General features: G+C 40.2%; 2 protein-coding genes and 1 long non-coding RNA gene across 9 annotated transcripts; all 3 read right to left on the reverse strand.

The window, feature by feature from the left end:
* Positions 1–876: 876 nt before the first annotated feature.
* On the reverse strand, positions 877–1,825 carry LOC144706949 (uncharacterized). Its single transcript, XR_013582352.1, has 2 exons — positions 1,517–1,825; positions 877–1,370 (listed from the first exon to the last, which is right to left on the reverse strand). It is a non-coding gene; the product is annotated as an uncharacterized LOC144706949 (long non-coding RNA).
* A 1,991-nt stretch (positions 1,826–3,816) lies between these two features.
* Positions 3,817–23,575, reverse strand: LOC144707198 (villin-2-like). Of its 7 annotated transcripts, XM_078580325.1 has the most exons (25): positions 23,430–23,561; positions 23,253–23,325; positions 21,572–21,774; positions 18,639–18,718; positions 18,453–18,552; positions 16,711–16,779; positions 16,360–16,596; positions 16,098–16,275; positions 15,839–15,971; positions 14,578–14,737; positions 14,357–14,507; positions 14,180–14,280; positions 13,917–14,075; positions 13,686–13,754; positions 13,546–13,614; positions 13,198–13,335; positions 11,792–11,920; positions 11,479–11,626; positions 11,259–11,269; positions 11,028–11,168; positions 10,826–10,951; positions 5,284–5,349; positions 4,596–4,845; positions 4,336–4,532; positions 3,817–4,110 (listed from the first exon to the last, which is right to left on the reverse strand). In XM_078580325.1, the coding sequence occupies exons 4-25, from the start codon at positions 18,692–18,694 to the stop codon at positions 3,997–3,999; spliced, it is 2,802 nt and encodes a 933-aa protein (XP_078436451.1). In that variant the 5' UTR covers positions 18,695–18,718; positions 21,572–21,774; positions 23,253–23,325; positions 23,430–23,561; the 3' UTR covers positions 3,817–3,996. The 7 variants fall into 7 exon arrangements, with proteins under 7 accessions (XP_078436451.1, XP_078436452.1, XP_078436454.1 ...); XM_078580326.1 differs by lacking the exon at positions 21,572–21,774; XM_078580328.1 differs by lacking the exon at positions 21,572–21,774 and having other exon boundaries at positions 23,232–23,325.
* Positions 23,576–27,830: 4,255 nt separating this feature from the next.
* LOC144706933 (Ribosomal protein L18e/L15 superfamily protein) lies at positions 27,831–43,267 on the reverse strand. The gene is made up of 4 exons (XM_078580023.1): positions 42,809–43,267; positions 41,606–41,689; positions 29,481–29,570; positions 27,831–28,148 (listed from the first exon to the last, which is right to left on the reverse strand). Exons 1-4 carry the CDS (start codon positions 43,238–43,240, stop codon positions 27,891–27,893), a joined length of 864 nt encoding a protein of 287 aa, XP_078436149.1. The 5' UTR covers positions 43,241–43,267; the 3' UTR covers positions 27,831–27,890.
* Positions 43,268–51,535: the final 8,268 nt, after the last annotated feature.

A 51,535-nucleotide genomic window follows, 5' to 3' on the forward strand; every position in this document is an offset into this window, starting at 1 on the left:
GAGACACCTACCCCGTCTTGCGGATGAACAATTATACTTAGGCTATGTTCTTATTTCTTAGAATTCCAAATTGTCTTAGTTTGGGTATATTAAAAAGTTCCATGAAGATGTTTGAGTCATCAAGATGGGGTATTCTTCCCTTAATAGAAGGAGATAGCTCAAGGAAGGTGATGTGATGAAGTCCTTGTGAAAGGTAGTGGAATATCACAGAAGAGTTCTACGATGATTTATGAACACATCAGTACAAACTCCAACAACCGAGATAAGTTTCATGGTTGAACAAACCCTAGATCATCCGGCGCCAATTGATAAGCTCAAAATAGGGGTGAATTTTGTAAAAATTTTAATCCCTTGTCATTGTTAATTTTAGCTTATACAATAAAATTTATAAAATCTTAACTCAAGATGTATAACGATAAGTATAGATATCATCCTAGTGAAGCAAGTAAGGAATCCAATTGATGATCTACTAGAATATTTTGACCCTAATTAGAGTTAATTTAATCTTAAATGAAGATCAAATTGCCATACCTAGAGGAAGATTTTAGAGAGGGGGGTAGAAGAGATGGAAAGAATAGAAGAAATGAGAAGCTCTAGATTGACTTCTTTGATCCAATAAAGAGGATCAAAGGGATCAATTAGAGGGGTTAATAAGGATATTTTGTCTTAGTTTGTTTTAGGGGGATTTGGAAACCAAACTCACTAACTATTATATCATAAAGACAATCTAATTTATCCTAGAAATTAAACCTTTTTTAGAATTTTTTCTTAGTGTGCAAATGGAGTAGCTAGGTCAATTTCATGATCTCTCCTCTCAGTCATAGTAAGGTCTTGTACATGCCGCTCAAGCCAAGAGATTTAGAAACACAGATCAAGTTCAAGAGGAAAAATCACAACCTTCACTAAAACATAATCCAAATTACACTAAAATTCAAATACAATGAAGAAAAAAGTACCAAATAGGGTTGATACAGGATGAAGCTCCTCTCTGTCTTGCAGCTGTGAAAGAACCACCTCCAGAATGTCCTCCTCTCAAAATTCAGCTTTTATACGCAGATTAAATAGTAAAAACTACCATTTTACCCTAATCAGTAATTAATTTTGACCTATCAATGTAGGCGTAATCTGAATAATCCAACCGTACAGATAGAAAAGGAGGTCAAGATGAGAAAATTCATAAAATCACCTCAATCGAACTTCAGGATCAAAATTTTTTAATAAACAAATTTTGACCAATCATAGCCGTTGGATCAATATTCATTAATTTAATTACTTTTTTTTCTTACACACAATGATGTGTCAACGTCTGATTGGCTGACAAAATTCAAGTTCATTTGGTGCCTCCTCTCCAGCGGGCCACGCACCCCCTCCTATAAATAAGAAAAAATAAAGAATAAGCATTATACATAGCGATGTGCATAAACCGGCGCGCTTGTACTTCACTCAGCCAATCAGAAGGCGCCACATCACCCTTGCATGCACTATGTATGCGTCGTGTGGGAGGTGAACTTACTACCTGGAGAGAGAATTTCCTGGACTTTTGCATACAAGTCCCTAATTAAATGGGCACGCGCAAACGGATGCCGCCTAAACAATATGTGTTTATGCCCCTCTCTCTTTGTCTCTCCTCCATGTTTTCCTGAAAATCATTAAAAAATACTGATTAATTGCAATAAAATCCTGCAACTATTTTAATAGTATCTTTATGCCTGCGCACACGATCGAGAGCTGTTTTAAGGGCATAATTTCAACAACAATTTAAGAAAAATCCCTCCAACTTTATAAATTGCTTTAGAACTCATATTTTCCTTAGTAATATATCCTTTTTCTACATAACAATCCATTTCTTCCTCGAATAAATTGCCAAAAATTCCAATAAAATTTCATAAATTTTGAGAAAATTCAGTAATTCATCTCCAAATTAATTTACACTAAAATTAAATTTTAAACCTACCATTTCCTGAAAATTCATAAAATTAATAAAAAAATTAGGGAAAATCAGAAATTACTTGGAAAAATTGATTACATTAAATATATGATAGCAATCCTATTTCAAATGCTTTAAATGCATAAAATTGGGCTAATTACTTGAATTAAATACCAAATTTTGGGTGTTATCAGACATCAAGCATATCATGGACTATAGATGAATGGTAACCAGTTACAGACAGGTTCCATGAGTGATTCAATATAGTCATTTATATTTTCTAGAGAACGAGGTTTATTTTGGCACCTCATGCATTTGAAGCTAGACATATGGATTGGGTTAAACCAGTCTGTCATTACATAATCAAAATGATGATATAATTGATTAATTTTGAAGGCAAATAAATTTTATTTGGGACATTGGAGTCTTTAACTAGACTGATAAATAGGCCTAGAGGGTCTCATGAAAATAGTCTTTGGGAGGTCGAAAGATATGCCTAAGTTTCGGGGTTTCTATGAAAAAAACCTACTTAGTATTGTCAGTTTAAGTGGCTATGGAATAACATGAGGGGGGGGGGATGAATTAGGATCTCGTTCTAAATTATCCTTTTTGTTAAGTAACCTAGTTTTTTTCTAAATAGGAAATGAGGTAGAGGAAATGGGAGAGATAGCTATTATTTTTAGACAGCTAAGGCTAATCCTTAATGCTGTTCAGGGGTATCTATCCTGAAATGATGATGTTCCCTAACCTTATTTGTGTGAATGCCACCCAGCAAATCACTTGAAAATAGGGCTGAAAAAAGATATCAAAAAAAGAAAAAGTCGATGAATCTATGTCATCCTCGAGCCCCAAAGTATTCCACGAAGCTAAGACGCTCGACTTACTTAAACGATTGTCATGAAGACTTCTCTAGTTTAGCCCCCACAGCATTAACCTGACTAACCACAAAGATCTAACATAAACAATATTTTTTTTCTGAAAAACACTTAGTATATCAGTCTCCTGAAGTAGAGTTCAAGACACGACATAATTTCATGTATTTCAACAAGAATATTCGTTCAGGTCAGAAATTTGTTAATTCGGATATAAGAATTATTAACTATAATTATGACTTCCTTGCAATAATACCTCCCTATTCGTGGTCGTTCTTTCCTCTAGGCGTCTTCTCCTCCATGTTTCTCTTTGGATGAACTTCATTGATTTGTGTTTGACATTTAGTGCCTAAAACTAAATATCTTATCCATTCCTGGTCCAAATGATACGATTCTAACTTCAATATATTTGTAAAAAAATTATCAAAAAAAATTCTCATAAAATATCCAGCTCTTTTTCCTCTTCCCTAATTGTTGAGGAGACGACCCTCTACTAATCCAGTTTATTTAATCATGAACGTAGAATTACAATGACTTCATTTGATTGAATTCAGATCCACATTGTTGACAAATGTATGAGTAATTCATGTGTCATCTTCCACCCACCTAATAATTTAAATACCATTAAAACATTCAGCCGGTGGGTAAATTTGAGATTTGAATAAAATGTAAACAAAATTTAAATAAAAATGTTCCATATAATAAACTAACTATTCCAATTCTTAGAGTGAAACATTTATAAATCATATGGTTGCAAAGAGAAGTGTGATTTTAGATCATTAACAATCTATTAAAATTTTACAAAATTTCTAAATGGCAAAGTCAAATGTTAAACATAATCAGCGACTCAAATGACGATTACAGTGATTTTTTTTAACCGAAGCAAATATATGCTGCTGAAAATTGTGAAAATATCGCTATTGCTGAAAATGAGTAATGAGAACCCTCATACGAATTGACCGAAAAAAAAAAAACATACATATGAAACACCCTCAAACGAAAAAAAGAGATCAAACAGAAGAAACACAAACTGGAGAACCTCTGATTTACGGGCGTTCATATACAAATTAAATAATGCCCGCATAAAACCGCTCAATCTTCAACCCAATATTGTACTCAGCCACATTTCTGTGGAAGAAGAAGAGGGGAAATCCCCAAAAAACCAGGCATGAACACAAACCATGATGTTCTTCTTGGTCAGAATAGGTCCATCTTCTTTTTCTGCATGTCTTGCTTCCACTTCGGCTGCCGGTAGAACGCCTCTTTTGATAACCCCATAACAGACTGGAACTCAGCATCTGAGAGATAAGCCTGAAAATAAAAAAAAGTAAGTTAATTCGTCCTCTGCAACAATCTCTTTTAAACATATTTTTAATATTTAGGTACATTATTTAAATATTATTTAAAGATATGATTAAATTCAAGATCATGCGGCAGAAAAAAAAATTCCCAAATATATCTGCTTACAAAAAATTCTCACAATAAACTAAGTGATTTGATTGTTCACATCGTGATTAATGGTTCAATCGAACTTACCTCTCTGCGTTTATAATCGACCCCCTTGGCTGGATTTGTTGACTTTGCCTTGAGACGCTCATAGCTGAAGGTGCATTCAGCTCCGTTCTCATTGATCTTGGGGCTGTCTTGCGCAGGTTCAGACGCCAGTCCAATGCTCACCGCCCATTCCCCAATAACCTCTGCGCTTGATTTCTCAGTCTGAATCTCCCCTGGACCTGAGAATGATAGCCTCTGAGTTTTAACATAAGAAAAAAGGAAATAACTAAATTAGAAAGTACCAGATGTTGCTGTATCAGGAGAAGAGGCTCTACTGAGTCTTGGGACTGAGTCAGAAGATATCTTTTCAGCCGTGAGAACGTTCGAGAGCGCCGCTACGGCTGCCGCTCTCTGAGAAGCCTGACTGGAGGATACGGGTCTCGTTGCAGAAGTTTTTGGCCCAGAAGATGGATTGAAAGCAGTTGTTAATGCAACCATTGCTGAGGCTCTCTGCGTTGGACCACTTCTTGGATCGTTCGATTTATCATTGGTCTGGATCATTTTTCGAAGAAATGAATCAAAAAATATGTGAACCTTCTTGTACCTTAGTGCAAAGGCTCATGAAGATTCATCGGAATTGACTTTGTGACATTAATCTAAACATTCATATACTCTGGACCCTAAAGTCGAACCTTGGGTTATCATGAGACTGGAACATTATTAATAGGATGAATCAGTGGTTTGATATCCTTCTTGATCTCTTGGATAATCTGAATCTGAAGATTCATTGTCTTTTTAATGTAAAGAATCATCTGAATTGACTTTCTAACATTCATCTGAAGATTAATTTTGTTATCTCGTTAATATCCAAAGATATATATTCCTATTTGGCTCCCTAAATAGAATCCGACAAGCATGCTCGCTTTGATTGGCAAAGCGTGTGGAGCAACTGCAAAAAACTAGCATGTACAGGAGCAAGAAGATACTCACCTCTGATTTCTGAGAGCCCAGACCAAAGAGCACAGATAGCTTTTTCATAAATGAATTTCCTTGGGCCTATCACACATAGCAAAATATCTGTAAGTAATAATAATTTCCAAAAAATTGATTTTTCTGTAACAAATGAAGTCAAATTAGAAGTATTCAAGTTCGGGAAGGTTAAGAATACAAGATCCATCAACTATAATTTAAAAAAGAGAAATAATGGAATGTTTTGGGTATTCTTTCTCAGGTTATGCTTCTTTTCTTTGCCTACATAGCCTTCTTCTTGTCTGATTTCTCTGAATTTTAGTATTCTGATATAACATAACAAAACCTATTTGCTTGATCATTGATTCCAGGTGACCTTCTTCTTTCCTTTCACAAAAAAGATAACAATAGCTAAAGATGCTATTGATATAACCAGCTGACAATTTTCTTGATCATTGATTCAAGGTGACCTTCCTCTTTCCTTTCACAAAAAGATAACAATAGATAAAGATGCTATTGATATAACCATCTGACAATTTGCTTGATTATTCAATTCAAAAATGATGATCTGACAATACAACCAGAAAATGTGTCAAAGATAACTCTCTAATTTCAAGAATATCTTCACAAATGGTGTACCAGTGGAGACATCTGGAATGTCAAAATGTGATGTCATAGGGGCTAGATAGAGACAACAGATTAGGAAATTCACAAGATAATGGAGTCTGATAAGCTCCTCCTCTGGAACCGGGGGGCCTAATCCCCAATGCTCTAGCCTGAGTGGTCTCAACCACTGCCCAACAGGATATCTTGGTGACACTTTCAGTCTTGGTCAATCCCACTATGGCCTTTCGACCCATCTCATGTGTAGTCTTTCTAAGTTTCAGATGTGGATATTTTCCCTAGTCTCTTATTTGCTTCCTTAAATAATTTCATTTCCGGAGCTTATCAGCAATGAAGAACAGGAAAACAATTTCGAGAAAATATCTATCTTGGGTGAAATAGCATTATTTTTCCCATGCGATGGTAACTTGTTAGAACACAATTAAGTTCAGGGCCATTAATTTCAAATGCCACAAAACATGTGTGCCTGCACATGAGGGGGAAACGCTGAAGTGTTGGCCTGTTACGAAAAATGGGAGTGTAGTCCTGTAGGGACACGAACAAAAGAAGGCCTTCTACAGACCCTGGGTTGGCAGGGGAGCTTGGATTGGGAACAGGAGTTGGGGGTTGTGGGCCACTCTAGGGTTCTACCTCATTTGCAGAGACTCTGTATTGTGGCGATCATTGTTTGGATGAACCAGGGTTTTGGTGAACATATTTCACGTTTGAGGGTTCTTGAAAATTGAGATCCTAGAGAAAGTGAATCACTAACTGCAGGAGATGTTCCAGCACATCACAGCAGTTGGCCAGATAGGAGGCCGCATTTTTATATGCCCAGAAATGAAGGATCTTGCGCCAACCCTCCTATCATCGCAAACCAAACTATCACTGTGAGGGCAGAGGAACCGGATCCCCAAAGAACAACCACAAATCACAAGGGATATCCCTTCACTTGACAGGAATGATGTGAATGGCTGGCTCTAGAAGGTGGACCATAGCTTTACCAACCCCAGGGAAACTCCGAATACAGGCCGTCATCGTTTGTACAGACAGACTTTATGGGTGCTAAGATCCAAAGTCAAGAGGGAAACAGCCGCTACTTCCGTCTCCAACCCTCGTCTGAGCATGATAATTTGTACATGATCATGATGCACCTGGAAAGAGAATGTGCTCCATTCAAGAATGTTACAATCTGCTCCGTCTAGTAAGCCCACTAGATGCATTATCGTCTTTCCCATTCCCTCTGCATTTTCCTTTAAATATGTAACCCTCCACGTTGGCGGGCAGGACATGAGTTGATAAGTTGTCTCTCTCTCAGTAGTCTCTCTCTCTCTCTCGACAACGTCCACTCTGTCGAGTCCCATTCCTAAGTCCAGGGCGGTGAGCAGCATCAGTGATTCCTTGGAAGACATTTATCAGCAGTTTCTTAACTGGTGACAGGATGGGCTGCTGTCTGTATTTTGAGCGCAATTTGAACAGCAAGTAGCCTACTTTCTGGACATCTCCAATGAAATGCTCAGCATATATACAGCCATACCCTCGAGCTGCAAATTCAGACCAAAGTATCAAGCAATAAAACACTGGATTTCACTGAGGTATTAAATGCTCATCCAAGGCGAAATGCTATCTGCTGAATCTCTAGGCAACACAACCGAGGACGTTGACCAGACTTGTGCCACCCTCTCTTCTCTCAGGATTTTGGGCACCATCTTACTTCTGGACAAGCATTATCAAAGCCCATCTTTTCCAAGCCGTCTCATGTTCCCCTCATGCCTATGCTAGCAGGCCCCCCCCCCAGAGACAAGTACATGCCCACCTACAGAGAAGAAAACTGTTCCACCAGACGAAAGTAAACTATCAAGACCATCAAGCAAGGGGATTATGCTACAGGTGCAATGACCAGTACAGCCCAGGACACCGCTGGAAAAGCAAGATCAACATTATATTCCGCTTTGAGAATGACAAGGCAGCCAGGCCAAGGAAGAAGCCCCTGACTGGATGCAGGTAGAGAAGTGCAACAAAAAAAAAAGGACCTGACAGGTGGTGTGTGTGACCCTCTCCTCTGTTTCCAGACTGACCACCCCCAACAGACGTAGAAATTTAAGGCCTTCATCAATGAGCATCCCATCCCAGAACTCATGGAGGGAGGTGCCACCCACAACTTCCTGCATTTTGAAGTTGTGGAGCCTTGGGCGATGGGCACTGCACCATCTGATGGTCAATCTGTAGAGGTATGGTTATATCCTTGCAGGGAGTGGAGATACAGCAGGATTGATTGCTTACGCCCTTGGGTAGTAGGGACGTCATCCCGGGTGTACGATAGATGCATGACTCGGGCTGGTTCTCACTCAACTATATCCTCCAGCAGATGAAAATTTCAGTTGCACACTTCCTACCAGCTGAATGCTGACCCACAAATCATCACATTAGATATTCCAGGCCCTATTTCTAGCGCTACAGAAGATCTCTGAGACTATCCAGATTAATATGAGCCCCTACAAGCAGAATTATTTTCAGAAGATGCAAAGAGTATGTGGACTTGTTCAGCCAGAGTACTGATTGCCACCCGAGAGGGCCATGGAGCATCACATCCAGCTGGCACCTATAACTTGTCAGCACCAGACCTGACGGCAATCCATACTTCCTAAGGGAAGCTCCTCCAAGAACTTCTGCAAGCTGGAATGATACAACCCTCCAACAGCCCATAATCAAGTCCTAGTAAAGAAAAAAGGGGTAGTGATTCTAGGCAGACTACCAACCGTCAACATGGTCAGCATTCCAAATTCGTTATCCCATTCCACAGGTGGAAAAACTACAGAGAATGTTCACTTTTTCCAAGCTGGATCTTGCCTTGAGGTACCACCAGATACAGACGATGAATCAGGGCATCCATAAGATGATGGTCAAAGTGCATCATGGTCATTATCAGCTCCAGGTAATGCCGTTTCATTTATCTAATGCCTCCACACCTTCTACTCTCTTATGAATCAGTTATCTCTGCTCGCCTATGAAGGTGAGTGCTTGTATTCTCTGATGACATTTTAGTATAAAGCCACAGTGACGACGCTCATGTCGGCCATTTGACGGAAGTCTTTTGTGTGCGCTGGCATTGTTCAGGTTGTTTTTGGGCTCTGGAGAATATCCTCACATTGTGCCTGCTTGATCCGGCAACTTATTTGTTGTCGCCATGGCCTCACGTTGCAACAGTGGAGCTAGATTGCGGCTGTAAACTGCAGAAAGGGGAAGGATCCCCAAGGAGACCAGGAAAGACACTCGGACCATCTGCACAAAATCAAGCATGATGTCATTCTAGATCTGGTTGGGGGTAGGGGAGGCCCGGGGACATTACATCTTAGTCATGGGGCCTCAAGGTGCAGGAGCGATACTATCACGACGCAAAGCGTCTCGTCTTGTTACTTCGGTATTTTCCCTCGTCTTCCCCCATGTAATCTCCATGACTACGATGTAACCTCTTACGATATGAATGCAATGACCCTATTCATGTACGGGGCTGCGTCCCCACCTTATCCTCTAACCCCTTCTGTGAAATCTTAAGCTATTGCGAAGACTTTCGCTAGAACAAAGCAAGACTGCTCAGTGTTCTGCTCCAAACATTGAGGCCGGCACGCGTCAGATTCGAGCATTTTTCCTAGCTCGGGATTTGACCGAGTGACACCTCTACATAGAACAGCCCTCCCTTTAGGAGGCAGCCAAGAAGTATCAGTACATGTTTGATTTCTCTGGCAATGTGATTCCACAGTTATCTTCTTTACAGTGTCATCCACCCCGTCGGACTTCCTTCTAGGAGATGCCCATTCCGTCTGCTTGTCGCGATGCCAAAGTCCAGCCTGTCATTCCCTGTCCCTACACCATCGACCATTCCAGCATCTTCTATTTCCCTTCCTGTCTTCTCCCCGATAGGAACCTGCGGATTTGTATCATGGTGACTGACAGGAAGAACCCTGTCAACCAATGTCGAGAGAGAGCAAAGGAAGAAGCAATCTTCATGAGGAGTTCACACAAGCTCTGACCAGTGGACTCTTACGTCGAACGGGCGCTAGTCCTCCACCCAAAAAACCCCACTCTCTGGGGTGCTGCCACTCGATACCCTTCCCTTCCCTCTTAGCCATTCGATGCCCTCACATGCTCTCCTTTTGCACACGATTGGTCCCGTACGTAGGGTGTCCATAGTCTCATATTACTGGCCACCAGAGAAAAATATAATCTAGAGTAAGACGGACAAACAGATATTTTGAATCAGAGTCTGGAGGGCTACCTGCAATGCTTTTCAGGTAATAAACTAAAGGAGGCACACAAGTGTTTGCCAAGGGTGGAATTCAATTACAAGTGTTTGCCAAGGCTATCAAGACCTCACCATTTTTTCCAACTCTATGTGACAGATCCCTTGCACCTGATTTTCTATGGTTCAACACCCTCACGCATTGCCAAAATTGACCATCTTTTATCAAGAAGGGAACAAATGATGCATGTGTTGAAGTTCCAACTCTCTGACTCCTTGGCTGAAATGAAGTTCATGACAGATAAGCATCTCTATGGGGTGACCTTTGATGTGGGCCACTTGATGTACATCAAGATGTTGATTGAGTGCAGAATTTGTCCAATCAACCAAATGAAAAGATGGGCCTTTATTATTATGGTGCCAGCGGCATCCTCCAGCGAGTCAGACCCCTAGCGTATGATCTGGCTCTTCTGTAAAAGTATCAAACATACTTTTTCTGTATAGGTATTGCCGCCAAATAAAAACCATTGTTATCACATAAAAGAATTTTTCCAATTAAAACAAAGAATTCTTTAGAAATTCTGGTATTGTCATTCTACCTGATAAGACAAAGTTTTCCAACATTGTGGAAACTCTCTTGCATAAGAAGTAATTCTTTTAGGAATCAATTAAAATCCTACACTAAATTGAAGAAAAAAATTAAAGGGTTTTAGAACATACAATTGCTTTTGCACTGTCCCAAACAAAATAGGTGGTAAAGAAGCATGGTTCATTTCCTTCTGTAACCTTGAATAAAGGAACATGGGGAGACAATCCCTCGACTGAAGTAGCAAATTCAATATATTTCTGAAAGAGTAAACACTCGAAAAGTGAGAATAAAAATCCAAAAGGTGAATAAAGTAATAATACGATTATATTGTACCTGTCCTATGTCCAAAGCTTTCCGTTTTTCTTTAGGATCTACCAATTGGCCAACCCAGACAAAAACTTCTGCGTGGGTGTCTAGCACTAGTATATCCTCTGTTAATAAGTCATCTTGGGTGAAATTGAAAACTTCATCCACCTGTCAAAGGCAATACAAAGTTATAAAATATTTTCTTTTCTAAGCAGGTAAGAGAACTCAATAATGTTAAAGATTGGGGCCAGAACAAACCTTGAACTTTCCTGAGGATCCAGGTTCCCATGAACAAAAAGACATCGTCAGTTCCCATCCGTGTACCAGACTCATGGCATAAAAAAAATTCCCCAGAGAAAACTTATTCCCTCAAGATTCTAGTTGATGATATGAACTGGATTAATCATGAATTGTATACAAAAATACTTAGGTCCCATCTACCCATATAATAGCCATGAAAACGAAAAAGACTGTTAACCTTTGTTCAACTGAAATGTGTACAGATGAGGATCTCTGACAATGTCATCCAAGATTTTCTCGCTAGAATAACTTTGCTTTCCTCCAAGCGCAAACCAAAACGCAGAGCTTTCAGTACCCTCTTTAGCATATTTTATGGCCAACCCAGGCTAGACAGAAAAAAAATTCAAATCAATAATTAGATGAAAAGTACAAACAAAGAAGAAGCTGATGAAAATAAGGGAGATAACAACAATTACAGTGTATGCCAAAAAAAGGAGAATTTAGATTTCTACCAACAGCTCAGGTCACATAAAAGGAACATTTCCATGTACCTTCAAGAACTCGGCAACCTTGGAAGCCCATTGTTGCTGCTCTACATTACTTGAAAGCCCATGCCAAACAAAAAGTGATGAACCAGATTGCAACAAAAAACAATCGTTGGAATTCAGGGAGGTTCCCACCTGCATAGAAAAGAGGATGTGCTTAGAAATGGGAAAAACTTTCTCACAGGTTAAACTTATTCGGTTTCTCATTACACAAATAAAAACATATAGTACTCATAAATAATAACCCTGCAAATATTGCTAATTGATAACTTGTTTTGATCATATAACTAAAAGTGAGCCAGAAAACTGACATGATACCAGGCCGGATATTCAAGAGAAACTGGGCGAGAAAGAAGGTCAAACCCAATACCCCTGAAATCTAGACTATTTAAAGGAAGGGACATGTGCAGTAGATATTATTGAATGACTGCATGGAATACTTCTCATTTATTGAACTTCATGGCTAGGATTTGGGCACCCTCATTGTCTTTGAAAATGACATAAATGTTGATGTTGACAAATTGTAGGGTAGTTGACATTAACATTGACAAGTCTACGATTAGCAATGATGGGATATCAGGAATGATTGATGCCATCTGTCAAATAGCAATGAACCTAGTAAATTTCCTGCTAAAAAATATCCGACCCCTTAAATTTCAATATTATCATCAATGTCAACCGGCCTTGTTGAGGATGACAAAGACGTTGACAGAACAATATGGACACCGCAAAACAATGTTGATACATGTTTATATTTGCAATGACATTATCAAACTGCCAACCGATCCAATGCCAGTGCCATATGTTGATGTCGATGACCCTTGGGAGTGTTTGAATCCTCTGGCCCACTAGGGGAGTTTCCATCATCTTAGCTGATAGGGATATTATGGTCATCATCCTCTGGCCCACTAAGGTTGGAATTTTCTTCAAATAGATGTAGCCCTCCCTCAAAGAGCACAGCCAATCTGTATCAAGAGAAGTTTCTGGGAATGGTAAGTAATCCTCCGTCTCATATTTCTTGAAGGCTCTGTTCAGCTCCAGAAATCCAGACAGCCACCTGATTGATTCCTCTCATCCCCCATTTCTGGATAGGAACACCCAAGGATTCTAAAAGACAACCGACCAAGTTGTCTGCGACAAAAATATTGACAGATGAGAATGGATGCTTAACAGTAACAATATTGACACCCATCAACATTTATGAAATCATGAGCCAACTATCAAACAATGCCAAAGTCAACACAAAATGTCAATGTTGACGCATGGTGACTTTGTCCGGGATGTGTCGAAACTATTCTCTGCTGAACATGCAAAATTATGAACAAAATTCATTAAACAAAATGGACCAGAAGCAGTCATAAGGAAAGGATTTGATGCATAAAATTTTGAGGAACTAGAAGGAATCAACATACCGCATCAACTTGGCGAACTTTGTTATTGTGAATCGATGTTCCAGAAACTTGAAACAGTGCTATCCCATCTGGTGTATATGTTTCATCCTTCACATCTCTTTCGGTGATTGAGTTTTTGAAACTAGAGCTGAGTCCTCCCTGTAGTGGAATTACCCACCTCATTAGAAGACTGTAGCCTCAGCCAAGGGAAAAAAATATTCTATTATGTCAGGCGAGGGATAGAATAATAAGATATCTTTTCAACCCAGATTGTCTTCTAAATAGATAGCGTGAGATGTAAATTTTAGTACTTTGGGCTGCATTCACAAATAAAATTGAATAATGCCACAGCAAAATGAAAACTCTCACCTTAAAGACAACCATAGGCTGAAAGAGAGCAATGAACTGTGGTGGCTCTTTGCCTTGAAAGATGCAGCCCTGAAGAAAGTTCATGTCAGCTACACGTAGTAAAAAAATAGGCGTGGTGAAATAAAAAAATGTAACAGTACCTGTGTGGGCCTATTTTTCAAGGAATTGCACATTCCGCAAGCTAATTCAAAAGCTGCTGTTTGATCATCCTAAAATAACAATGAAAATCATCGAAAATAATGATGGAAGGTCAAACAAAATTAGGGAAGGCAAAATGGTGTCAGAAACAGCAAATGTCAAGTTGAGCAGAAATAATTAGAACAGACTAAAGACACCAAAGCTACTGATGCAGGAGGAGGACGATCGTTCACCTGGGTACTCTCATATCCAATCCAGCAGGCTAAGAAGTAATCCTCTTTCCTCTCGCCAGAGTGGTAACTGTATAGGACAATGTAACAATCTCCCCCAAAAATTTTACCATAATTTTCTGCCGGAATAGCTGTCTTAGCTTTACAATTGATGCGCCACACCTCAAAATGACCAATTATAACCAGCATACATGAAAAATTGCAATTAGACCCTTGAAAAAGATCATTGAGATGGTAAAACGAAATAAAGTTTCTCGGACCCAGACCTGAAGCTTTCCAGATATCGGAAGTAGGGGAGGAGTTGTCTCAGTTATGGGAATAGATCTTGTAGCACCCTTGAGATCAACTCCTTGTTGTTTCAATAAGGCTAAAAGACGAAAGTAGTCAGGCCCTAAAAAGAAGATAAATTAATTGAATATGAAATACAAAGGACTAAGTACCACCTGCTACTTTTCCTCTTCCCTCCTCCTCAACAAGGAGCCCAGAAACTATGGACCACGACTCGAAGATAGATTTAAATGAATATGATTCGAATCCCTGAATTACTCGAGTAACACGAGTTGATTTGGGTCTCCCTTGCTTCGAAATAAATACCTTGACCAAAGTTGCTAAACTAAGTTACCAAAGAGGATAAAGTAAACATTGAAGAATCTCAAAGGTGTACCTCAGCTGCTTGAGAAGCTACTTTCCTGTCCTCAAGGCTTGTAACACGGCCAACCCACAAAAAAATTTCAGCACCACAATCAAGTAAATAGCACTTGTTGTTCTCCAATGTTTCTTTACAAAGAGGTGCATCTTCTAGACTCAGTTGGTCCCCTTTGAAGCTACAAAAAGAACAGACTTGAATAAGTTTTTGAATTCTATAAACACAAAAGTTGATGGTCTACATTAGAAATGAACGCCAACATGTGAAAATAGAATAAAGCGTTCACCCATCTAACAAAAGGATATGTTCAAAATTTTGCCGAATAAAAAATGAAAATGATCCCATGAATGATTACTATTGGGAATTCGATGTAGAAGAAATGAAAGATCGTTGAATATATTAGAGTATGTATCAAATGACATTGATACCTACTCAAAAGTGGAATGAATAAAAAAATCTAAAAGTCCTCTGTATCTTAATTGCGAACTCGTTCCTCCTATGATCACACAGAAGGAACAGTAACATCGTAAATTCTTTTCCTCAGGTTTGTGTTGCTACTGAAACTCATGCTAATTAAATTTATGGAAAAGGAAAAACCCATGCTCTTATGAAAGATAAGAATGAGCACCGATGAGATAAAACTACCCAGAAACGTGGAGTTAGAGTGGATAGGCAGGCTCCCAGTGTGTCTAAAAGTAGAGACTGCGATAAAAGGGCAAGCTCACAACAACTCATTAGATGATCACTCTTACGCCACGAAAAGACATTTTGGATCCCACATAAGACTATGTTTAAGGGTAAGCAGAATTAACAGCACCACCACAGAAACAATTCTTCCAAAAAATTCACCATGATATCTCAATCTTGTATTAGGTGTCTCTTGTCCACAGAGATGTTTTCCTACCCAGTATGAGGCAGGTTTTAATCCAAGTCCGGTAGTATAAACTTCCCCACTAGTCGCCCTCAAGGGAAATTATAAGATTGCATAAGTAAATTTATTGATAAATTCTAATATTGCATAAGAAAAAATTTCATAAAACAATTTATTAATAAATTCAACTGATTTATCCAATTTCAGCGTATTAAGTTTAAGTTTCTAAGAAAATAACTGCGCACTATAGCCAGACTAGTAGCTGTACAAGCAATGGAAATTTCTCAAACACTTGCCCAAGAAAAATAATGATAAAGATCAACCACAGGCCTTCCAATGAAATGAAGTCCAAATATGAACAAATCATGGACTTGAAGAGTATGACCCATTTTTAAACGCAGATGGTACCTGTAGAGCTTTGCAGTAGTCCTTTCTAATACTACATCATCTTGATTCACAGCCTTCTTTCCAATTGGAGCAAAACCCCCAAAGAGAAGCCAAAATTCACCAGAGTCAGATTCAGCCACAAGCTTTCCATCGTCTGCCAAGTAGATCCACATATAGACCGAGAAATGTAAGCACTTAGATCTTTAATGGAGGAAGAAATGATTAAAAAAATATTTGATAAAATAGAAGTAATGAATTATTTCATGATATAAGCACTAACCGACAATCGCCACATCACACTTTCCATCATGGTATGTCTCCTTTAAATATTGAATGACCTCGAGGGCTTTAGCTCTCTCTTGCATGTTCGAATTTGCACCATTAAATTGATATATCTTGTTCTCGGTGTCCAAAATGAATATGTCATCATGATTTAATGATGAACGAGCGAAAGGAACCTTCAAAAAGAGAAGAAGATTTCAATACTGGGGATATTAAAGATAATTTTTTAACAGAATAATATTGAGGCTAAGTTAAAAAACCTGCTTCACTCTAATGATCCTTTTTCCTTTACATACATAGAGCCGTGTTTCAAACTTTTCAATCTCAACCTTTTTAAATCCAGACGAGACACCTCCTTCGAGGGGAATAATACAAGGCTTGAAATATGAAAGGAACTTATCAGACTCATAGCCTTGAAGTTCCCTATACTGAATTCCACGACCACCGAGAATAGCATCAAGTTCCACCGTTTTAATCGCTGCGGTTCCAGCTTCATCCTGTTCCATGCAGCGAGAAACTTAAAGATAAAAATTACCGTGCGTCAAGAATTGCTACATATTTCAAAAAAAAAAAAAAAGAATTGCTACAATAATTTATTTACTCATTATAACCTGGCTGGTATCCTTTCCAATCCAAAAGTGAATGTCATACAGGAAAGCGCCTCCTTTTCCAGCACTGGTCTGAAAAAATTTTGCATCGAATTTAACTTAATAGCCCATGATGAACATTGCATGCATAGCTTTCTTTCAACCAATAAGGATTTATCAAAACAAAAAAAGATAAATAAGAAGAACATGAATAACTAGAGAAAATCAAGTCTAATATTTTTTTGATGGCTCTGATAGGACAGTGACACACCCAGCTTGTATCACAAAAGGAATTAACCAGGAATAACACAATTGACTCCAATACCAATGAAATCAAGAATGTCCAAGAATGTTCTGATGAATCTGTCTTGAGAGAGAGATGAAAAGAAATATAGGAAATGGACCGCCCTTGATGGACGAGTTCCCCTCCAGCCGTGGATGGATCCTACTGCTCCGGCCTCGGGCGCTCTGCCGCTTCTTTCTGATTGCCAGCAAAACTTCCAAGAAAAGTCCCATCCCCCCATGGCACGGGTTTTTCCTCCTTTTAAAATGATTCACACACGTGAACACTCACACATGCGTTCTGTTGGGTTTCGTTGTTTCAACGCTGAGGATATGTTCTTGTGAGGAACGTTTCAGACAGCTAGATAGAAAAAAAATAAGTTCCTAGGCTGAAGGCAAAGTGATTTAAACTTAATAACCACAAATTATGTGAGATATCATAAAGGGAAAGAAGTCCACTGATGAATGAAAGTTTCTGATAGAGTACCATATTATACAAGAATAAGAAAAACTTTGAAAGCTATGTAACTAAGACTGGAGCTACCAACCCTTTTATATTTCTGTATAGCACTTCATTTCTCCGTGAGTCTCCCTATAAATCTATATTCAGGTTTGAAAATCTATTTATATCTTTTTCTATCTCTATCTATATATCTCTTTCTATTTCTATCTCCATATCTTGATCTTTATTTGTATCTGGATCTCCATTTCAATCACTTTATCTCCAATGCGGTCATTTACATGGCCTGGTGAAGGGCATTGAGAAAGGCAAAACCCTTCAACGATTAAGGTTGGGACACGTTCAAATTTTCCTCTTCACCCAAGTTATTCAAATCAGCTCTGACCATCCCTGGTCCCGTCCCATCCGTCAAAGGTATTCCTTTAAGGCGAAACATTGCTAGATTGGAAAAACTGACATGCGAGTAACAATGAATGTCAACAGCTAAGTAACTTTAATGTTACCTCCGTCTTATTATGTGCAAAACACAGTTTCTGGTAATAGCACGCATGAGACCTGCGACCTAGATCCTTCATTTTCCACCTCAAAATTTTGATCTATTTGCGTCATACTGCTGAAAGAAGAATTTATAGTAACAACGATCATACTTTTCTTACAGGTGGGTAAGGGCGGACAGCTAATCTTCTCATGTTTCTCTATTTTTTTGAAGAAAAGGTAATATTTTGCCTGATATTTCCTCACAAGCTAAGATAAAAATAAAGAAAAACAAACATATTCACCATTACATCATTCCAGGGAAACGAAATATGGTTAAACAGAACACTATAAGAAGCAGAAAATTTCACGTAATTGTCAATAGAACAGCATGAAGATGCCATTTTGATAAATGTATAAAATTAAAGAAAATAAACATCATAAAATTACTGACATCTCCACAGAAATAGGCATAAAGAACTGTTGCCAATAAAATTCAAAAGGAAATCAAAATTAAATTTGCAAAAAACATTTGTTCAACCCATTCTACCTGTAAAATTATGTAAGAATCTCCAGAGTAGAACTTTCCGTAATCAGATTTTGGAAGTGGTACAGGCTGAAAATTCTCAATTCTCCATACCTCCGTACCACTATTCATGGTTAAGAACAATATAATGCAGATAACGAAAACAAAAGAGCGCGTTAAAAGACAACGGTCCGTAATTCAGTAGGATACATTTTTTGACCAACTCCTTGAAAAGCAGGGTCCAAGTTCTTTGTAGTGCTGGACATTATTTTCAAGCTGTCCAAACACTCCTGCAACGACTTTGTGATCAATTGATTTAAATATTCCACTACACTATTCGACAACAACACAGAAATGAAAATACTTCTGCAGAAGGACCCAAAAAGTTTTGTAAGTGAAATTTTAATTGAAATCATCACAAAAGCAGGAATAGTGCAGGAGAGCTTAAATCAGGGTGTTATGAGCCCCAGAATATCAATGGGAAAAAGGGATTCTGATAGCCATAGGAATGACGCAGTCAAAGAAATCCATCTTTTGGAAGGATCTCCAGATAGAGAGAGAGTTTGGGAGGTGGTTAGAGAAGAGATTGAAGAAGGATATAAGGTAAGGAACTCCGTCACATCGCCCTTGTTACTCTGAATTGGAGGATCTCCGCATTCAAGCCAGTCTTCTATCAGCAATTCTGGTAAGACATGTCTCAAGGTGAGATAACCATTTATAGGGTAGGTTTTCCGTTTCAAGTCTCCAGTCATCACGTGCATTTAGAGGTCACAAGTGCCTCGTCTTTCTTTCTTCTTGTGCCTCCTGGGGTAAGTCTATGAGAGATACTTATCACAAGGGTATTATTATGGGCATCAATTTCAAAAGCATTACATATCTATACCAGCAAAGTGCTTTGAATTTTGCAAAATGCAAATAAAGACAGTAAAAAACATACTTAACAAGAAAAACATTGACAAAACGCCATCATTCAAATAATTTGTGGGAGTCTGGCTAGAAGGACTAAGTCTAGTGTGAGCAGCCTAATTATAAATACATTGAAAATGAATAAAAAGGAAAGAAACAAACGTTCATCCTCCAGTACCAAAAATAATGATCACGTTGAAAATGCATCTGACGGGTCTAAGGTAGAGTCAGTTAGCTTTGTAAATTCAGAAATGCAACATCTTATGGTGGAAATGATCTGGTCTATTTAGATGCCGATAATAGATCATATCAGAACCCTCTCATCCTTCTGTGTTTCATATTTGTAAAGTACCCTACCATAGATCCATCAAACTATCGGACCCACTGGTGGATTGTGATATGCACCAATTAGGATGGGGAACAGGTAGGCCACTCCCAAGATTTAGAAGGGCATAACCCTAGATGGGGATATCTAGGAAGATTATCAGTCTAATACTTATCCATTTTGAGAGGAAACGGGGTAACTGTTTCCTTATTTAAATATGGATACATTTAAACCTAGATGTATGGGATTGGACATATACAGTAATATCACAGAAAGGTAGAGTACCTATAAGGCAAAACCTCAAATCCAGAAATGTGTGAGAACTAATACCAATGATCTTGGCACCATAGTAGGGGCATTATTATCTATTATGCAGAAAGTTTTCCATAGACAGTGATTCAAAGAGCCCAATATCTTTGCACGACAAAAAGGAAATTTGACTAATATCAACAATTGATGGAGAAAATGGGAAGATATTGCGTTGAAGATCCTATAAAGAAATTTAACCCTGTATCTTTGTTTTTTCCCTTTTCCTCTCTCTCTCTCTTATACTAGGGTGGTATAAAAATGTCCATCCTTTTGACTGAAGAGGTAAGATATCTTTTTCTTGAAGAAAAGAAGGAAAATCACCCAAGAACAGTGATCAGCCAAATTTAATAATATAGATCAACGTCAAATACATGACAGACCAAAATGGTCTTCTTTCCATCCTTCACTACCTCCAAAACCATTATGAAATAATACTCATGTAAGACGTATGTCGATACAGCCCTTCACTACCTCCACATCATGTAAGACGATGTATGTCGATACAGCCCTTCCCTTGAACACAACCTCATTGTGGTGCACCGTATCGCCAATAACACCATGAGGAGCCTTCCATTCCGTACAGCCCCTGCACACACCCACCTGTATCGAGCCCCAACAAGCCTCATCAGAAGCCACATCCAAACCCCTGAGCTTCTAAGGACTCCAGATTGCCCCTTCGAATGAGTATTCGAAGAAAAGGTGAGAACAGTCTTCCTCACCTGATGTACACATGGGGCACACTGCCGATGCATCCTGGAACATGCGATTGTGAAAGACTCGTGTCATAACTCGCCTCCCTAAGATCAGACATCCAAAAATCCTCGCTTGTAATATATCTGAGAAAATCATGGTTGGGATCTTATTGAAATGTACATTGATCTTGTTGTAATGTGGAACACGGTGCTTGATTTAGCACCATTCGAGAGGGAGAGATGGAAGGGAGGGTAGAGATTGACAGTAATTTCTTCACCGGTGAAAGGGAGGTCTTCAAGAAATAGGGTGAACTTATGTCGAGAGAAGGAGAGAGAAGTACTTGGTGGAATGGACTTCACCTAGAGGGGAAAAGGGGTGGAATGGATTTTGCCGAGGGAGATAAGAGAGCAGAACGATTTCAATATTCTTCTTTTTGGCTGCCTTCCCCAAAGAAGGATCATATCCATTTAAAGGGAAAAACTAACCGTAACAGAAAAATGGCTAAAATAACACTTGCGAACCCAAGAATTAACACGCCCCTAGATTTGATGGGGGTCGTATCAACACCATTTTGTTCTTTCTCTGTCTCTCTATTCTCTCTTCCTCCACCTGAAGCAGTCTTTCCATCCGTCTGCCTTCCATCATCAAAGCGATATCTGCAACTTGATATATTTTAAAATTAGTGAAGGAGAATTTTCTTTTCTTGAGCTTCTTCTCCTCGGGAGATCAGTTTTTCATCACTAGCAACTTATCAAACTATGAATATTCATAGAATCCAAAAATATATCAGATAGTAACCCACCCTGTCTCAGATTATGGACAAGGTATTCAACGCCCTAACAAATGTCTGCATGGACTTTTTTTTTTGAACAATAAAATCAGCCAAATGTCTGCATGGACTTTATCTCACCAGATATGAATAAAATCAGCCAAAAAGCGAAGAAATGGCCATCATGCCACCTCATAAAATTGAGACGCTGGTGCCTGGCACTCAACAAGCCCCATCAATTCTTGAAGGCATCAGGGAAATATTTGCAAGCCGTATTGGGGTTCCCCAGATTACAAGGGAAATTTGGTGGTAAATATCTTGTCAAATCACATCACATCAATACACTGAAACAAATATGGCCAAAAATTAGGTGAAAGATATTGCATCAATGATGAATTCTATTATTTTGAAATGAGAAAATATTCCACAAATTTTTTGAAGGAATCCTTAAGCCTTAAAGGTATCTGATTAGAACTTCATGAACACCTATCAGAGGAGGAGCAAGAGAAGATGATATCACACGTGCAGCCCAATAAAGGCACGTGCGAAGGTTTGAATGAATAGAGCGGGAAATAAGAAGGTATAAATAAAGTCCCGAGCCGTGGACGGGAGGCAGCTTGGAAATTGAAGTTGCATCTGGCAAGAGGCTGGCGGGAGATCCTCTTGACCAGAAGAGCAAGAATCGATTTTTGTTTCCTTGCCCCATTCTCCTTTTCTCTATCTCTAATCCCGGTTTTCATCAGAAACTATACTATCATTCTTTCATATTGATCCCTGGGGATCGTGTTCATACATAACTGTTATCTTCAAGAACGATTTATTTGTTGGCGATTGTGGTGTATCTCTCCGTAAGGAGACAGGATCTTATCAGTATCTTATTCAACTCTCCGTCCTCCCAAACAGTTGCCCGTAAACCTACAGAAGTTTCTTTTTGCTCCTCATATAAAACAAAGCAGTAGAGTAGTTCGTTACCAAGGGCGGACCTACATAGTATGATGCCATGTTTTGTGCATGTACCACAATAAGCCCATTAAAGACCGTTTATTTTTTTTACTTTTTGTGACGAAACATTTTAGACTATTTATGGCAGAGATCCTCCAGCACATAACAGGAGACGGCTAGTGTAACGAACTAGGTCAGCTATTTGTAAAGAGGGAAAAGTAGCTCTATTGATACGAAATTTAGAGGTATCACAAGATAAGACCAACAGAATTGCACACTAATATTTAAGATTCAGAGATTTCTGCATTGATTGGCCAATTATAGTCCAATGAGACTGTCAAAGATAAACGGCAATCTTTAATAAACAGCACCCACAAAGGATGATGAATCTCATATTCATCATATTATCCTAGATACATCACTATGGTGTAAGGGGTTCGAGTGGTACTTGAGTCTACAATCGGATTGACAGACATCTGGAGAGGAATTGATCACATCGCGCGACTGACAGTGAAATCAGTTGTAGATATTCTGTTTAAGGAAGCACATTTAACAAGTTTCTGATCCGATTAGACGCAATTTTTGAAGCTACAAGGTCATTTTTGAATTACAAGAATCAACCATAAAATCAACATGGTTTGAGATTATTTCAATGCTTCTCTTTGAAATAAGAGTATACTACAAACTGATGACTATTTCCACTTCTTCTCTCTCTTCCCTTCAGTGGCCAGGAAATTATCAGATAGATAACCAGCGCATGCAGTATTATGAGTAATCTCCGCAAAATAAGAGCTAAACAAGCGAAAAATAGGAACACAGACTCGAAGAATCAGCAGTTCAAGAAAAAAGAAAACGAAACCAAGGATCTGACGCCCCGCACCGATCCACCGTCAGAAATCGCCCGATCGTCCAACGCAAAGAGAAACTTCCATCTCAACTGAGTAATTGGACATCTTAGGCATCCCAAAAAGATGCAAAAATCAAAATTTTCGCAGGTACGGCCAAAAGACACCGATCCAACCTTAAAAAAAAATACAAAAAAAAATGAATTACTCACCGCCCTCGCCGGATGAGCGATGCTGCCAGAAGCCAAACGACAATTAGAGAGAGAGAGAGAGAGAGAGAGAGAGAGAGAGAGAATACTGCGATGTGGAACGGCCTAGAAGAGGTGAAGAGAAATATTAGTATTGGGCTGGCGACGGGGTGGCGCCGAGCTATTTATATATTGAAGCTTTGCATTGTCCCCCCACTGCTTCCCTCATTTCGCGTTTCTGTCCCAAAAACTGGCAAATTAGAAATCTATATTAAAAATCCATATTTTGATATTTTTTATTATTTCTTCGGCTTCCTAAAGTTCTTGTTAGCATTTTTCAAGGCAAAATATTCCGGTCAAAGAAATGGCGTAATCGGCGATATTTTCACAACTTAGACCCTCGACTTTTTTTAATTGTGGTCATTTTGTACGCAGAGAAAAATGTCCACGTGGCAGAAGCGGTCGGCGCCGTCGGTTGGCGGTTTGTGCCGGCCTTGACAGGTCAGAATGCTGAGGGCGTCTTTGCTTTTGCGGTGGGGCCCCCTCTGATCGGTCAACGTCGTTGTCACCGTTAAGTTGACCGTGAAGGAAGACCAAGTCAGCTGTTGCTCTGATGAATTTTTCCTCTCTCTCTCTCTCTCTCTCTCTCTCTCTCTCTCTCTCTCTCTCTCTCTCTCTCTCTCTCTCTCTCTCTCTCTCTCTCTCTCTCTCTCTCTCTCTCTCTCTCTCTCTCTCTCTCTCTCTCTCTCTCTCTCTCTCTCTCTCTCTCTCTATCTATCTATCTATCTCCATCTCTCTCCCAATATCTCTATCTATCTATCTCTCTCTCTATCTCCATCTCTCTCCCAATATCTCTCTCTATCTCTCTCTCTATCTCTCTCTCTATCTCTCTCTCTCTATCTCTCTTTATCTCTCTCTCTCTCTATCTATCTCCATCTCTCTCCCAATATATCTATCTATCTCTCTCTCTCCATCTCTCTCCCAATATCTCTATCTATCTATCTCTCTCTCTATCTCCATCTCTCTCCCAATATCTCTCTCTATCTATCTATCTATCTACAGTATTTTTTATTTATTAAAAGGGCATTAAAAAACAAAGGTAAATTTATGAATAAAATGTACGATTACGGTAGAATACTATCTATAGACATACGGAGCCTACACAAAAGTCAATTACATTGTAGGTGGAGTTCGTGTGTTCTAATTAATCACACTTTCAAGTGAAGATGGCGCACAATTTTAGAGGATATTTTGAGGTTAACTAAAGAAATTCAGAGTAATGATTAAGGTTTGTGAAGAACTTGATACATAATTGGAGGGAGAGGAAACACCAAGAATAATGTTATAAGTTGGAGAGTAAAAATCATGACAAGTAAAATTTGAATTGATTTATTGCCACATTGAGGAGATTATTTTCACCATTAAAAAGATTGCACTGAGAATATATTTTAATATATACTATAGAAAAAACAAATGTAATTTGCTCATCAGCTTGTGCGCTCGGACTGGATTCAACCAGATCGACCTTCAGATGGGCAGTTACATTACAGAGTATATGAAAGTTCATGTGGAGAAGTGCATAATAGTATGAATATATTAACCATTGTGGTCAAAATTGGTTATGACAACCTAGGTCATGAGTTGTTCTATTCATTGGGGAAGATGCCTATTTAAGATGAATGGGTATTTTAATGGTGATTTAAGGGCTTATCTGAGAACTATCTGGAAACTTTGTTTTTTTAATAACATGTATTGCCAACATTTATGATATATGTTTATCGATACTCAGTAGCCATAAATGGAGTGACTAGGTTTAAATGAGGTGGAAAATTAAGGAAAGAGGGAAATAAAATAGAAATAGAGAAAAAATAATGTTAATTCCCAATTTATCTGCACTTAGGTAGTCATGCAACCCTAGAAACAAAAGTCAATACACTCCAACATCCCTGAAATTATCATGTACCTCAATATCTTCCACTAATTGGAAAAGTATCTTCTATGAAAGTCAGAGAAATTTTGAACAAAAAAACTATAATGGCATTGCAATATAACACTTTATCTCATGTGCTACACACAATTTAAGGCTTATATGACCGTTACACTAGCCGGTGTACCTCGTATAAGACCATAAGTAATCCAGCCCAATATGCACCAGTACATATTACTTCTATCTAATAGTCAAACTAAGATATGTTGTTACTGCTATGATTCAGTTATACCTCTGCTACACCTCTCCCTCCTGTTGCTGAGGATGTTATTATTTATGCAGGTGTCTTCTTTATTCACTTGAACTGCTATATTTATTTATTAGGCTGTGAATTTTTTCTTCAAAGAAAGTTTTCCCTCTGAAATTACTATCCATCAATTCCTACATAGGTGCCCTAATGACTCTTTAGTGAAAAAATGATAATCCCCCTGCCCCAAATCACTCTACAGAAATGATTCACTGACCATAGTCTTTTTCAATGGACAAAGGCCATCGAACACACACTTCATCCTATGGGTTAACTATACCACTTGACAAATGTCAACCTAAGGACGACAACATGTCTACCAAATGGCGCAGTGATAAGATCCTAGGGGTAGTTTCATCATGTTAGTCCACAGGGGCATTTCCGTCATCTAGCTATCATTGTATTTCCTTTAAATAGGGATGCTCGACCTTTAAGAGGGCAGCCAAGAAGAATAATGTAATGTTCTTGTCTCCCCTCTCCTTGTCTAGGTCTGGTCTCCCTCTCTCCCTCAACGATCCTCAGCCCTCGTGATCGTCTCTACCTCACCGTGTTTTCGGACGTCCTCGGCCAATCCCTACCCCCTCCTCTCGGCCTCCTCTCAGATCCTTCCCGTTTCACCTCTCTACCCCGGAACTTCTACCTCGCCTCGTCCTCTACCCTCCTTCCGATACGAGCCTAGATCCAGGTTCGTATCACACTGCGAAGAGGGACTTTTTTCACCTGGATGTTAGATTCAGTGTTACACAAATTGATGAGTCATATACTGAGTATGATCATATCAAGGAGATTTATGATCTCAATCAGCAAATATATTTCATGCAAAAAAATTAAAAAAAATTACAGATATAGTATATATCTGCATGATAATATGAGAGCCCAGCAGAATCACACTGCATTAGAATATGAGAAAGACTGGCAAGAATTAAGGATAAATATATTTTATGAACATTGGATAGACAGTAGGCTCTTTGAGATCAGATCCCCTAAAGGGAGCTTCAACCAGAATTTGAAAATGCTCAAGCACAACTGTTCACACGAGAACATGACATATGTTTCGAAGACATGGTTATCGAGAATCAGAAAGTCGAAAGCCTTCTCGGTCTTACCTCAGTTCACAGTGCCACACCTACGATTCAAGAATCTGTGTGCCTTGTCAAAACTCCACAAAGGCCAGGGAGTATCATGTACCAATATGCCAACTGCACACTCACTGATCAACTCTGAGTAGGCAGGGTAAAATTATAGACAGTATTGGCATACAAAAGACATGTTGGAAACTCCATGAACAACACTGTTATTAGCAAGAGCAACACTGTGCTTCAGACTAACATCTCGGTAGATGAGTAGCATATTGCACCCAAAAAATTTGATGGAAAAATTGAAGGAAGAAATGCATCATCTTCGGAGCCAACTCTAGGCCATAAAAATTATTGGATCCACAGTATTTTTCAATTATAAGCAAAGTATCTAGTGACTCTACCTCATAAATTTCTCAAACCCAATGTGCTCCACAAATTCCCTTACTAAGGGTATGAAATTCAATGTTGGTGCTGAAGAACACAAATCTCTTAGTCCGTCTATAAGGTCAGAAAAGCAAATAAACCTCAAATATGTGTAGCATGTGAGGAGCACGTGATACATTGTGCCATGACTAGTCCCCCCTAATACACACATGTGCATATCACTTATACGTTATAGACAAACTAAGGTGTTTTGTCCATCTTCTTAGGGTGTATTTCACCTTCTCTCTCCTGTGTCATCCAAGCCACAGCTGACAAAAAATCTATTTCCTTCAAGAAAAATAACTGAATTTCATACCCTTAGTAGGGGAATTTGTGGAGCACTTTGAGTATGAGAAATTTATGAGGTAGAGTCACAACTACAAGATCTTCTTTTAAGATATTCAATAGCTGACCCATCCTATATCTCTACCTCCCCTTGCACCTTTATGATGCCATGAACAAAAGAGAAGAGCTTGTACAGCAATTTTCTTAAGAGAAGTCAATTAAATAAAAATAAAATATTCCATTAACAACTTAAACAGTTGACAAAAAATCTATTTTCTTCTAGAAAAGTAACTGAATTCTACAAGATTTTCTTTTAAGATATTCAATAGCAGACCTCCCCTTGCACCTTTATGATGTCATGAACAAAAGAGAGCTTGTACTGCTATTTTCTTAAGAAAAGTCAATTGAATAAAAATAAAAGCTTCCATTAACAACTTAAACAGTTGATCCATTTCTCTTACTCTTCACTGTGATTCAAGTGGGTCTTGTTCCTTGGGGAGGAAAGGGATGGGCTTGGTGGGGGCAGGAAGGCGGCCAATGCTGTCTACTTTGTCCCGCTGCTTTGGTGGTGGCCTGGCGGCACGGGGCAGCAGCCTGCCCTTCTTCTCAAACCACTCTGGCTTGAGCAGAGCTCTCAGGCCCAGCTTATTGTAGTAAACCTTCCTCACAGACCCGCCTGCTGCCTCCACCGCCGCCTTCGCCCCTACCGTCACCCTTGACACCTAGAGAAAAAAATAAATTGACAGAGACGAATAAGCCAGAAATTCTTCAACCAAAACTTTTCTTGATATCATAATACAAAGGATTGGACCAAGGGTCTGCATTTAAGTGAAGACACAGGAGAGAGGGGATGGGTGACTGTGAGAGGAAAAAGATAAGATAGAGAAAAGTTGGATCAAGATAATAGGCCCAAGGAGTAAAAGAAGGAAGAGATAGAGAGAGAGGTGTGTGGGTGTGTGTGTATGACCTGGTAATCCCAGGAAACGGAAGACTCAATAAAAGAAAATTAAAGGAACTTTAAATTTTCCAAGCCAAAGAGGAAGGAGAGAGATGATTATGGGCTAATAATCACAAGAAAAAGAAGAATACAAATCATAACCTAGAAATTTAAGCAACTATCCAGGAATAGATTTTTTTGGTGTAAAGATGGAGAGCGAGAAAGGAGAGATTGATAAGAACTTCATGAAGACTTACCAAAGAAAGAACAAAAGAAGGGTCCTCCCACGTGCGGCTCAACAAAGGTACGTCGAAGATTTGAATTAAAAGAGCGGGAAAGGGAGCTATAAATAATAGCCTAAGCCAAGAAAGGGAGGCAGGAAGAAAGTTGAATTCGCTTTGGCGAGAAGGCTGGGGGAGATCCTCCTGGCCAGAGGAGCAAGAACCAATCCGGTCTTGCTCTGGGTTACTCTTTTCTTGTTTCAGTTCTCTCTCTACCTCCACCTTCGTTCTAGACATTTATCCCTCATTCTTCTGTCATTCTTCCACTTGATCCAAGGGGATCGGGATTGTCAAAATTGCTCTTCCTAGAATGATATATTGTAGTGATATTTGGTTGTTCTACCAGCTACGCCAGAGGGATTTTATAAGAGATGAATACTGAAGATGAAAGAAGATAAAAAGGAAGACATTATAAAAGAGATGGAAAAGGAAGATAAATTTTCTAAAAGAAATGGAATCCAAAATTCGCCACGGAGAAGAAGAAAAATAAGAGAGCGCTATAAAGACACAGAGAGAGGGGTGGGGTTGAGATAGGAAGTGCACACATTAGGAATGGAGAAATAAAAAATCTGAGCAGAACAAATCTAGAGAGAGTGGCCAAGGAGATGACATCCACACCTGAGCGGATCGTAAGAAAAACTGGATCAAAGAGAGAGACATGCCATAAGGAATAAAAACATGGGTATCATATCATGGGGAGTCAGGCACATGAATAACCATCCGAAATTTATGGAGAAAATATCGTTTGCCTTCTTTGCTAAAATTATTTAATTTCGTGGGAAACTAAGCCAGTCCCTCTAGACCAAAGAAAATAATGAAGATGGATCCCAACATACCTCAAGGTGAATAGGCCATTGGATATGTTCAGCTCCTCGGCCTATCAATTTCACGCCATCATTTATTTGTTTTCCAATGGCAGCAGTATCCTGAAATTAACCAAAATCTTACTCAAGCTAAACAACGGAATAACCAGAGAACTGAATAAGCAAAGCATAAGAGTGAGAGAGAGATGGAATATGTGGAGAAAATTATAAGATATAGAAAACATGGCTAAAAGTGGTACATCACTGGTACGGATCCCCCTCCGACCGACTTGGAAAAAAGGAAGAAAAATACTGGTCTCATACATGCTACTTCAGCAACACATGAGCCGAAGCATGGACGTGAACTACTGCCTATAAAATAAAAGGCAAGAGATGAGAGGATTTCTTGGAAAGTGGTTGTTGTGGCGACTCTGGCTGAGGAAGAGAACATCCTTCTCAGAGGAAGACGAGGTTGATTCAACTCATCTCCCCACCTAGTCCTTTGTTACGATCCCCATGGAGATCTAAAAAAATCAAGAAATGGGACGAGGGATAGAGAGGAGAAAAGGAGAGATGGAAGAGGTAAAAGAGAAGAAGAGAGAGAGATAGGAGAACAAACTCTCAAGAACCTCCGAATCAGGAGTTCTTGCCCTCACGAAAGCAGGATACAGCTACTCGTGCCAAGAAACCACAGGGTAATCATTCATCAAAAGTCCCTCCAATGACCTTACATGGGGGTGTTTATAACCCTACGATTTCAAGAGTCGGTTATCTCATCAGGACTCTAACATTCTTCTTTATCCCTGACTCCTTCTCATAGGAAGAAGGGATTGATTCAACTTATCTTTCTTTGTCTGTTCTCCACCTCTCAACTATTGTTCGTGGACCATCTTAATTATTCCGGAAATTCATAAACTTTTCTTTAGAATTCCATCTCCTACTTGACTCTCTTATTGAGACGTTGATATCCTCCGAGGAAATGCGTGCAGAAGAAGATAACACAGAGAAAACGTGAGTATAAGCGGTAGACTACTCTTATTAAGAAAGGAGGAGAGAGAAAAAGGGGATGTTGATACAAGTAGAAGTATCAATATTCGAAATTCATTATTTCTTCCCTAATGTCTTCCGAATTCGAAATTACAACTTCTAGATCTCTTCCGATCAGATCTTCGCTGATCGGGATACTCTCACCCCGAGGCTGCTCCTCCGCGATCGGCCAAGATCTTGACGATGCCTCTCGAATCTTCCGACTTCTAGTGACTCCTAGTTCTTGGGCGGCCCGACGAGTCGTGCTCCTCCCTCCGATCAGCTGTCGAACTCTCTCCAGCTGCTTCGGCCTCCCGACGTAACTGCCGAGTTACTTTCAAGAAAAATCCCCCTTTCATACCTGGACCTCCGTCTTATTTATAGGGAAATACCCTCGGGACTTTATTTAGTAACTTCTTGGTCAACGGCGTTAGTCAACAGGGCACCGATCTGCTCTGTGTTTGTGTTTCCTCTTGTATTTCATTGCATAGAACTTATCAATACCTTCCCCTTGTAGATCCAGCTTGTCCTCAAGCTGGAATTCTGGAAATGATTTGCGAAGCCGATGTAACAACTCCCACGTGGCTTCGTTGATGGGGAGTTTGGTCCACTTGACTAAGACCTCTGTTAAGTAGGGAGTTTGCCGAACCTTAAGTATTTTCTCTGGATATACCTGCCATTCATATTCATCAGTCAGATAAGGGGGTAAATGTTGAGCATACTGGTGGGGAGACCCTAGTGCTCGTTTTAATAAAGATGCATGAAAGACAGGATGCAGTGAGGAAGTAAGGGGCAGATCTAATTTGTAGGCGACTGATCCTATCTTTTAGTAATTTGGTAAGGCCCAAAAACCTTGGACTCAACTTCGCACACCCTTTTGCTAGTGATTTCATTCTGTATGGTCGTATCTTTAAGTAGACCCAATCGCCTTCCACAAATTCCTCATCTCGTCTATGTTTATCAGCTTGAATTTTCATTCTTGATTGCGCCTTTGATAAGTGCAGTTTCAAGGTTGTGAGCATAATATCCCTTTCTACCAGCAGCTGGTCAATAGAATCGAAAGGGGAGGAAGTTGACCCATAGCGAACCAGTGAAGGTGGATCACGCCCATATACTGCCTTGAAGGGAGTAGTCTTGATCGACGTGTGATAGGAAGTATTATAGTTATATTCAGCCCAGTGTAGCCAATTCTTCCAATTCTTAGGTTTCTCTGAAGTGAAGCATCTTAAATAACATTCTAACCCTCGGTTGGTGACTTCAGACTGACCGTCTGTCTCTGGGTGGTATGATGAGCTGAATTTGAGTTGGGTGCCTTACAGTCTATGTAATTCCTTCCAGAAGTGACTGGTAAACAGGCTGCCTCTATCTGATACGATGGAGTTTGGTATCCCGTGCAGTCTGACAATCTCCTTAGCGAATATTTCAGCAATAGTGGAAGCCGAGTATGGGTGCTTGACTGCGATGTAATGACTGTATTTACTTAAGCGGTCAACCACCACCAAAATGGAGTCAAACCCTTCCGATTTGGGTAAACCCTCAATGAAATCCATGGTGATATCCTCCCAGATTTGATTGGGGATTGGTAGAGGTTGTAACAGTCCTGCTGGTGATAATGTGGAGGATTTTTGCTGTTGACATGTTGGGCATTGATTCACATGTCTTGATAGTCCTTCTCATACCGGGCCAGGAGACTTGTTGAGTTATTCTTTTGAGGGTCCTATGAAAACCCCCATGTCCTCCCACCTTCGAATCATGGAATTCCTTTAGGATCGCAGCAATTAAAGAAGAGTTGGTCGGTAAGATGATTCTTCCCTTGTAAAGTAGTAACCCCTGGTAAATAGTGTAATTGGAATTTTGTTCGCTGCCACTTTCAATTCTTTTATAAATTTCTCCCAGCTTCGGATCATCTTTGACTTCTTGCATGAGTTTTATCTTGTCCAGCCAATGTGTCATCGAAAGTGAGAGGCACTCTCCTGACATCTCTGGTTGAGAGCGAGACAATGCATCAGCTACCACATTCTTCTTCCCTGCCTTGAAATGAATATCGAAGTTGAATCCCAATAATTTTGACACCCATCGGTGGTATTGAGTAGGCACTTCTTTTTGCTCTGTTAAGTAGCGTAGGCTAAACTGATCTGTGTGTATAATGAATTTGTTGAACATAAGATAGTGCTTCCATTTGTTGCCGGCCCAAACTACTGCCATGAGCTCTCTCTCGTATGCGGATTTATACCGTGTGGAGTTGGGAAAGGCCTTGCTAAAATAGGCTATTGCGTGGCCTTCTTGCAATACAACAGCTCCCACGGCTATATCTGAGGCTGTTGACATTACTGTCTCCTTTCCTTTCTTGTCTTCTTTCTATTATTAGCCCCTTTCTATTATTAGCCCATTAAGGGCCCTTTCTATTATTAGCCCATTAGGGCTCCCTATAAAACCCATTGTAATCTCTTTGTTTGTGTATCAAGAATTGTTCTTTCTTCTTGTCTTCATGGTATCAGAGCCCTAACCCTAACCCTAATCCGGGTTCCTGGGCTCGACCGTAGCTCCGATCTCTGGCGTTTCTACATTCGCCACGATCTTGAGCTCCTTCTCCTTCCGGTTGGCTACCTGCTCCTGGCGGCGCAGCTTCTTTCCGGCCACATTTCCGGCTTCCCGCACCGCACTCCCTCCTCGGCTGTGCTTCTCTCTCGGCAGCATACGCTTCCCTCTCGACCGCGCGCTTTCCTCTCGGTCGCGCGCGCGCTCCTCGGCAGCGCGCTCCCTCCTCGGCTGCACTCCCTTCTCGGCCGCGGCCGCGCTCCCTCCTCGACTCTTCAGCCGCGCACGCAGCCAATAGCCGCGAGCGTTCCCGCAGCCGTGTGCTCCTCGTGCGACACTTCATTCTGTGATCAAGATGACGGAGCCTGTATCGGTTTCCGGTGTGACGCCAGCATCGACGCCAGCATCGACGCCACCCAGTGTGGGTCAAACGTCAAATGATTCGGAGGCACCTCTTGAGTCGGGGAATTGGTCGGCTTCACCTGGACCGTTTTCTCTGCCTCGGATGCCTCCAGATGGGATGTTCACCGGCTTTAACCTTCTTCAGTGGCAGCAATATGTCCAGATTACTCTCAAGGGACGACTGATGCGTCATTTACTTGAAGAAGGGCCTTCCAAGACAGACTCCAAGTACTATGACTGGCCAGACGTTGAAGGGGTGGTCCATCGATGGCTTTTGGATAGTATTTCACCGAGTATCAAGGGTGAATTTCTGTCTCTTGAGTCTGCCCGGGCCGTGGGAAGCGGCCCTGACAGCCACTCCAAGAAAAATAATATTGCCACACTGTATGAGCTAGTGCATCGGGCCGCCAATCTGCGTCAAGGAGACAGGACGATCATGGAGTACAGCACAGAACTCATTTCTCTGTGGAATGAGATTGATCACTACATGCCTCCGGACCCTCACTCGGTGGATCGCAAGTACACTCTTCAACTTCGGGTTTTTCAGTTCCTTACAGGACTTAACCCGGCATATGAAGCGGTACGGGCTCAGCTTATACACCGGGAGAAAGAGCTTTCCTTCAAGGATGCGCTTCGCAGCGCGAGAATTGAAGAATCTCTCTTTCAGCAGTCCCAGACCCCGGCTTCTGCACTTGTAGCACATTCGTCTTCCTCCACGCGCTCCTCGGTGCGACCACATCGACTGGAGCAGGAGCTTGTCGTGGTCCATCTACTCGGACTGAGGAATCCTCCAAAGGTGATCCTTCCCTTTTCTGCAATTACTGCAAAAGCGGGGTCACTCCAAGGAGACGTGCTTTAAGCTTCAGCAGGCGAACACAACAGAGCAATCTCGCTCACGGTTGCACCTTCTGTCAACCAAGTACCGATGCCTGGTCAAGTGCCTCTGTCCTATGGTCTTCTTCCAAGTGGGCGTCTTCGCGAGTGCTTCTCTTCCCGGCTTTACACCTGAAGAAGTGGGAACGTCTTCGCGATTGCTTGACCCTCCAGTCGTGGGCTCGTGCTCTCTAGCTAACGCGGGTATGTCCACCATTCCTTCTCCTCCTCCTTCACCATCTCCGTCGTCATCATCATCCACTTGGCTTCTTGACTCTGGTGCCACTGCCCACATGACACCCAATCCTAGAGCTTTTGTGACCTATGAACCCGTTTCCGGCTCCTCCAAAGTTAAAACAGCTTCCGGTGATCTTCTCACTGTGGCTAGGATTGGTCGTGTGTCTCTCTCTCCTTCGATGAACCTCACTAAAGTCCTTCATGTTCCACGGCTTGCTCATCATCTTCTTTCTTTATCCCGCCTTGTTCGTGATCTGAACCAAGATCTTACATTCACTCCTAATACCTGTTTTTATCGTGATAAGGTGTCGGGGAGGACGATTTCCATTGCTGAGGAGCATGAGGGTCTCTATCTTGTTCGATCTCCCTTGTCTCCCCTCGCTGTTGCTGCCGCTGCAGATCACCTTTCGGCGTCTCATGAGCATTTGTGGCTTCTCCATTGACGCCTCGGCCATCCATCCTTTGCTACTCTTTATCGTTTACTTCCAAAACTTTTCCAAGGCCACTCGGTGGACCGCTTTGTTTGTGATGCTTGTCGAATTGCTAAACATCATCGTACTACGTATCCTATTTCTTCTTCCCACTTGACGACTCCTTTTGCTCTCGTTCACACCGACGTGTGGGGACCCTCCCCTGTTCATAGCACGTCCGGTGCTCGGTGGTTATGTATATTCATTGATGACGCTACTCGTTTCACGTGGGCCTATCTCTTGAAAAATAAATCAGAGATCTCCCTTGTTATTCCTCAGTTCTACTCTCTCATTCAAACTCAATTCTGCACTTCTATTCGTCCCTTCCGCTCCGACAATGCCCGAGACTATGTCAATTCCACGTTAAGTACTTTCTTCCAAGAAAAAGGCATCATCCATGAAACCACATGTCCTTACACCCCCCAGCAAAATGGAGTTGCAGAACGAAAATTTCGTCACATTTTTGAAATGGCTCGGAGCCTCTTATTTCACATGCATGTGCCAAAGTATTTTTGGGCTGAAGCTGTCCTAACTGCCATTCATCTTCTCAACCGTCTTCCGTCTCGCGTGCTACTCTACTCCCATTGATTGTCTCCAGCATTCCTTCCCAACATTTCTCTCCGAACCAATCTTACCCTCGTGTCTTTGGGTGCGTTTGCTTTGCTCCTAACCACCATCTTGGTCGTGACAAGCTTGATCCTCGGGCCATCCAATGTGTCTTCGTCGGCTATTCTTCTACTCAAAAGGGTTATCGATGTTATCATCCACCCTCTCGTCGATTTATTGTCACCAAGGATGCTACCTTTGACGAATTCACTCCGTATTACCCCTCTTCTTCTCCACCTTCTCCTTCTTTACCACCTCAATCAGATCCCCTTGAATTTCTTATTCTTCCTAACTCATCTCCCTCGTCACCAGTCCCAAGTCCTTCCTTGCCTGTTCCTCTCGAAGAGCCTCCATCTGATATTCCCATGAACACCTTGTCCTCTGATCCTCTGCCTGCACCAATCCCAAATCCACCTGTCCTTACTAAAGATCCATCCTCTGCTTCATCGAACCCTCCTGCAGAGTCCCCATCGGATCCCTCTATCCCACTATGTTGTGCCCCTTTACCTATACGCCGTTGCCCGCCAGAAAAACGCTATGGTATCACTCTTGCTCGTCGCAAGCCTCGTGTTCCTCCTACCCCTGAAGTTCCCTCATCCTCCTCATCCACTCCTCTTGAAAATCCTTCATTAGCACTTGTGTCTTGCCCTCATCCTTCTCCATTGTATCCATTAGCCGCATCCATCTCATCTCATCGTCTTTCCCTATCCTACCACGCTCTTCTCACTCCCTTGACACTATCTCCCTTCCAAAGGCGGTGGGCGTAGCCTCTCTCTTCCTCATTGGCGTCGGGCAATGGAGGAGGAGCTTCAAGCACTTGCCCTAAATGACACATGGGATCTGGTTCCACTACGCCGGGCAAGCACTTGGTTGGCAGTCGTTGGGTTTATGCTGTGAACCACAATTCCGACGGCTCTATTGAAAGGCACAAGGCACGTGTTGTGGCGCAAGGGTTCACCCAACAGTATGGCATTGATTATCAGGAAACGTTTGCCCCTGTGGCCAAGATGAACACTGTCCGGATTCTCTTGGCTCTTGCCGCCGATCGGGGCTGGATATTGCAGCAATATGATGTCAAGAATGCTTTTCTTCATGGTGATTTGTCTGAGGAGATCTATATGGCCTTACCTCCTGGATATGCCTCCTTAGTGCCGTCTACTCCGAGTTCAGTTGTTTGTCGCCTGAAGAAAGCGCTGTACGGTTTGAAGCAATCTCCTCGTGCTTGGTTTGGCCGTTTCACCATGGCCATGAAGAACCGGGGATACCGTCAGTGTAATGGAGATCACACGCTTTTCTACCGTCATTCCACGTCCGGGGAGTGGCTATTCTTCTCGTGTACGTGGATGACATTATCATCACGGGTGATGATACGGAGTCCATTACTCAGCTGGCTATGTATCTGTCGTCGGACTTTGCCATACGTCATCTTGGCCCATTACGATATTTTCTTGGTATTGAGGTGGCTTATTCTTCGAGTGGGATTTTCATCTGTCAGCGGAAATATACAGTGGATCTTCTTTGCGAGCTGGGAAAGGAAGACTCCAAGCCTATTTCGACACCGATTGATGTGAGTCATCGACTTGGTGCGGATGAGAATGAAGATCCGGCTGAGCCCGGACAATATCGAAGACTTGTGGGCAAACTGCTCTATCTCACCCACACCCGTCCCGACATTGCATATGCAGTGGGTGTTCTAAGTCAGTTTATGCAGAACCCTCGAATGAGTCATCTTCATGCTGCCCATCGCCTCCTCCGTTTCTTGAAGGGCACCATTGGCCGTGGTTTAATGTTTCGTCGTCACAGTGGTCTGCATCTAGAAGTCTACACTGATGCCGATTATGCAGGATCTGTGGTTGATCGTCGGTCGACCTCTGGGTACTGCACCTTCTTGGGTGGCAATCTTATTACTTGGAGGAGTAAGAAACAGAAAGTGGTCTCTCGATCAAGTGCTGAAGCGGAGTTCCGTGCCCTTGCGCATGGTCTTTGTGAAGCACTTTGGATTACCCAACTGCTTCGTGAACTAAAGTGTCCGGTTTCTTCCCCTGTTCAGCTGTTCTATGACAACAAATCGGCTATCAGCATTGCTCATGATCCCGTCCAGCATGATCGTACAAAACACATTGAGATCGATCGACATTTCATTAAAGAGAAGCTTGAGTCGGGAAATTTCTGCACGCCATATGTTCCGTCAGCTGAACAGCTTGCAGACATCTTCACCAAAGGGCTTCATGCCCCTCGGTTTGAGGAGCTCTGTTCCAAGCTGGGTGTGGAAAACATCCACGCTCCAGCTTGAGGGGGAGTGTTGACATTATTGTCTCCTTTCCTTGTCTTCTTTCTATTATTAGCCCCTTTCTATTATTAGCCCATTAAGGGCCCTTTCTATTATTAGCCCATTAGGGCTCCCTATAAAACCCCTTGTAATCTCTTTGTTTGAGTATCAAGAATTGTTCTTTCTTCTTGTCTTCAAAGGCGTTTGTCTCAATGATAAAAGGCAATGAGAAATTTGGTAACCTCAATACCGGAGTCCTGGACAGGGCTAGTTTCAGACTTTCAAAGGAAGCATCAGCTTTTTCTGTCCAATGGAAGGAATTCTTTTTCAGAAGGGTGGTCAGATGTTGGGCGATGGCCGCATAATTTGACACAAATCTTCGATAGTAACCAGTCAGTCCAAGAAATCCCCTCAATTCCTTGATAGTGATAGGTGTCTTCCATTGTGTTATTGCCTCTATTTTTGAGGGATCTGTGAACACTCCTTCAGCTGATATAATATGACCCAGGAAATCGATGAATTTACACCCAAACTTGCACTTCTTCGGGTTGATATGAAGCTGATTACTCGTCAGTAAGTCAAATACAACCTTAAGGTGTTGCTCATGTTGTTGGAAATCCTTGCTGTATATTAGGATATCATCAAAGAACACCAATACAAACTTCCTAAGATGTCGGTAGAAAATAGAATTCATAAGTTCTTGAAATGTTGCCGGAGCATTGGACAATCCGAATGACATAACTTGGAACTCGAAGTGGCCATGATGCGTTTTAAATGCCGTCTTGTGAATATCACTAGGATGCATTCTCACTTGATAATATCCGGATTTTAGATCGATTTTTGAAAAGACCGTCATCCCCTGCAACTCTTCCAGCAGTTCATCTACCATGGGGATTGGAAATCTGTTGGGTACTGTTAACTGGTTTAAAGCTCTGTAATCAATACATAATCTAAAGCCGCCATCCTTTTTCTTGACTAATAATGCTGGGCTTGCAAAGCAGCTATTGGAGTGTTGAATAATTTTTGATTCCAGAAGTTCTTGTACCAACTCTTCCAATACATTTTTGTGGGTGTGTGAGTATCTATAAGGTTTTTTATTAACTGGACTAGCCCCGGGAACCAGATGTATTCGATGATCACAATCACGGAATGGGGGTAATTCAGTCGGTTGCTCAAAAACATATGGGTAACATTCTCTTAACCAAGGCAGACCATGATCTAGAGAGAGAGCAAGTACCTCATAAGTTGAGTATGCAGGCTGATCTTTGGCGTCGTTAATGTAGGTCATTGACTCTTCCCACTCTTGATGAGCTTGATCAATGGCAAACTTTGTAAATCTCAATGCATTCAGCTCTGGGTCGGAAATAATAGTATGGACCTGCCCATCCAGATAAAATTTGATCATAAGATGGTGATAGTTACAGTGAAACCACCCCAGAGTTTTCAACCAGGGTACGCCAAGAATAATATCACAACTCCCCAAGGGAAATGGAATGAAGTTTTGAGTGAATGTCAGCCCTTGCATTTCTATTGGGAGATTCAAACATACTCCCTCCGTTTGTCGACGAAATCCGTCACCCAAGGTAATGCTAAATTTATGATATGGTGTAACCTGTATCTTCAACTGTTGGATCACTTTTGGTTTAATGAAGTTGAAAGTGGCCCCACCATCAATAAGAAGAGTCTGAAAGGAGCGGGTCTGGCCCCGGTGACCACCTTTGACCCTTGAATTGACATAAATTCTCCTCTTATCAGAGGTGCTTCATCCAGCTGCATGAGGTCTTCCTCCGTTATCGGTTGCTCTTCTTCTTCAAAATCTTCTTGAAGCATATATATACTCAATTTCTTTTGACATCTATGACCTGGAGTGTACCTCTCATTGCAATTGTAGCATAGACCCCTTTCTCGCCTTTGTAAAAATTCCTCAGGGGAGAGTCGAGTAAGTCTCTTCCTGTTTTCCTTCAGAGGTATTTCTTGTCTGATTGGGTTTGGTGCCTCTCTTGGGGGGTGTCTTTGAGCTGGACCTTCCCCTCTTCCTGCCACCACCGATCTCTGATAGTTATTGAGAGCTGGTCTTGGAGCAGGTTGAACAACTGGCGCCGGTTGTTCTTGTCCATCTAAAATGGCCAAGTTACTCTCTGCCTCAAGCGAGTAGTCCATAATGTCCTATATGCCATAGGGACGATATTTGTTTAGCTCTACGCGTACTTCAGGTTTCAACCCTTTGAGATACGCCGATTCTTGGACTTCTGCTGGTATATGTGATAAGAAAGCCACCAAGTCTTCAAACTCTGACCGATACTCTGATACGGTGCCTGTCTGTTTGAGATTCATAAGCTGAATGCAGAGAGTCCTTACTGAGAAATTGTATCTTTTTTCAAAGAAATGTCGGAATACCAGCCAGTTATCGAATCCAAAATTCTTCTCGGTGTATATAAACCACCCCTGTGCAGGTCCTTCCATATGCAGTGAGACTAACTACAGCTTCTCGTCGTCGGTGAGTCTGTTGACTGAAAAGAATCTTTCAACACAGTTCAACCACATCTGTGCATTGGCGCCATTGAAATAAGGCAAGTCTCCCTTGCGGTATACATTCTTTTGGTCAGAAGGATTGTCTTGAAGTGTCTGGACTCGATTGTACCTTGGTTCTCCCTCTGGGACTGGTTTAGGCGCCGAAGCTGGAATCGTTTCCAGTTTCGAATTCATAAGCTGGAGCTGTTGCATTATGCCGACCAGGATCTCCGCCGGTACAGGTACTTCGTCGCACATCGCCTTCCCTTTTTCCTTGCTGTCTTCCATAATGATCTTGGATAGCTTGCCCAAGCCCAAATAAATCTTGACCAATCACTATTCCGCTATCGTTGAGTGCTTTCGTCGAATTCCTTGCCGATCTCGATATTTGGTACGGTTGATGCCGCGGATCGTTTGCTCTGATACCAGATTGATACAAGTAGAAGTATCAATATTCGAAATTCATTATTTCTTCCCTAATGTCTTCCGAATTCGAAATTACAACTTCTAGATCTCTTCCGATCAGATCTTCGGTGATTGGGATACTCTCACTCCGAGGCTGCTCCTCCGCGATCGGCCAAGATCTTGATGTTGCGTGTCGGATCTTCCGTCTTCTAGTGACTCCTAGTTCTTGGGCGGCCCGACAGTCGTGCTCCTCCTCCGATCAGCTGTCGAACTCTCTCCAGCTGCTTCGCCTCCCGACGAACTGCGAGTTACTTTCAAGAAAAATCCCCCTTTCATACCTGGACCTCCGTCTTATTTATAGGGAAATACCCTCGGGACTTTATTTAGTAACTTCTTGGTCAACGGCGTTAGTCAACAGGGCACCGATCTGCTCTGTGTTTGTGTTTCCTCTTGTATTTCATTGCATAGAACTTATCAGATGTGAGGAGAAAAAGTGACAGAGAAAACACGGATAGAAGCAAAAGATTACAATCATAAAGAAAGAGAACAAGTAAGAGATACGGGGAATGTGCGGAGAAAAAGATAAGGTATAAAAAACATGGATTTTAGCAGTTGATTACTCTCATTAAGAGAGAGAGAGAGAGAACATAAGGAGAAAAACAAGTGACAGGAAATAAATAGATCACTCTCAGAAAGAGAGAGAATGAGAGACAGAGGGATATGGGGAATGCGTGAAGAGAACATAAGAAAGAGAAAGATGGGTATAATCAGTAGTATTCTCTCATCAAGAAAAAAAATGAGAGGGAGAGAGAATAAGCAACCTTCAGAGTTTTCATTGATATGAGCTCCCCAGAGTCGATCTTCCCTGCATTAATAAGCTCTGCTATTTTACCCAGGTCGACAGGCTGCACAAGAGGTGACACGGGCATTAACACAACGGATTAAGTGTTACTGATGAGAAAATATGAACTCAAACTGGGTTTCGTTCAATCTAACCCACCATTAAACCACAATGAAATCGAAAGATTCATTAAAACATACAAGTTGCTGGTCATCCAACTGATTGAGAAAAAAATAGTTCAATAAAAAATGATTAGAGGAAAACTCGTCATAATTTTCACTACGCACTTCTCGGGTTATTTTCATTAAAAATGATGCAGTGACTTTCATCAACCCAAATATTGACTGAAAGTGCAAGAAATCGCAAGAAGGTAGGAATAACACAATCATTGGCGATATTTGATCGGAAGCAACTAGAAACCAGAAATACAAAATATCATGAAATATATACAGATAGATGCGAGAGATTCACAGAGTTATATAATCCATGTCAATTCAATCATAATACTCTAGAAAGTTATGCGGGAGACAAAGTAACCACGTCGCCGCGCTGTGCATTGTGTTTTTTTCTCGTTCAGACTTTGCGAATACCTTAATCATGAATGTCCCGATTATCGCTTAAATTTTCCAGCTCTGACCAGCCCAGTAGGGTGATTATAAACAAAAAAAATCCAAGAAGGTAATTAGAAGAGAATCAGAGACATTATTAATTCGGAAGCAAGTAGGAAACAAAAAATACAAAAGATCATAAAACTTGCCCAGAAAGATGCCAAAGATTTGCAAAGTTCTCAAACCCACATCAATCACACAATGTTTCTCCATTTACAGATCACATCAACCATGAAAACCCAGATCGCCGCTAAAACTTTAAATCTTCTCCACCCAAGAAAAATGAAAAGCCGAAAAACCTCGCAAAAGTTCTCAAACCCACATCAATCACACAATGTTTCTCCATTTACAGATCACATCAACCATGAAAACCCAGATCACCGCTAAAAATTTTAAATCTTCTCCACCCAAGAAAAATGAAAAGCCGAAAAACCTCGCAAAAGTTCTCAAACCCACATCAATCACACAATGTTTCTCCATTTACAGATCACATCAACCATGAAAACCCAGATCGCCGCTAAAAATTTTAAATCTTCTCCACCCAAGAAAAACACAAAGGCAGAGAACCCTTTCACCTGGAAGGTAAGACCAAAGGGATTTTTGAACCCGCGCTTAGGCAGAAGTCTCCTCAGAGGAGTCTGCCCACCTTCAAACCCAAACTTCATAGTTCCCCGGGCCTTCTGCCCTTTATGCCCACGCCCAGCCGTCTTCCCCCGCCCAGATCCAATGCCACGGCCCTTCCGCCTCTTCTTATGCTTTCTTCCCGGGCTATCCTGGAGATCGTTCAACCTCAGCAGCGCAGAAGACGACATTGCCCGGAAAGCAAGCCCCAGAGAGAAACCCAGTTCTTGGCGGAGCTTCTGCCATGGAGAAGGGTCGGTGAAGCGTTGGGTAATGGCCGAAGAAGAGATGGAAGGGCGGAAATTGGGCAGGCTTCTGCTTGGAGCGCTGCCCAGAAGAAGGCGGAGCTGCTTTCGCCACATGAGAAAAGGAAGGCCTTCTACCATGGACTGGGAACTGAAGCTATGAAGAGACCCAAGAACAGGGTTTTAGCTTCCTTGCATTTTATTTTTATTATTATTTTATTTGCAAAAACTCGAGCCCAGGCTCTTCGTTGACGAGTCTGGGCTCGAGTTTATTTGTCCCATGATGAAAAAATCGTCCCGTCCGTGAGGTTGGACTAATACCGGGAATGGAAATTCGTCCCGAGATGAACAAACTGGACGGTTTACATCCACTCGGACGAAAAAACCGTCCCGTCCAGGAATCACGGACGAAAAAAAAGTCCTGTCCGTGTCCCTGCACTGGTTCCAGATGAAACCTGGGAGTGTAATTCGTCTCGACACGAACGGACGAGACAGTTTTTGACCACTTGGATGAAAACCCGAACGATCCAGAACTAAATTAGTGCAGGGAAGGAGGGTTTTTTCATCCCACGGCGAAAATATCATCCCATCTGCAAGGTTGGACGAAACCCAGGAGGGTAATTCGTCTCACGAAGAACGGACTGGACTGTTTTTTACCACTTGGACGAAAAAACCATCTCGTCCGGAGGTGTTGGACGAAAAAACCATCCCGTCTGCATCCCTGCACTGATTCCGGACGTCGGACGGGACGATCTTTGTCCCAGACGATCCGAAACTATTCTCGTCGATCCAGCCATTGTGAATCGGTCTACTGAAGGAGGGTTATGAATAGGGTTGGAGATTTATGACCGAGAACCTGTTAGACCGGACCAAACCAGGGTCGTTGGTCCTCCACTTGGAGGTGTATCGGTCGGTCCCGCAGGTTTAGGTACACGGGTCAAATCGAACAAAAAATATATGTAAATTATTAAATATTTATTTAATATATTTTTTAAATTCTAAAGAATATCGAATCCAACTCTTCAGATAGGTTACTACTGAGCTTAGTGTTGCCGATGTAGAGGTGTTCTTCTTTGAAGGAGGGCTGCAAGAGCCCATTAAAACCTATTTCTTTGTGAAAAGTTTATGTCATCTCTATTCGCCCGAGAGTTCTTCGTAAAGAAAGGGAGGCATGGAGGGAGAAAGATCTAGAGTTTTCTAATTTTTCTTACAATAACTAGTCAACCTAACCAAACCGGGACTTGTCCGGATGAGACCGGGACCAAACAAGAACGGACGGGAACAGAACCATTCTTTAGATTAAGTTTTACATATTTGCTAAAAAAAAGAGTAGGACTAGGACTGCCAAACCCTAGTTATATATATGTTAAGATTTAGTGTTTGTAAGAGTTTCTAGGACTGAAAGTGTGAGTTTTCGAAGACTATTAAGCAGAGTTACCAGTTCCAAGTTACCAGTGCTCGAAAGTGTGAGTACACTAAACAGATTCCTTCTTGCATGCTCTTGTAAAATGCATTTGTAAATAGGAGGTGTGCTAATACATATATTGGGATTTTATCTTTACACTTTATAGGTATACCATTTGCTGCATGAGCCAAGGGTTTTGTGTGAAAGTGCTTAGGTGTGAAAATGTTTCCGCAATTTTTTCATGAATTATATTTTTATTGAGCATTGGGTTCATAACTCATCTAAAGGGATCCTTTTGAGTTGCCAAGATACACACAAACACTCTATATGTTGTTTAAATTAGATTAAAGCATTGGACACAATATTTTTTAAAAAGGATTTGTGGGTGGAGTCTTCTACTATCTAGGGTCATTGACGAAGGCAAATTTGGTTATCATTTTTAATGTCTTTGAAATTTTAATTCACCTAAGTCAAATAAATTTGTATTTACAGAAACTTGATTGAATATTTATAATCAGAAACTTCATCCACAAGGACTGGCCTTTAGGGATTGATCTAATATTTGAGTTAGAGTTAAGGAAAATAATATGATGAGTTGCAATTGGCAAGTTAAAGTGTTTCTAAGTTAATTGAAATTTAAACATTTGTAGGTTTATATTACTGAAGAGACTTGTAATATAACTAAAGGTATATGAATTAGATTATTTCCCCTCTAAAATATCCAAAATTTTATACCTAATACTCCATTGATAGTTTGAACTGTATAGGAACCATTGCTTATCTAATCCAATTTTGAAATTTATGTTCTTTTAACACATCCTGAAATGTCATTGTCCTTTTGTATCGGTCTGTTCAGTCAATTAGATAGCTTTTTTCATAGCTTTATGAAATGACATTGTGCTTTTAACTGTTAAGGTATGTACTCTGCTGGTATATTAGGCTGCAAATATCATCAAAATAATTTATGGATTTTCTGTTGTACCAATCATATATTTTTCTTCTTGAAGACCCAATGAAAAATGTATTGCCTATGCGAACCAAAATGAATGATGATTTTGTGTTGAACCAATTTTGAAACCAAGTGGATCCATTTTTTGTTAGATATTATTTTGTGATATTTGAATGCATTTATTATTTATAAATGTTAATTATGAAACTAAGCAGATTTTAATTGTAAAAAGACACTTTCTATTCCCATAAGTTTTTTCGACTATTGTGATAGCAATGTTAAAACATCAAATTCAACTATTTCTGCACAATAGTTAAAATTATTTAATTCCTTGGCTTCAACCCTCTATTCCAATATGGATTATGACCTGTATAAGATCAATTTTTTTTGCACTTCTCTGAGTGGAAACCCTTTTAAACCCAAAGGTGCTCTCATTTTACATAATTGTAGATATAATCTTGTATTTTTCTTCCTGAAGACCCAGCAAAAAATGTTTTGGCCGTGCAAACCAAAATGAATAATGATACTCTGATCTTTTAAAACTTCTGAAACCAAATGGATTCATTTTCTGTCCCATATATTCAATCATATTTTCATCCACATATTATTTTTAAATATCAGTCGGATGGTAGTCCATCCTTCCACCAATATTCTATGGAATTATTTCTAGATAAAATGTAGAAATATTAGTAAGATAGTATTCTTAGAATAGTATAATTTTAGTATTATTATTCATTTTAATTAATAATTAGATTATATGTGAAATATGATAGAAAGATTTTAATAAGTAGATATATATCAATATTTAGAGAGTTAGTAAAAAAAGATGGAAAGAGATATTTATTTTAGTATAAGAAAGGGATAAGAATTCTGATGATAAAAAGAAAGGGATTACTTATATACATTAATTAAGTGCAGTAGGTTACAGAAATATATTTTATATATGTGTTATCAACCCTAAAATGATTAAATCTATTTTTGGAATGAATATTTTTAGGTATTTTTAGGAAATTTTGACATCATATTCTGGAAGAAAAATAACTTTTTGAGTCACGATACAATTTTTCCAATGTTTTGGTCATTATATTGATAAATAAATGAATTTAATACGTCCAAATGTATATTTAATTAAAATTTTGGGCTTGATTATAATTTCATATGAATTATAAGCCATTTTTCAGTTTTATTTTTGCCATGCCACGTGTCGTTGTTCGATCAGTCGAACGATGACAAACTGATGATTACCACTAATGATCCTTTTCTATTTGACCATGTAATCCTGCGATTGGCAATAAATGTCATTATGAAATCACTAATCATGTTGCTAAAACGGCTTTTGCGATAAATGCAAGCGTGGGCCGAGGCTGGTGGTTTTCAAATAAATAAATTTTTAATCCTGTGATTGGTCAACAATGATGGCGCCAACTGATGCGTCACGAGACACATGGTGTGCACATCTGCACATCCTACACACGCGTCCATGCGCGCACATGTCCTTCTATTAGATGTAATTAAAAAACATGCTGATGTGGCTTGCAATAACGCGCATCCATATCACATGTCATCTCATTTTTATTTAATACTGATTTTATAAACATACACTATTATACCCATTTTAATATTTTTCTTATAGAGACATGTGGTAGGACGGGAGCAGTTCATAGAGGATGATGTTGGTTAATCATAACCAATGATTGTATCTAATATCATGATGAAGACAAAACCCAAAAAAGACATGGAGATGATGATAAGATGAGGAGAAAGAAATATTTAGATTAAATCAATGCCTAGGAGTTATCCAACTTCTTAGTTTGATATTCAAGGAATCTAAGTCTGATTGAACTGAAATTGTGAGTGAATCATCGTCTTTCTGTCCTCTATCCACCTATTTGGATCTATAAATTGAGCCCCTGATCTTTGCGAAAAAAATATTTATACTCAATTCCTCTCAAAGAGGCAAATTGAAAGAGAGCGAGGTTTTGAAGGTCCATCAAGGGTGTTCTTAGTTTCTTAAGCACTTGGAGAATGCCAACATAGAAGTGGGGAGTTCTGGAAATATACGTGGCCAGCAAGCCAATCACACATTAATAGAACATATTCATTATAGTTCATGTATGATGCTTATAATGAAGTCCATGAATACGTGATTGGACTTAGTGAATTATAATGAGATCGTAATACGGACACCACTAGTCTTTAAGCATGTGTTCTAAATATTCTTATTCGAAGGATACGTGAGAAGGACATTGAAGTATCCCAATAAAATAGCACTATTTGCCTCACTCATAAGATGAGTATGGTCGGTCCCGTAGCCTTTAGTGTGGAGATACTAAGGATAGATAGCGGGTGCTCTTTAGTGGAAAGAGTTCACTGAATTGATCCGTATGAATCCCTGAATGGTATTATACATAACTGTAAATTAGTTTGATCCACATCACGGTTGTGTAAGTGATCCTTAGACCTGAGACATTAAATATGTATTGTGGACAAACGATTGTACTTTGACTATGGCCAATGAGTCTTTGATCATGGGATTCTAAACAGTCTTAGCTAGGGTGTATCAAGAAGTTCACAAAGACGATTGAGTGGTCAAGATGGGATCATCCACCCTCGGTATAAGAGATGATAGCTCAAGGAAGATGATGCGATGAAGTCCTTGGCCAAGGCAGTGAAATATCAAAGAAGAGTTCTCCGATGATTTTCGAATGCATCAGTCCTAACTCGGATGATTGATTAGGGTTTAACAGTTGACCATACCCTAAGTCGTTCTAGGACTGTCAAGTGGATGAGGGACTATACGAGCAGGGTAACCGATGACGAACAGATTCCATGAGTGAGTTGATACACACTCTTTGTATATTCTAGAGCACGAGTTGTAGCTTGGCACCCTACATGTTGGAGACTCGACCTATCGATTGGGTTAAATCGATCCAACATTAATTAGTCTACATGATGATATAGTTAATTAATTTGGAAGGCCAATAAAGGTTATGGGCCACTAGAGTCGATAACTAGACTGATACATGGGTCTAGAGGGTCACACGCAAATGGTCTTTTGGACGTCGGAAGATATACTTAAGTTTTGGGAGTTTTATGAAAAATACCCACTTAGTATAAATAGGGGAAGGCCCTGAACGAAATCCACCCAAGCCAGAATTTTTCAGGGGCCCTCCCCTTATTCTCCCTCCCCCTCACACCCCTTTTCCATGCCCGATGCGATCGGGACAGTGTAACGACGACGATGGAGGTAAAACAGGGCTCGTTAACGAGAAGGAGGAGATCCGACGTGCCGAGGATCGCGTGGATACCTCTAAAGGCTGCACACTTGAGCAGCTTGACTCGTCTCGCTCTGAGATCTAAGAAATCACGGATGCAATCTGTGTAAAGGTACTTCATTTTAATAATTTTATCGATGCCGTTTGATTTTGTTACGTGTCTTCCGCTGCATGGAATCTTCATCTTCATCAAGATCTAGGCCTCTAGAACCCAACAGGGAGGCTGATCTACATCAGGAAAAGTCTTTGATCCATCTTTAGCACATTCACTTAAGCATATCACATCCATTTCATCGCCACTATCGACTACTATCCCTTATCATCTACCACATAAGTCACATATCATCTACACTATCAATATTTTGTCACATGTTTCCCTATCCATTCACCTAATAAACCCTAAAACCCTACCTTCCTCCATCTCACTCGTCACTCCTCCCCTACATCCATCATCTTCTCTTCATGCCTTTGCCAAGCTTCATCATTTCCATCCACTCCATTCACGTCACCCTAACTATTTCTTCTACATTTATGGTGACGTCTTCACCCAATGCCAAGTACCTCTTCTCTTATCTCACCCTTTCCATCAAAATTTTGTCTCTTACGTTATAGGTATCCCTCTCGTCCTCTTAAAATCTCCATATCGAGAGATCTATTTTTGTAAGAACAATCCCTTGTGGAGAAAACACATACTCATCCATTGTCTAGTACATTCAAGTGAAATTGGTTTATAAATTTTAATTAAACTCAAATCCACAACGCGGTAATTTTACCCCTAATTTTGAGTTTATCATGCACCACTACGCCATGTAATCATCTTTATCTACAGCATAGTCAACTACCCTATCAGCCATTGACATTTTGTATTCATCGTCTAAGTGTCCCCCACCAATATTGTCGGCGTCTGCCACTAATCAGGTCATGAAAAATAATTTTAAGTGTATTAAATCTCCCTTCCAGTATTCTGAAAGAAGATTGGAAAATTGAGGTTATATCTGACTTTTTGATTGATTGGACTATTGAGGTTATACCCGGCCTGACGTCAAGCTGAAATAGAACAAATAACATTTAATCCCAAATTGAATAAAATAAAAACATTTGTTGATGTATGAATAGCACACATTTATCCGTAATTAGTCAAATAGCGCTTATGTATGGGATTGATTTTCTCTTTGCATATGGGCCTGTATTTGGGGCTTCTATTGAGTCTCTACTCTGGGGTTGCACTCGTGTGAGGCTCTGCTCCCTTGCGCTGATGTTCCTTGTGTGGAGGCACTTGCTGGCCTATGATGGGATTGAGTGTTTGTGGACCTCGCTGGCTTGGTCTCTGGTGCTGCAAGATGAAATTATTTTTCTTATTATCAATTTATTTGAAAATAACTTTAATTCAGCCTTGAAAAATATATAAAAAAACCTTGATGGAAGAATTCAACTAAAAAATAGCATCAAATTAATACAATTAATTATGTGATTTTATGATTGCATTATGCACTTATATTGGTCATCATTTATGGAAAATTTATTAAAAATATGAATTATTTACTAAGAACCATTTTTTATTAATTTATGGGAGTAACCCCACTTGGCTTCTTTGGCACAAATAGAATTAACATCACGATTTCTGTAGTTTAATTAAATTTTAATTTATGTATGAATATTGTAGAAGAGTGAGAGCCTATACCACGACTTGGATCATAACAAAGTACAAGGCTCAAGGAAGGGAACAAAGTCAACTTAAAACTCTTTAGAGGCCGTACTGAAGGAAGCAAGTTTTATGGAACTAGCTCGTTAATTAAAATTTGAAATGTGATTTCCTATTTTACATCGGATTAGAAAAAAAATCAAGGCTAAATTGAAGACATATCAGCCCTCTCATTCTCTAGATTCAGGTACATGTGCTTTAACTGTTCTTTCCCTTTTTTGTGTCACAACCTTAATTTTATTTAGCAACCTGTTTGCATCAGCTTTCTTGATTCCATTATCCATAGAGAGTGCAATATTAAGAGATCTGTAAGCTAGATCCATTGATCTAGCTAGGAATTAAAAATAAAACCTTCTCAGGCCCTAACTTGTCCAATAACGAGGTTAGTGTGTTCAATATAGTGTTTCACCAGATTCTCTCATCATCAAGGAATGGTTATTTATCCAATACCCTTATCACCAAACTCCATTCTGCACTGTGTGCAACTGAAAAATCCAACAGCTAATATTTTTGCTACGGCCAATGCCAATACATTTGACAGGTATAATTAACTACATTTTAATAGTTGTGATGGAATTCTGGACCATAAAATTCTCTAAAAGCTCCTAAATGTATTTTAAAAATCATTATAAATTATTGAAAATAATATTAATATTTTTTCATTTACTTAAATTGGTTTTCACACGCTTTCTCTTTCTTTTTTTGAATTTAATTCTTAGAATATGTTCTAAAAAAAACTTAAAAATATTAAAAACATACCAGAAATTCTCTGATTTTATTCATGTTCTGTATGGACTAATCCTTACTACATATAGTAAATATTGTTTCTTAACATAGAAAGTTAAAATAAGTATTGTAAGCCCAATTTGGGGTTTATCAGTCATGTGACCTAGGAGAAAATGATAAATATGGAACATTGTTATCTAATCATATTATTTTTATGGATTTGTTAAAATTTAATAATTATATCAAAGTCAGATGTTCTACACTTGGTTATAAGTACTTTTCTTGAGATTGTTCATTTTCTTTCTCACCTTGAATTTATTGATCAATAATGAAATGTATGTGTGCCATTGTCTGTTGGGTAAGCTTCAGGACAATGATC

This window comes from Wolffia australiana, chromosome 8 (genome assembly GCF_029677425.1).
Source record: "Wolffia australiana isolate 7733 chromosome 8, ASM2967742v1".
Lineage (NCBI taxonomy): Eukaryota > Viridiplantae > Streptophyta > Magnoliopsida > Alismatales > Araceae > Wolffia > Wolffia australiana.

Excerpts from the sequence above, each read along its gene's own strand:
- LOC144706933 (XM_078580023.1), bottom strand. The coding sequence starts at position 43,240 with ATGGTAGAAGGCCTTCCTTTTCTCATGTGGCGAAAGCAGCTCCGCCTT. Across the intron at positions 41,690-42,808 it reads CCTTTGGTCTTACCTTCCAG|CCTGTCGACCTGGGTAAAAT; the intron begins GTGAAAGGGTTC and ends CCTCTTGTGCAG. Across the intron at positions 28,149-29,480 it reads AATGGCCTATTCACCTTGAG|GTGTCAAGGGTGACGGTAGG; the intron begins GTATGTTGGGAT and ends TTTTTTCTCTAG.
- LOC144707198 (XM_078580323.1), bottom strand. The coding sequence starts at position 20,720 with ATGCATCGGCAGTGTGCCCCATGTGTACATCAG. Across the intron at positions 16,276-16,359 it reads GGATCATTAGAGTGAAGCAG|GTTCCTTTCGCTCGTTCATC; the intron begins GTTTTTTAACTT and ends CTCTTTTTGAAG. Across the intron at positions 13,336-13,545 it reads AGCCTATGGTTGTCTTTAAG|GGAGGACTCAGCTCTAGTTT; the intron begins GTGAGAGTTTTC and ends ATTCCACTACAG.